Source organism: Heptranchias perlo, chromosome 23, assembly GCF_035084215.1.
Source record: "Heptranchias perlo isolate sHepPer1 chromosome 23, sHepPer1.hap1, whole genome shotgun sequence".
NCBI lineage: Eukaryota > Metazoa > Chordata > Chondrichthyes > Hexanchiformes > Hexanchidae > Heptranchias > Heptranchias perlo.
This window is the reverse complement of record NC_090347.1, coordinates 25,585,487-25,657,575: the sequence shown is the minus strand read 5'-3', so window position 1 is coordinate 25,657,575 and position 72,089 is coordinate 25,585,487. Positions and strand designations below refer to the sequence as shown.

General features: G+C 42.3%; 1 protein-coding gene and 1 gene segment (V, D, J or C); both read left to right on the top strand.

Annotated features, from left to right (window-relative positions):
- Positions 1-4,500: 4,500 nt before the first annotated feature.
- Positions 4,501-14,844, top strand: zgc:174863 (uncharacterized protein LOC100136852 homolog). 6 transcript variants are annotated; one of them, XM_068004222.1, is made up of 7 exons: positions 4,501-5,019; positions 8,455-8,539; positions 8,630-8,938; positions 10,545-10,841; positions 11,148-11,288; positions 12,708-12,790; positions 13,978-14,844. In XM_068004222.1, exons 2-7 carry the CDS (start codon positions 8,473-8,475, stop codon positions 14,011-14,013), a joined length of 933 nt encoding a protein of 310 aa, XP_067860323.1. In that variant the 5' UTR covers positions 4,501-5,019; positions 8,455-8,472; the 3' UTR covers positions 14,014-14,844. The 6 variants fall into 6 exon arrangements, with proteins under 6 accessions (XP_067860323.1, XP_067860322.1, XP_067860321.1 ...); XM_068004221.1 differs by having other exon boundaries at positions 4,501-5,082; XM_068004220.1 differs by having other exon boundaries at positions 4,501-5,082; positions 8,452-8,539.
- A 33,382-nt stretch (positions 14,845-48,226) lies between these two features.
- On the top strand, positions 48,227-58,975 carry LOC137341398 (Ig kappa chain V region 12F2-like). The segment is given in 4 exon segments: positions 48,227-48,347; positions 52,475-52,813; positions 57,559-57,701; positions 58,744-58,975. Coding segments are annotated over 4 exon segments (651 nt in total).
- Positions 58,976-72,089: the final 13,114 nt, after the last annotated feature.

The window sequence follows — 72,089 nt, the reverse complement described above, 5'->3', positions numbered from 1 at the left end:
GTTTTTCTGTATGTTTACCCATTAATAGCTCAGCCCAGTTTACTGTGATCAATTTATTTCTCATCCCTTTGAAGTCTGCCTTGGTTTGTGACTCTCCCTTTTCCCTCTCAAATCTAATATCAAATTCAATCATATTATGGTAATTACTCGCAAGATGCTCCCTTACCATCTGATTGTTAAAATTAATTCTGGTTCATTATCACTGAATCTGGTATGGCCTATTCCCTTGTCAGTTCTAAAACATATGGGGTCAGAATTTGTTGTAAAAATAATGGTGTGTGAATGACACAAGCTGTTATTGCGCAAGTTGGCCAGCAACTGATGGCGAGGATGAGATACCCCATGAATTGCGAATCACCAAAAGTTGCCGGACGATTTGCTCCGCCGTTAACTTCATGAAAATGGCATCTCACTCTTAACCTCTCCATAAATTTTATGAAGTTGCTGCATTTGCGCATTGATTGCCCATTAAACTCACCAGTAAGTCCAGTAATTAATGGCGTAGGTATTCTTTTAATGATGCGATAATTATTAATGACTGCTAATCAACCTCTCTTGCCCAGAAAATGAACAATTAAAAATGTGGAGTCTCATTCCTTCAGGTAGTGAATTGTTGTTGGAGATTTTAAAAATGTCAAATTTAATTTTTTTTAAAAATTCTTATTTTTCCTTTCTGTCTCTTTCTTTACTTCTCTTTCTGTATCTGATTTAGCATTGAAATCACCCACTCTAATTCACCCTCCTTTTCAGTTCTTCCTCTGTTTATTTGATAAGATAGATGAATTAATTGCACAGAGACAAATGGGTTTGACCTAATAGCCATTACAGAGACATGGTTGGAAAATGACCAAGGTTGGGAACTAAATAGTCCATGGTACATGACATTTAGAAAAGAATGGCAGAATGGAAAAGGATGGGGTGTAGCCCTAATAATAAAGGATGACAGAAGGACAGTAGTGAGAAAGGATCTTGGCTCGGAGGATCAGGAAGTAGAATCAGTATGGTTGGAAATAAGAAATAACAAGGGGCAGAAAACACTGGTGGGAGTAGATTATAGGCCCCCTAATAGTAGCTATACTGTTGGACAGAGTATTAATCATGAAATAAAAGGAGCTTGTAGCATAAGTAATACAGTAATCATGGGGGATTTTAATCTGCATATAGACTGGGCAAATCAAATTGGCAAAGGTTTGGAAGACGAGTTCATGGAACGCATTTGAGACTGTTTCCTAGAGTAATACATCGTGAAACCAACCAGGGAACAGGCTATTTTAGATTTTGTATTATGTAATGAGATAGGGTTAATTTGTAATCTCACAGTAAAAGAACCTCTGGTGAAGAGTGATCATAATATGATAGAATTTCACATTGAGTTTGAAAGTAACATACTTACGTCAGAAACCAGAATCTTATACTTAAATAAAGCCTTAAACTTACACAGGTATGAGGGGAGAGTTGTCATAGGCAGATTGGGAAATTAAATTAAAGGGTTTGACAGTTGAAAAGCAAAGGCAAACATTTAAAGAAATATTTCAATATTCTCAACAAATATACATTCCATTGAGAAATAAAAACTCCACAGGAAAAGTGATCCACGCATGGCTAACTAAAGAAGTTAAGGAGAGTATTAGATTGAAAGAAGAGGCCTATAATGTTGCCAAGAAGAGTAATAAGACTGGGGATTGGGAGAGTTTTAGAAACCAACAAAGGACAATCAAAAAATTGATAAAAAGGGAGAAGATAGAATATGAAAGTAAACTGGCAAGAAATATAGTAACAGATTGTAAGAGCTTCTACAAGTATGTAAAAAGGAAGAGAATACCAAAAGTAAATGTTGATCCCTTAGAGGCTGAGACAGGAAAAATTATGGGCAATCAGGAAATGGCAGATGTGTTAAAGAAATATTTTGTATCTGTCTTCACAATAGAAGACACAAAAAGCATGCCAAAAATAATGGGGAACCAAGGCCTAAATGAGAGTGAGGAACTTAACACAATTAATATCACTAGAGGAAAAGTACTGAACAAATTAATGGGACTAAAAGCCAACAAATCACCTGGACCTAATGGCCTACATTCGAGAGTCCTAAAAGAGGTGGCTGCAGAGATAGTGGATGCATTGGTTGTGATCTTCCAAAATTCTCTAGATTCTGGAACAGTCCCAGTGGACTGGAAGGTAGCAAATGTAACCCTGCTTTTCAAGAAGGGAGGGAGAGAAAACAGGGAACTACAGACCAGTTAGCCTGACATCAATCGTTGGGAAAATGCTGGAATCCATTATTAAGGAAATGATAACAGGGCACTTAGAAAATCATAATATGATTAGGCAGAGTCAATATAGTTTTATGAAAGGGAATAAAAACAGAAAATACTGGAGAAGCTCAGCAAGTCGGGCAGCATCTGTGGAGAAAGAAACAGAATTATCATTTCAGTTCGAAGACCTTTTATCAGAACTGAAAGATGTTAAAAGAGTTAAAGTTTTTGAGCAAGTACAGACCGAGGGAAAGGAGGGGAGGGAGGGGGGGAGGAAAGAACAAAAGGGAAGGTCTGTGATAGGGTAGAGGGCACGAGTGATTAAATGACAAAAAGGATGATGGTGCAACACAAGGAAGGTGATAATGGGACAAGTAAAGAAACAAAAGATTGTTCAGGAGTAGCTGTAAATGGCAGCAGCAGAACCATTACCAGCACTAGCTGACCAAAAAAAATGGGAGCAATGGTTATGATGTGAAGTTATTGAAATCAATGTTGAGTCAGGAAGGTTGTAAAGTTCCTAAACGAAAGAGAGAGGTCGAGAGTGTGCATACAACAGCGCATGGCGTTGATCCTGGATCTCAGGAAGTAGCGAGAGCAGTGGTTCGGGGAACGTTGATTATCATGGAGCTATCTATAATCATGGGTGGATCTGAAACATGAAACATGGAATTTAAATTGGAATCCACTTGGAATAAGTCGGAGCTGAAGGCAGTTGCTGAAGAAAGAGATGTGGCTGTGAAAGGGAGTTTTAGAAGAAACCTGATCAAACACGAGAGGGGAAACAGAAAGCAATGAAGGTGAACAAGGTAAAAGAGACAAACAGAAATCCCATCGGGGAGAAGAGCAGAACTCCAGTGGCTGGAGTCATACCGAGCACAAAGGAAGATGGTAGTGGTTGTTGGAGGCCAATCATCTCAGCCCCAGGACATTGCTGCAGGAGTTCCTCAGGGCAGTGTCCTAGGCCCAACCATCTTCAGCTGCTTTATTAATGACCTTCCCTCCATCATAAGGTCAGAAATGGGGATGTTCGCTGATGATTGCACAGTGTTCAGTTCCATTCACAACCCCTCAAATAATGAAGCAGTCCGAGCCTGCATGCAGCAAGACCTGGACAACATCCAGGCTTGGGGTGATAAGTGGTAAGTAACATTCATGCCAGACAAGTGCCAGGCAATGAACATCTCCAACAAGAGAGGGTCTAACCACCTCTCCTTGACATTCAACGGCATTACCATCGCTGAATCCCCCACCATCAACATCCTGGGGGTCACCATTGACCAGAAACTTAACTGGACCAGCCACATAAATACTGTGGCTACAAGAGCAGGTCAGAGGCTGGGTATTCTGCGGCGAGTGACTCACCTCCTGACTCCCCAAAGCTTTCCACCATCTACAAGGCACAAGTCAGGAGTGTGATGGAATACTTTCCACTTGCCTGGATGAGTGCAGCTCCAACAACACTCAAGGAGCTCGACACCATCCAGGACAAAGCAGCCCGTTTGATTGGCACCCCATCCACCACCCTAAACATTCACTCCCTTCACCACCAGCGCACAGTGGCTGCAGTGTGTACCATCCACAGGATGCACTGCAGCAACTTGCCAAGGCTTCTTCGACAGCACCTCCCAAACCCGCGACCTCTACCACCTAGAAGGACAAGGGCAGCAGGCACATGGGAACAACACCACCTGCACGTTCCCCTCCAAGTCACACACCATCCCAACTTAGAAATATATCACCGTTCCTTCATCGTCGCTGGGTCAAAATCCTGGTACTCCCTTCCTAACAGCACTGTGGGAGAATCTTCACCACACGGACTGCAGCGGTTCAAGAAGGCGGCTCACCACCACCTTCTCAAGGGCAATTAGGGATGGGCAATAAATGCCGGCCTTGCCAGCGACGCCCGCATCCCATGAACGAATAAAAAAAAGGTGGGCATTCCAGGAGCAGAAGCGACAGTGAATTAAACACTAAATCAAAATGTTTCTGCTTGGCATGTGTGTAAATGGTTGAGATATGGTAAACCCAGAATATTAGTTTAAAGTAGTCGACTTAATAGGACAGGGATTTGAATGCATAAAACATAATTTTAAAAAAATAATTCGGAAGAGCTTCTTTGGAAAGCATTTCTGGAATCACTCCCAGACAGGGTAATAAAGGGAAAGTACGACTGAATAGTCACTCAGGAAAGAAAGGGTACTGGAGCTTTCCTCCACTGAACAATTGGGACTTTTGATATTGCACAAAGCTAGGTTATTTCCCACGTCGTTGCTTTCAGTTTTTCCTGCAGTGAACGTCAAAATGTAACCAATTCCTCGCACTTCCTGGATCATTCAGAAGGAGGTTTAGGATTAACTGTCCATTAACTGCAACTTCACCAACAGTGGGGAAAGTTCGTTGACAGCTTGGAAAACATTTGGGTTTTTTTTCGATCGAAACTCTTTGCCAACTCGGCCGCTACCCATTCATGTCGAAACAGAAAGTTTAAAGACAAGGAAGAGAGGGGAAAGCGGGCGAGCCAGCTGTTCATGTTCAACACCACAGATGTGAAGAGAGATAGTGGAGGAGCAACAGGCGACCCTTGTCTCACTGTCTGTATCGAGGTTACTGAAGGTTGCAGCTTTCCCAGACTGGACAGTGGATCGAGCCGACAGCCTCACTCGCTCTCCACGGACCCCAGCGCTTGGCTTCAACTGTGCTGAGATCCCAGCGTCATCCGTAACAATTGTCCAGGCCTCGGATTTTCAATGGTGGCATTTCCTGGGTCAGTTTGAACTCCCTTTTCGTGTTTAGCTGGTTGGGTCTCCGCATTTTGGTTGGAACAAAGGTGCAGTCTGACACTCGAAAACTTAGAGTAATGTTACCTTGACACTTCTGCAAAGCATTTTGTGTGTGTGTGTGTGTGTATATTTGTATATATATATATATATGTGTGTATTTGTGTTTGTATGTGTGTATATTTGTATGTATGTGTGTGTATATTTGTATATATATGTGTGTATATTTGCGTATATGTGTGTGTGTGTATATTTGTATATATATATATGTGTATTTGTGTTTGTATGTGTGTATATTTGTATGTATGTGTGTGTGTATATTTGTATATATATGTGTGTATATTTGCGTATATGTGTGTGTGTGTGTGTGTGTATCTCTGTGGCTTGGTCTGAGAAGGTTGCTAGATTAAAATCAGAGATAAATGAGCCCCAAAACTTTGGGCATGAAAATAGTAATTCAAACAAATAAGCATCTGACATGCGGTTACTTTCACTGCAATATACGAAAGGTTTCAATTATCTTAACTTTATTTTCAATGCTGACGGTTAAAAAGCCCGGCTGTTTGCAAGCAGCAACTGACTCTTGCCCCTGGCGAAATAATTGAGGAAAGGCAAAGGGATGGCGGGGTGGGGGGGGGAGACAGAAGTATTTGTTTATCAGAAATAAATGCAGTAAACGGTTTTAAAGTTTTCAGTACAATTAGCCTCAGTATTCCTGGAACTAGAAAGGAGAAAAAGCAGCCAGGGATCTCACTGCTGGTCTGTCAAATGACTCCTACTGCAAGGTGGAATGCTAAAAAAAATCACTTCAGTACAATTCATTGAAGTGCAGTGGTTACATCGGAATCTGTATTGTTGCTCCTGCCAGATACAGCAACATATTTATGCCCCAGTTACTTCTTGTGTTGGCGCAATGTGGACATTGGCCTCCTCAATGACTTAAGATGTGCTGAACTGCTGCCATGGCTTTGTCGTGCAGTGTGGGATCATTGTAGCCCTGCATCATTAGCACCAAGCATCACCCGGACTATAGATGTCCCCAGTTTTAAACCATAAGTTTTAAACGTAAGAAAAAATACTTCAGGTATTCGATAGAATAGCTTTTCAATTTTAATGACAGAAGAGAGCAGATGATCCCAACAGCTTTATTCTGCAGTTGAAAATGTCACTGGTAGTCAGAGCCTGGTGAGTCCCATTGCATTTATGCATTTGGGTGAACAGCTGAGCCTTACCCCACTCAGTAATGATGTGAGTGGGAAATTAATGACGGGTACTATAATACCTCTTACTGCTACCAATATTCCAGATCTCTAACGTGAGGTGGTTATCAATGTAGTGTTCTTTTCATGAAGACGTGTAACTAAGAGCCAATCGCAGTTGGTCTGATGCTTGTTTCCTTAAAGTGGATTTGCCCTGTTGGTTCGGTGCTCCGAGCAATTTCTGCCCCATAATTGCATCATGTGTTCTGTCGCAGTGCTTCAAAACTTACCCAAAAGAGTGATGCCACTCATATATAATATGATTGCAATGTGCTGTAACTTTATTGCAATAAAGTTACAGCACGGAACATAAGTCTGGTTCACCCTTCCTTCCCATTGCCCCCATCCCTCCTTCTCGATAGCCCCCCTCCCCTCTAATCACCTCCCCCATCCCTCCTAATCCCCTCTTCCCCCCACTCCCCCCCATCATCCAGGTCCTATCTGAGGGCCACTGCTGAGGAGGCAGCCGGCCCAACTTTGTCCTCGTGGAATTGACGAGCTGTCTCTAGATGCCCGATTGGCAGCTCACCGGCAATATGTTGATGAAGTCCGAGGCCCAATTTTAGGTGAGCTTCACAAAATCTAGGCCGACACTCCAGTCCAGTACTGAGGGAGTGCTGCACTGACGGACGTGTGGTCTTTCGGATGAGACATTAAACCGAGACCCCGTCTGCTCCCTCAAGTGGACATAAAAGATCTCATGGCACTATTTCGAAGAAGAGCAGAGTTCTCCCCGGTGTCTTGGCCAAAATTCATCCCTCAACCAATATCACTAAAAAAACAGATTATCTGGTCGTTATCACATTGCTGTTTGTGGGACCTTGCTGTGTGCAAATTGGCTGCCATGTTTCCTACATTACAATAGTGCCAACACTTCAAAAGTACTTTATTGGCTGTAAAGTGCTTTTGGACATTCAGAGGTCGTGGAAGGTGCTATATAAATGGAAATCTTTCTTTCTTAGCTTCTGGTTTTCAGCTGATACATGACAGCATTGATTAACATTGTTTTACTGTCAGCTCTCCTCAGGAGGAAATACTTTTGCCTGTAAGTCAGAAGTGTGGTAACATCCCCACTCCAGACTATGAACACGTAATCTGGACTGCTGATTCAATGCAGTACTGAGGAAGTGGTGCATTGTCAGAGGTGCTGTCCTCTTAGACATTAAACAGATCCCTCTCTACTGGTTCAGGTAGATATAAAAGATCCCCTAGCATTACTGTACTTGAAGAAGATCGGGGAATTCTCCTGATCTCCTCCATCAAAGACAAATGAACTGGCCATTCATCTATTTGCAGCACCGTGTGCAATTTTGGCTACTGTATTTGCCTACACAACAGTAACTACAGCTCAAAGGTCATTCATTGTGATAGAAATGTAATCAAGTGCTGCATAAATGAAAATTCTTTCATTAACAAATGAACCTAAAAGCAGGACGCCATTAACATAGAGGATTGGCAGAAGCATCAGATTATATTTTAAATGCTGTTTTGTAAACAGATCATTTGGCCATTTTAAGGAGAGCAGCAGCCAATTTGTTGAATTTATGTTGAACAGGCAGGTAATTCTGTGGCAGTAGCAACTGATCCTTCATTATTTTATTTAAAGCTTTGAATCAGGGAAGATTCATTTATGTGGGATATGGTTAAAAACTACAATTTTCCGTCAATTTAGATCATGTAGGGTAACCAAGGCCAGAGCTCCCTGGATGGCAAAAGAGATCGAGCGTAAAATGATGCAGAAAAAAGAGGCGTATGACAGATGACAGATGACAGGTTGATAATACAAGTGAGAACCAGGCTGAATATAGAAAGTACAGAGGAGAAGTGAAAAAGGAAATAAGAAGTACTAATAAAAAATGAAATATGGAGTTATTGCAGTTTTCATTGTATATTGTTGTCAGTTCACAGATTCTGGTGTTCTTGCTGAGAGAATTGTAGGAAAACACTATAAAATGTACTTGTTATTTTTAACAGTAACACGTAAAATAATTCTGATTATTCAAAAATTTCTAGCAATGCAAACGTATCTTATGTGATTTTTAGTTCAGTGATATGTTGCTCTTTGAAATTCCTGACAAAACTCAACTCACAAGAAAAGTGAAATCAGGTTTGATTAGATCCCTGAGTTTTAATGATTTTTCTGTATTGTCCTTAAATCAGCAGATAAATTGAATTCTGGAAATGGGTTCACACCGTTCAATAAGTCTTCTTTATGTCATTTTATGCACAAGCACACCCTCTGCACAAAGTAAGTACTGGAGTGCTTCTCAGTATGTAGCTCATTCATTACCGATTGTCATTGAGATAATATAAATTAATGAAAATGATTGTTTTTCAGGGTTTATGAGTTTGGACTGTGAACATTCAGTGACAGGAATTTTTAATGAAGACACTAAACTACCATGCAGAATCAAATCAAAAGAGGAGGGAACAATTGATTACATTCAACTGAAAAAATATGGAGAAGAAACACTTATGTTTAACTCAAACAAAAGTTCTAATGGTCGAGTTAAATTACTTCAACAAGATTCAAAAGATATATCACTGGTAATCCAGAAAACACAAGTGTCAGATATTGGGACATATAACTATTATTTGGAAACTGATGTTGGTTACGATAATCAAGACATCACACTGATGGTTAAAGGTGGGTTAAAGTATACTTTCTGTGCTATTTTTCCTTGTAAAATATTGATTGCCTCTAATTGGCAACAAATTCCAGTATTATTTTAATCCTAAAAAGCTTGACATGTTAGTTATGCAAACAGCATGTTATAATGAGAGTCATGTTTAGAGAGGAAAGAAAGAATGATCGTGCATTTAAATAGCAACTTTCATGTCCTCTGAACATCCCAAAACATATTACAGATGGGGATTGCTTTGATGTGCAGCCACTGTTGTTATTTGAGCAAACTCACCAGCCAACTTGCATATGGCAAAATTCCACAAAGAGCAAACGACTAAATGATTGATCAGTTCATCTGATTTTGGTGGTGTTGGTTGAACAACAAATGTTGGCCAGGACACCTGGAGAACACTCTGCTCATCTTTGAATAGTGCCACGAGATCTTTTCTGTCCACCTGAGCAGGTAGCTGGGGGTCTCAATTTAATGTCTCATCTGAAAGATGACATTTTCAACAATGCATGCTCCCTCAGTACAGTATTGAAGTGCCAGGCAAGTTGATGTACTCAAGTGCATAGTGGGACAGCTTTCTGACTCAGAAGTGGGATTGGTCCTAACTGAGTCAAGCTAATACTTATATCTATTTTCAATCAGCAGCAACATTAAAGAAAAGTGATAAACTCCCTTTCAATAACATGATTTTGTATGCTGCTATACAGTGCTGTGGAGAGGGATCTCCACAGTATATTTTTTTTATGAATTACTGTTACTCCAGGCATTACAGTTTAAGAAAGCAATTTCTTATTCTCCATTTTAAGTGTTGTTAAAACATTGAAACAGTGTGTTAGATAACATGGGCGTTAGACTGTTCCAGATTAAATTATGGTAGATTTTGGGGTTTCGAAAATCCTGCTTCATTTCTTACCTTAAGGTGATTGGCAAAGGAACCAAAGGTGACATGAGGAAAAACTTTTTTTACACAGCGAGTGGTTAGGATCTGGAGTGCACAGCCCGAGGGGGTGGTGGAGACAGATTCAATCATGGCCTTCAAAAGGGAACTGGATAAGTACTTGAAAGGAAAACATTTGCAGGGCTATAGGGAAAGGACGGGGGTGTGGAACAAGCTGGATTGCTCTTGCATAGAGCCGGTGAGGACTCAATGGGCCAAATGGCCTCCTTTCATGCCGTAACCTTTCTATGATTCTATGAAACTATCCAGACTAAATAAACATTAACATCAGTGCAAATCCATCACTGGATTGCTAGAGGAACCAAACATTCGTACAAAATATGCAAGATGTATGTACAAGCTATTTTCTAAATTAGACAAAAATGATAAAAAGAAAGGTGGACCAGAATCTGAAGCTTCCCGAAAAGTGTCAAATTCAGGTTTTCAGAAATTAACTCAAAGTGACAAATTGGTACCACTAAATGTTTTCCTCTATCACAGCCCAAACCTAAGGTAACCTAAATTCAACCAAACTAATGTCATAAGTCTGGGATTTATTATTTACCAAGAATGGTTGTTATTTTTTGCTGGGTGGGGGAGAAAGTATAAAAGCTGCCCCTCTATTTTTCTACAGCTCTTTCTCTCATTACATTAATAACAGTGCAATCATTTTTTTTTAGCTCCGTACAGTTTGCCAAAAGTGACCTTATTTCCAAATCTCACAAGAACAATGAGAACAACAAACCTCAGTTGTGTAACAACTGGATACCCACTGGCTCAGATTCACTGGTTTGTCAATGGAATGAGTAATCTCACATCCAAGTCTAAAACTAGTAGTATAAGAACCACAGAGGGGCTGTTCAAGATCACCAGCATGCTTCAAATCGAAGTAATGGAAAGCGACCTGGAAGGCAGTTATACCTGTGCTGTGTGGAATGTGGAACAGGGGTTTAATGAGGTGCAGAAAGATTTTCAAAGTAAGTTCATGGTATTTATTTTTTTAAATCTCAGAAAATGGCTGTTTAAAGAATTTATTTTGTTTTTATTTGTTCTCAAGATGTGGGCAATGCTACAAGGCCATATTTAATACCCATGGCTATTTGCCCTGAGAAGGTTGTGGGCCTTCTTATTTAACTGTCCTTGTCCTTACAGTGTTGCTTGAACTTCAGTATATCTATTGCTAATTAATATAGTCATAAAAGAGTAGAAATAAATGACATTTTTATGCACACAAAGGTTGAAGCTGGAATTTACAATTAATTAATTTTAATTTTCCGTTCCAGTCTTGGATCTACCTAATCATGATCCCCAAAGTGAAGGGAAAAAGAATAAAGTTCTCACAGCAGTTTTTGTCATTGTTGGAGCACTTTTATCTGGAATAGTCATCTTGGCGGTTTTGCGATTCAAGAGAAGATGGTATCCAGGTACGATGGTTATGTAAATGTGTCTGATTTCTTTTGAAACTTTTGAGTCTTTGTTACATGAATTGTGACGTAATCTTATGTTTTAAAATACTTTTGGTTAGCTTTTTTTTTTGAATACAGCCCATAATCTGGCAACCTGATAATTCAGCTTAACCATATCATATGCCAACTATGCAAGTTCCAAGGCTTTCCAAAAAGAATGATGCAGCAGAATCTGAAGCACTCTGAACGGCTTCATATTCTGTCTCTCATTCTAATTCGCTTCCCAGAGTTGTGTGATTTAGATAAGCTTTTGGCTGAACCAGTGGATGTCAAGTACCCTTATCTCACTGAGCAGGAAACAAATAGTTTGCTTAAGTGAAATCTTGAGGAGTCCAAAGCTCTGAATGGTGCCGAATTGGTTACAGTCTTCAGATTTCCTTATGCAGTAGTTGGATAAAGTATTTGGGTGAAGAGGGGCTAGATAATGTACCAATACAAGCCATGCTTTTCCTCCCCCATCCCACCCCCACCAAGAGAAGGAAGAAAAGCATCAGGTGTGAGACATGGTGACCTGCTCTGGTGCACTTTCTACTGAGCCATATCCAGCCGTAGAGCAGCATTGGGAGAGGTGTGGGAATAAATAATCTGTGGTGCTCCAAGCCCAGTTATGGTGTTTGGTACAGGGAAAGGCAAATGGGGGAAAGGGAGGAAGGAAACATTTCTTAAGAAGGAACTGGAACTTTGTAAAAATTCATTCTCGGGATGTGGGGTATCATTGGCAAAGCCGGCATTTATTGCCCAACCCTAGTTGCCCTGAGAAGGTGGTGGTGGGCCTTCTCCTTTGTAGTTTGATACAACTGAGTGGCTTGCTATGCTAATTCAGAGGGCAATTAAGAGTCAGCCATATTGGCATGGGATTGGAGTCACAAGGATCGCAGGTTTCCTTCCCGAAAAGACATTAGTGAACCAGTTGGGCTTTTATGACAATGGTTCTTGGTACCTTTTTTACTGGTACTAGCTTTTTAAAAAAACTGAATTCAAATTTTCAAACTGCGATGGTGGGATTTGAACTCATGTTCTCTGGATTACCAGTTCAGCTACATAACCGCTACATTGCCATACCCTCCTACTCAAATAGAAGGAATGAAATGTTATATATGGGAGGAGTGATTACACTTAGTCTGGATCTCATTTCTATGGTTGGACAAAGGAGTAAAAGAAATTATTGGACTGTTAATTAGGGCAAATATAGGCATTGTTTATAAGTGTCAATATTATCACATTTGTACAGAAAGTATTGTCTTTCTTATACACGATTAGGAGTTTTGGAACTAGAAAAAATAAGCAACTGCAAATTTTCACAGCCAAAAATGTTATTTCAAATCAAATTTTGTGTACCAGAAATAATGATTTTTTTTTTTGCTTTTTCTTCAACAGTTAGGAGAGGATCCAGATACCCAAATGTAGTAACCAAGAAGATAGATGTGGTCTACATGGACTTTAGCAAAGCCTTTGACAAGGTACCGCATGGTAGGTTGTTACATAAGGTTAAATCTCACGGGACCCAAGGTGAGGTAGTCAATTGGATACAAAATTGGATTGACGACAGAAGACAGAGGGTGGTTGTAGAGGGTTGTTTTTCAAACTGGAGGCCTGTGACCAGCGGTGTGCCTCAGGGATCGGTGCTGGGTCCGCTGTTATTTGTTATTTATATTAATGATTTGGATGAGAATTTAGGAGGCATGGTTAGTAAGTTTGCAGATGACACCAAGATTGGTGGCATTGTGGACAGTGAAGAAGGTTATCTAGGATTGCAACGGGATCTTGATAAATTGGGCCAGTGGGCCGATGAATGGCAGATGGAGTTTAATTTAGATAAATGTGAGGTGATGCATTTTGGTAGATCGAATCGGGCCAGGACCTACTCCGTTAATGGTAGGGCGTTGGGGAGAGTTATAGAACAAAGAGATCTATGAGTACAGGTTCATAGCTCCTTGAAAGTGGAGTCACAGGTGGATAGGGTGGTGAAGAAGGCATTCAGCATGCTTGGTTTCATTGGTCGGAACATTGAATACAGGAGTTGGGATGTCTTGTTGAAGTTTTACAAGACAATAGTAAGGCCACACTTGGAATACTGTGTACAGTTCTGATCACCCTATTATAGAAAGGATATCATTAAACTAGAAAGAGTGCAGAAAAGATTTACTAGGATGCTACCGGGACTTGATGGTTTGACTTACAGGGAGAGGTTAGATAGACTGAGACTTTTTTCCCTGGAGAGTAGGAGGTTTAGGGGTGATCTTATAGAAGTCTATAAAATAACGAGGGGGCATAGATTTAAGGTGAGAGGGGAGAGATACAAAAGGGTCCAGAGGGGCAATTTTTTCACTCAAAGGGTGGTGAGTGTCTGGAACGAGCTGCCAGAGGCAGTAGTAGAGGCGGGTACAATTTTGTCTTTTAAAAAGCATTTGGACAGTTACATGGGTAAGATGGGTATGGACGGATATGGGCCAAGTGCAGGCAATTGGGACTAGCGTAGTGGTATAAACTGGGCGACATGGACATGTTGGGCCGAAGGGCCTGTTTCCATGTTGTAAACTTCTATGATTCTATGATTCTATGATTCTAGGTATGATTTCAAATGCTAGCTTATTTTTTTTAAGGACTTTTGGCATTGTTCTCATAATTTCCTTTTTTCTTTTAACAGGTTGCAGTGCCAAGTGATCAGGAGGCTGATGGTTAATAGCCATTGAAATGAGTAATTCTTATTTCTATTTCTGAAGAAAGCACTGACGTCAGCAATAATGTCATGGACTATTTTAAGAACATTGTGCGACATGATGCTTCAAATGTACAGCCCAGCCATGTCCTTTTTTATAATGCAAATAATGAAAGCTGAATTTACACCACACAGATTATTTCAAGCTGTCACTTTTCTCTCCAATGAGTAACTGGAAACCACAACTAATTTTTTTGATGCAGTTACTGGCTAGGACAGTAATCCTGATTGACCAATTGCACTGTGCTGAACTCTTCACTATTTGTTTTGTCTGCAAAGAAACATTGGCACATTTTGATTGTCTACTAGCGCTATGGGTCCCCTTACAGAAGGCTGCACACTTGACTGGTGTCATTCAAGGAGATCATTATTTCACAGCTGGGACAGTAAATTAATCAGTGTGCGACATCACAACACATTGTAAAAGGGGAAGAAAAACTAAGGCCCAGTTATACTTTGAAAATATACTTCCTGTTGTTTGATTACAGAAATATTGTGAAGAAATTTGTGTGCTGGACTATACTTCTCACTCAGTAAAAGAGGAAGTGTGGTTTCTGGAGGCTGTGTTGGAAAACTGAAGTAGAGAGAAGATCTTTTCAAAATTGCGCAAAGGAACAGTTATATTTACACATTAGTATCGACTGTAAAATTGATTTTCTACTTTGTCCTGCAATATAGTTGGAGCCATTTGATACAAATGAATAATTATATAATTTTATTGTAGAATCTGATTTGACTGAGATCTGGGTATAATTTTTTGGTGAATAACATATATAAATACATTTTATAAAAGCATCAATGATTTTTTACTTTATCCCTGTTTTGTACAAATAGATTATGTGCAAAGGTGGTGTACCTTGTAAAGCTTAATACACATTGTTCTCTTGTTTCATCTGCTTTTTTCATTTGCTAAAATTCTAGACTATTTTTCATGCAATAGATGTATCTGCCTCCTTTCAGCAAATAGCAAATGCTGTATAAGAATATCTAGCCAAACCTTAACACTAACAGATTTGTGAAATAACAGGGTCTCTGATTTAAGTTAAAGCTCCATTAAAAGCACGCAGGAGTCTGAGCCCAGTCTTAGTCTTAATATAAGCTAACTTTGATGGTCACATAACTGTATCATAATGAGGTACAATGAATCAGGTGTAGCCTATTGGACCCTGATACCATTCTCATGGTGCCATTGAGCCCAAGGAGTGTTGTAAGTAATGATCCTTAACAGTGAGATTGTTTAACACATTCCTCCTTGCCTATGCAACAGGCCAGTCTGGTGCTGGATATCCGTACGTTAGGAGCGTTTATACAATTACAAGGTAAGATGAGATAACAAACCCGAAATTTGTATCCTATTAGTGCTTTCCAGATGCTCCTGAAGAGGAGATTAATTATTCAGAGCTAGTCAAATAAAAATTCCATAAACTCAGTTCTAGCTCATGCAGATGTGTGTTTTGAAGCTTAGTACAGACACTTGGATGGCTAATTTCATACATAATGCATGTTTCAGTGGGGGACCATTTGGGGAACAGTGATCAGAATATCATTAGATTTAGAACAGTTATGGAAAAGGACAGGGAAGAATCAAGCCTAAAAATACTTAACTGGAGGAGGGCTAATTTCAGTGAGTTAAAAATGGATCTTGCCCAGGTGGATTGGAATCAAAAATTGGTAGGCAAAACAGTAATTGAACAATGGGAGGCCTTCAAGGAGTAGATGGTTTGGGTACAGAGTAAACACATTCCCATGAGAGGGAAAGGAAAGGCAGCCAAAGTTAGAGCTCCCTGGATGATTAAAGATATAGAGATTAAAATGAAACAGAAAAAGGAGGCTTATGACAAATTTAAGCTTTGTTATACAGTAGAGAACCAAGCTAAGAACAGAGGAGATCTAAAAAAGGAAATAAGAGGGGCAAAGAGAGAGTACGAGAATAGATTAACAGCTAACATAAAAGAGAACCCAAAAGCCTTTTATAAACATATAAATAGTAAAAGCATAGTCAAAGGAAGGGTGGGGCCAATTAGGGACAAAAAAGGAGATCTTGTGGAGGCAGAGGGTGTAGCTGAGGTAATAAATTAATACTTCACATCAGTCTTCACCAGAGAAGAGGATGCTGCCAATGCAACAGTAAAGGAGGAGGTAGTAGTGATATTGGATAGAATAAAAATAGATAAAGAGGAGGCACTTAAAAGGTTGGCAATACTCAAAGCAGAAAGTCACCCGGTCCAGATGGGATGCATCCTAGATTCCTGAGGGAAGTCAGGGTAGAAATTGCAGAGGCTCTAGCCACAATCTTCCAATTCTTCTTAGATATGGGGGTGGCACCAGAGGACTGAGGATTGCAAATGTTACACCCCTGAGGTGGGAAAAAGTTTGGAGACAATAATCTGGGACAAAATTAATTGGCACTTCATTGGCACTTCGCTAATAATGAAAGTCAACACCAGCATGATCGTAATTACAATCAGGTGGGACACGAGTCTCACCCAGGGGTGTATGTTGACATTTTCGCCCCAATTCCAAAGGTCGCCCCACCAAGTATTGATTTTGATTTGTTTAATCTTTTGGTCAATGTCCTGGGTATTCATTTCCACCCTTTCGTAGATCTTATGAACAAGATCAAGCTTATGTCTAATTTCCGTTATATGTTCCTCCTCTAGCTGGATGTTGATGTCGATTTTTGTGAAATATTTTGTCAAGCGATTCTTCAGGTCTACTGACATATTAAGATTAACAGTTGCATGCCTCTGGATGTTGATAATTTCTTCATTTCCTATTCTCACCGGTATCAGGGGGTGCGTGCAGAAGGTTGGGTTTTGGATAGGGCAGTCCTTATTCCCATAACGGTAACTAACTTCGGTGGTGGTAAAACAATATGTTCCATCACCCATATAAGCGCTTCGAGTGATAGGTTTGTGAATCGCGTTCTCCATGATCAAGGAGCAATTCATGGACGTATTTCCCTTAAATCCGCATCGCGCGGTGCGGGTTGGGTAAATTTTGTATGGGCATATTACTGTTCTTTCCGTAGTGGCACATTGTCCCAATGCAGTTCCCACTAGAGTACCGTTCTGCTTCACAGCATATGGCCTCATTCTTGCCACGGCCACCCACACTCCTTTTTGTATAGTGCTTATGGTTTGGACCTCAATAATGGCATTCCTTCCTGGTGTCCTATCATGGGGACTCCTATCACCATCCCTACAGCAGTACTTCCACGGGAGCCCGTACATTCCTCGTTGAACCATACCCTGCTGAGTTTCAGTAGTTCACAGTCACTGATAGTAGCAGGAACATTCTGCTTTATCAGACCCCGGATTTCAGTATTGTTGATCCAAATGGGTGCTTCTTCACATTTTGCCAGCATTAAGTTTTCTCTCAGCTGGTCCAGCATCCAATTGCCATATGTCATGCACAGTGTTTGTTGTTGGGTTCCGTTCGCCGCCTTTTTGGCTGTGTTAATAAGTTGATTAATAGTCCGTGCATGTCCTTCTCAGACCTTCACCTGTTGTGTTTGGATCCCTATACTTTCCTGTCCTGCCTGTGACTCTTGTCTTAGATTATTATACAGTTCCTCCAATAACGTTTTGACTTGCTGGGTTAAGATTTTAATCTTGGAGTTCAAATTAGTTATATCTGGAGTATTTACAGTGACCATTCCTGCTCCATAGACTGTCCCTGCATCATTCAGTAACCCTCTCTTCCTCCTTTTCCTAGCTGTCCTTGTTTCATTTCCCTGCTTCCCTCGTATCTCTCCCTTGAGCAACATCGAAGTCAAGTCCTGATACAATCTTTTGGTTCCCTCCGGGCACCAATCAGGTAATTGTACATCGATTATATTCAGTACTATAGGTATTAATTCATATTGTATATTATCAGAAACGATTTTGGTCGTGTTTCTTAATATTACTCCTCCCTTGGGTCCCGGTTCGTGTTCGGAGCAGTCCCAAACTGGAACCAGGGTCGTAGGGATCGGGGTGGTGGTCTGAACAATGAGTGGGGTAGTTGACTCGGGGGTAGTAGGTGTCTGTAACACCTGAACCACTAGCTTTCCTTGGTGTTTACACAAGCACGTTGGTTTTAAGCTCTTTCGTGGATTACTGATTAGGTTTCTTACAGTTGAATTGCTGCTACATCCAACCATAATCTGTAAGGAGGTGCTTGTCTTGCTTATGTTGCAACACAGTTGTTTATCTATCTTAGTACAATTCATCTCATGCTCTGAACCAACAGGAGTTGCCCCCCGATAGAACCCTGTGGGTGTCCCCTGTGTTCTGCATAGCTATCCATACTATAGCCTTAACATCTTTTCCCGTACAAGCAATACATACAAAGTTCAGTTGAGTTTCAGTTGCCGTCTCATAGCAGGTTTTTCCTTGGCTGCTACAACTGCACTCATTGTTGCCATTGGTAGGTGCATGGAAACCTGCATTGTTGTCTTGGGCACAGTTCTGACTGTTCCGTCCATCTGCGATAACAGTTACATCTGAGTTCTCAGCGAGGATGATACAGCCAAACACCAGACCACAGTACCCCAGAAGGGTGGCTACTGGGATTTCCATGAGCAATAATCAGTTACCTAGAAAGAAAAATAAAGATCAGGGTAGCAACTGCTCTTATTTTCTGATGCTCGATGCAATCGTTTGGGTTGTCCTGGACTGGGCGGGGGTAGAGAATGGTTTCTAGTCCAGTTGACAGGTCGGATTAAAGACGGGGTTCGAGGGGCCACCCTAGGAGATTCCAAAAACAACCTCTGTAATCCCTGGGCAAGGTCTTCAGTCAGATCGTCAGAGTCGGATCCCAATTGATCAGATCCCAATTCAGTGCTGGACCCCGTTTCCCCCTCCGACTTTTCTGGGTCTGAGCCAGACCTATTTATGTTTGCTGGTTCGAGAGCCCTTGGCACAGGGAGGCCAGCGGTGGCTGGGCCTTCAGTATCGTCCTCCCCCACGTCCAACATGACATGGTGCATATGGAAGGAGCCCATTTTCCCAAAGGGTTTTGCAATCTGCACCTTTTTAGGGTTCACCTTTACCCCAATCTTGTGGAGGGTTTTAAATAGTTCCTGTAACAGGACCTTATGTTCCTCCATGGTGTCAGTTTGGAGGAGGATATCATCAACATACTGAACGAGTGCTGAGGGCTGGGAAAATCCCTTCAAACTATTTGCCAGTATGTTTGAGAATATTGAGCGGCTGTTGTGGAAACCTTGAGGCAACCGGGTCCAAGTGTACTGCTGTCCCTTGTGAGTAAAAGCAAATTTGTACTGGCATTCTTTTGTTAAGGGTATGGACCAAAATCCATTACTGATGTCCAGGACAGTAAAGATTTTTGCAGTTGGGGAAAGTTTTGAAGTGGTCTCTGGGGCAGTGGCAACAGTGGGTGCCACAGAAGGCTCGGTAATCTATAGTCATTCTCCAGGACTTATCGGGTTTTTGAACAGGCCAAATGGGTGAGTTATTGGTAGAAGCAATGGGTCGGAGCACGCCTTGATTCAAGAGACTGTGAATATTATTGTCTAAGTCCTTTTCTGCCTCTACGGGAATTTTATACTGCTTCTGGGGCGGGGGTTCGGGTCCCATGATTGAGACCGGTCCGGCCATCCGGCCACACTCGTGTTTGTGGGTGGCAAAAACATTTGAGTTTTGGATTAAAATATCTTGTATTTCCGGGTCGTCTGTTGTGGCAGAAGGAACAAAAGTAAAAGTTTTCATGCAGCATACGCACGCGTCATACGTCCCCGTGGGTATTAACCCGTCAAAACAAGTTTTGCACGTTCTCCAAATACATCGCTTTGCTGGGTCATAAGCCAAATTATATATTCTCATGAAATCAATACCAATTATTGCCGATTCCGCCTGCATCTGTGGCACTGACTGGCAGGCATGCTTAAGTTTGAAACTTCCCAATTGAATCTCCAATGGCTTAGTGATTGTAGCGGTCTGCCCATGACTGGTGAAGCCACAAAGGAGAATTTCTTGATTAGTTAAGTCGTTGGGCGAGAGAGGGTGCTGGTTTCCCAGACATGTTCTGGATCCGCCTGTGTCCCATAAAAATGTGGTATCGCGACCTCTTACGACACCTGAGACTCTAGGCCGTCCATGATTGTCACATCCTGCCTTGCACACGACCTCTGAGGTTGGACCCCGTCATTGTTGGCCCCCGGGCTCGAGTGCCGGTTGCTCATGGAAGGGTGCCATTCGCCCGGAGCATCCCACAGCGCCAGACCGGTTACTTTTTGGCGCCTGACACTCCCTTTGCCAATGTCCCATCTTTCCGCAGTTATAACAGGGTCCCCTTAGTGGTCCATATCCCCTATCTCCCTGGTTTGCTACCGAATACCTTGGAGATCCCTCAGTCCTCCACGCTGGCGGGTCATTTCTATCTGGGCCTGAGCGGAAAGCGTGGATTTTATCTTTTGGTTGGAGAGAGGATTGATTTTGATCGTCCTGCCAAGCCCTGGTCATACACCTTAAAATCCAGGCCTCATTATGAGTGTCGTCGGTAGGGTCGAAGAGCTTACATGCCCTTTTACCGGAATCGGAGGCATGGGAAATGAGGGACTTAAACCAGGTGGCATGAGGACCATCATCCAGATTGTCGCAGTTCAATGTTCCCATCAGGTTACAGAAAATCACCCACAAGCATTCCGCATAAGCGTGGGGGTGTTCTTCGTCACCCTGTTTAAAGTTTGCTAGTTCCATAACGGGATCCTTGCTGTTAACTCCTGCCACCTCCTTAATGGCGATCCACAATTTTAACTATGGTACCCTGCCCTGTTCTCTGGGTTTGGGGCATGGCCCCGAATATAACAGGTCCCAAACACAAAGTCACTAGTTTCCTCAGCTCTCCCTCATCTAGTCCCTGAGTCTCAGAGGCCTTCCATAATTCAAAATTAATCTTGCCATTGAACTTGGGTACGTTTTTGGCAATATCATTCAATTGGGAGAGAGTAAAAGGGGTGGCATAATTGATGGGTCCGTTGGGCACAGCGTCTACTGCTTAACCGTCGATCCTTTCCTGTGTCTGAACAGTGACCATAGGGTTCATGGGTAGTGGGGGTGGCGGCTCCTCTGGGGCAGCAAGCCCATCCTGTGGGGCAGTAGGACCTTTATTGTTTCAATAGGGTGGCGGGGGATCGTACCATGACGGGTCAGGGGGGCCGTAGTCCCCTTCTCCTGATCGGTCCCTCTCATAGTTCTGGGCCGTCTCGGCCAGACTTAAGTAGTCGATACCCTCTCCGCCTCCGTTGGAGAAAGAGCATATTATGCCTCTGTGTGAGCATAATTGTGACTTTAATACTTCTATTTCTTGACGACAGTGGGTATGATCCGTTTTATCGTATTTTTCCCGCTGGTGAGACTGTTGTATGATCTTGAGGGCTGATTTTTCCTCTAGGGCACAGCGGTCCCTTGTGGACTCATCTAGTTGCTCCTGCATTCGGTGTAATTTTTGATTACTTGCTTCGACTGCAGTCATAATAGAGGCCATATGGAGAGTGTGCAATCTTTTATCACTACGAAATTCCTCATTTTCTTTTTGCAAATTTTTAACCTGATTCCGGAGCTTGTCTAAATCAAACTGCAATTGGTTTTGGGTCTGACCCTGACTGTGTGTTAATGCTCGCTCGCTCATTAATTCGGAGTAACAGGCTGCCATCAGAAAATATTTAAATTTTTTTTGTTTCATTTTTCCCTTTGTATTATTGTGCTCAAAGAAGGTCTGACCTCCTTTGAAATTTGGACTGGCGATCGTCACCGCCCAGTCCTAATATTTTCCTACCATTAACTGGTTCAACTGTTCTTCCCAATCCTGGGAGGTCTCCCCTTTAGACGTGTCATGTTCCACCATAGTTACTGCTTTAAAACCTTATCCAACTCTAACAGATATTCCTTATCCGACTCTAACGGATATTCCCTATCCGACTCTAACGGATATTCCTTATCCGACTCTGACAGATACTGTCTGTCGCTTGTTCAGCCCCTTACTGTGATATATTTTGTCCAAACCAAAGTTCTCAAGTCCCATCTGGGGGTGCCAATTGTTGCTCCGATTTCACTAGATGTTCGAAAGATCGAACAAATAGGTTAGCAACCTTTCCTTTTAGGGTTCAAATGTCAGTTTGGGCTGAACAAACACACCGGCAACAGATTTCACGTACAAAAATTTATCTTTAATAAATGCTTAACAAACACCGTTCGTAGTTTAAAGTACAATTCCAAAATATAAGACTCGCAACTTATATTGATATTGCCCGATTTGGTCCGAGGTGGTCAATCTCTGTCCAAACCTCTACGTAGGGTTTCTGTCCCCAGGTCCCTGCTGTTGAGTGTTGCTCTTAGGTTCTCGCTGCTATCTGGGGTTTTTCCTCCTGGTTTATACTATACTATAATCTGTCCCATCTCCTTGATTACACATTTGTTCCCTTTTCCTGCGCCCTGATGATTAGTTTATCCTATTCTACAACCTGTCCCATCTTACTTCATTCATTGACCCATTGTTTGTTAATTGGCCTCTGTAGTGACCTCACCCATGTCTGACGAGGTTACCTATGAGCCCTCTGTTTCAGAACATTACTGAACCTCTGCATTATTTATCCACTATCCCTTACACATGGTGACTCCTTCATTTTATTTCAGTTTTACACTACTTCTTCCATTTCCACAGTTCAAAATCATGAAGGGTTTTGATATTGTAAATAAGGAGAAACTGTTCCTCGTGGCAGAAGGGTCGGTAACCAGAGGACACAGATTTAAGGTGATTGGCAAAAGGACCAGAAGCGATATGAGGAATTATTTTTTTATGCAGAGAGTTATGATTTGGAATGCACTGCCTGACAGGGTGCTAGAAGCAGATTCAATAATGACTTTCAAAAGGGAATTGGATAAATACTTGAAGGGAAAAAATTTACAGGGCTATGGGAAAAGAGCAGGGGAGTGGAACTAATTGGATGGGATTAGAGTAGACAGGGCTGATGGCCGGCGCGGACACGATGGGCCGAAGGGCCTCCATCCGTGCTGTATAACTCTATGACTCTATGACTCTATCAAAGAGCCAGCACAAGCACGATGGGCCGAATGGCCTCCTGTGCTGTATTCTACTATGATTCTATGATAATGTCACTTGTATGTTGTTAATAGCTTTCCATTTAATATATTCTACCCTTTCCTCTCGAGAAGACATTGACTCCTTGTTGCGTTATTGCTCCATGGGTGTTCATCTATCTCTGATAACTTGCCAACATTCCCTATTATTCATATGTCAGTCTTGACAATGGCTGTTAGCAGGCTATTTAACAATGGGCAGTTTTACAACCAAGCCTGACACATATGGGCCAATTTTAACTTGACGTTACTGGGTCTGTAATGGCCTCAAAATGGGATTTGTAGTCAGCGCCACATTAACACCAATGCTTTGGCCTACCGCTGGGTTGTCGAGGTGTCTGCCTATTACAGGCAATTGGCCCCCTTTAAGATGAAAATTGGGGTCCTATGGTGTGCATAGGACCCCGATTACCATTTTAGGACTGAACTGGTTGGAGCTTGCACATGCGCGTGCACGTACGGTACAGGTGAAGAGGTCTGAAAAAGGTTACGTTTTTAATTTTTGTGGGGTAAGGAGTAGCAGGAGTGCTCTTCTAGGCTGCACAAAAATAATCTGGGCTGCTGCCAAACCGAGCTTCTCTCTCTCCGCATCCCCCCGCCCCTCATGATTGATACCCTTCCAGGGCTTACCTTGCTGCCTGCCAGACCACCTGATAATACACAGGTCCAAATCCAGTGAGCTGCATCGGGACACCCCCTTGGCCCCGCAGCTCACTGGTTCTATTTAAATGAGGGCCAGTGCCTTAAAATGGTTCCATCCTCTTTACTGGCAGAACAGGTGGATGGCTAGCGTACTCCGCCGGTCGACTGCTCAGTGGTTAAAATCTACCTCTTATGCACTTCCAGCATTAGTCTTAGCCAATTCTCACCACAATAATGCAGGGGTGCTGAGGTCAGTTGTGGTCTGCCCACCCCTACCCCGGTTGACATCAGCTAATTCAGCACAAACTTTCTCCCTCATGTCCTCCCCCTGCCCTATCCAAATTAATTCCAGCTGAGAGCTTTACTCCATTCCCACTAAACTCCTGTCCACCCAATCTTCCTGCCTGCCCCATTTTGGTAAACACTGTAAATATTTACCTCTCTTCAGCAATCTATTTTTAATTAAGACACTGCCCCCCTATTCTCTCCAGATCTTTGAAAGCATTGTCACCTCCCAGCTCTGTGGACATCATTTCTGAAATTTCCTGTTTGAATCATTCCACCCCTCCACTGCATCAAAATGGCCCTAACCAAAATTACAACTGGCATTGTCTGTGACTGCGACCGTGGTACATTATTCTTCCTTCTTGACCTCTCTGCAGTCTTCGACACAGTCAACCATACCATCCTCCTCCAGTGCCTCTCCTCTATTGTCCAGCTCTGTGGGACTGCCCTGACTTGTTTCAACTCAGCTCCTAATTCCGATTTCGGATCTGCGGTGACTCCACAGTGTTGCAGAGTGAGACTCCCTGGAGTATCAAAAGGTGGCAAACCTTAATTTTTCTCTTCAAGCAAAAATACTTGTAGAAAGAACACGATAAAGATTATTTTCAGTAGGAAAGTTAACATTTGAGAACTAAAATTGTCTGTTTTTCTTTTATATTGATAGACTTCATTTCAGCTAATGAAATGGCTGAATTGGGCTTGCACTCCATCTAGTGTTTTTTTTTTGTAAAGGAACATTTAGACTTTCTTCAATGTGAGAAAACAGCTTCCATTGCTGGAATTAAAACAAAATATCAAATTCAATACACAAAATTCTGTTATTTAAATGTGTTTAGAAAGAAGTTTTATTTATATAACATCTCATCACATCCTTCAGGGTGTTCTAAGGTGCATCACAACCAATGAATTACTTTTGCACAACACCAGTCATTGTCGTTATGTTATTATGTAGCCAATTGTGCATAGTAAGATCCCAGAAACAGCAAATGAGATGAATGACTTGTTTTCAGTGGTGTTAATTGACAGGGGAATGCTGTCCAGGACACCACAGAATCTCTCTACTCTTCTTTGAATCATACCATAAGATCTTTTACATCTCATAGAGTCATAGAGTCATAGAGTCATACAGCACGGATAGAGGCCCTTCGGCCCATCGTGTCCACGCCGGCCATCAGCCCTGTCTACTCTAATCCCATATTCCAGCATTTGGTCCATAGCCTTGTATGCTATGGCATTTCAAGTGCTCATCCAAATGCTTCTTGAATGTTGTGAGGGTTCCTGCCTCCACAACCCTTTCAGGCAGTGAGTTCCAGACTCCAACCACCCTCTGGGTGAAAAAGTTCTTTCTCAAATCCCCTCTAAACCTCCCGCCTTTTACCTTGAATCTATGTCCCCTTGTTATAGAACCCTCAACGAAGGGAAAAAGCTCCTTAGTATCCATCCCATCTGTGCCCCTCATAATTTTGTACACCTCAATCATGTCCCCCCTCAGCCTCCTCTGCTCCAAGGAAAACAAACCCAATCTTCCCAGTCTCTCTTCATAGCTGAAGCGCTCCAGCCCTGGTAACATCCTGGTGAATCTCCTCTGCACCCTCTCCAAAGCGATCACATCCTTCCTGTAGTGTGGCGACCAGAACTGCACACAGTACTCCAGCTGTGGCCTAACCAGTGTTTTATCTACCAGGCTGGACAAGGCCTCGGTTTTACACCTCCTCCTGTTTAAGGAAGAGTTACATAAACAAGAATTTATAGTGAATCTGTGACAGGGGAACGTCTTTATCAGGTTCACGTTAAGCAATGATTGACAATAACTTCTGTATTAAGTTGTCATGACTTAAAGGAGCAGGGCACCAATGAGTAATAATATTTGAATCAGCAAGGTATAACATATAAAATCTTTTATTGCTGTGATTTGCACTATGGCACAGAGCAACACACGATTGGTAATGTCAGAGGAGTTGATCATATATCTGTCCACCTAAATGAGAGTGAGGATGAAACAAAAAGAGAGAAAGGGAAATAAATCATTTTACAGCATGTTCTATGAGAGAAAGCTAGGTAAGAATAAAAGGATTGTGATAATGATGACAATTAGGCAGTTCCTAAACTTATCTTACTGAACTATCCAATAAATTATTCCATTCCTCTGTCCAAACCAATATAAATGTCATTCCCTATAAATGAGTGCAATACTCCTTTATGCACAGCAATCACATCTAGCTATTTTTGTTCTACTAAAAATATCATCCATTCCCCCTCCCCTACATTTAGGTTCCCCTGACTGATAGGACAGGTAAGTGACTTGGTCATGAGGAAGTTAGCCTAGGATCACAAATGGAGTTGCTGTTGCCTGGTTGCAGACTGTAATTCATAGATCCAAGATGAGCCTGTGGATTGCTGGTTATAATAGGACTCCTTGAAGCTGCAGTCTGAAGCGGAGACTGACATGGATAGCTCGCAAAATAAAATTGATGCAGAATTAACAAAACAATAATACATGAAATATTCTCAGATTTAGGTCTTGTTGCCAGAGCCTTTACAGTCAACTTTGAGTACTGGGATATGAAAGAGCTGCTTTGAATGAAGTTGGAACGCACTGCGCTGGGAGACTACAGAGGCAACATCAATTAAGGTATTTAAAAGGGAGAAAGATGCTTTCTTGGGAATTGGGATCAAAAAGATAGAGCTGTTATGTTAACAAAAATGGCAGTTAGCTCGATGGACACAATATCCTAACCTTATTCCTGCTGAAGAACTGTGCATGTGTCTGAAGGAGTTTATGGGATGGCTGGATTGAAGATGGTAATATAGCCATCCACAGTTCTGGATTTCTTTTGCTGAAATTGAATCATTTGTCAAGAGTATTCCAACTCTTACAGTTGTTCATCTAGTATGAAAATGAATTTGTGGTGAAGTAAATCTTATTTTAAGCTTGATAATTCTTTTAATAGTAGAAGTGGAACTTTTAAATCAGCACAAGCAGCTGTGGGTAGTGAGCATCCTGCACCTGGAGCCCATCAAACAGTTGAGACATTGTCCTTAAAGTTCCTACTTCTATCTTAGATGTATAGTATTAATATTGGTTTCCTTTCTAAATTTAAATGAGGTTTGTATGCTGCATTGATAATTAATTCTATTATGAATAAGCGTCTCCTTAAATGAGAGGGAACATATTAAATCAGAAAGCTGTCTATTAATATCAATTAAGTTATATTTAAGAGCATTAATTAAAGAGGTTGTTTATTATAATTTTTTGGTTAGAAGATTTTAACTGATTTTTATTGTAACTCAGAGACTAATTGAAAAACAATCCTAATTTGTTTGTGATGGAAGCAGAATTCTGTCATACACATTTATATTCCATACAAATGTCTTCACGTTTGTGATATGTGGAATACTTGCAACACTTGTAGATGCTTGTCTGACACCATGAGAGTTATTCTCAGAACTGAGTTATCTGATTGGCAAGTTGTGTGTTAAAAGCAATCCATGTATCAGAATATCAGGAAGTCTGCTAGCTGCCTGAATGGTATATTGGTTAATAACATGATTGCTTGCCTAATGGGGGAAAAAGCTGTTTCGAGGTGATGGGGCTGAAATACTGTTAATAGTTGAAAGACAGTTTTGACTTAGAAGCACTCTGTAAAAATGTAATCTAGTTTAGACTTTAAAAATTGAAGATAACGGCATAAATATTTGGTAACATGAAATGCTTGTGCTAAAAATAGTTTCTCATAGGTTCAAATCAAAGGCAATTAAAATAAGAGCAGGTAGCTGTCAATATTACATTGCCCTGGACAAATCTTTTAAACCCACTTGATGTATTGATTGTTCGTGTACTGAAACTAAAATACTGTTTAGCATGTCTGCTGTCTTTATTACTTGGAGCATTTATAACTTGATGTTGCCAGGAAGATTGCTACAACATCTGTAATATGACTGGGATTCTGAAAAGGTCAACATCAAGAGTAAATCTCAAGTGGTTATCAAATTATTGGGATAGGGAATGGCTTCAGCCTTGTCACACATTGAATGTTTTGCATTATATAATGAATGGGTCTTCTCTTTGTCACCTGGGTCGACCTTGACCTGATAATATCTGTTGGCTATGACACTTGGGTAGTTCTGACAGGAGCCCCCTCTATTTAGTGAACACTGTATACGTCTCAATGGAACCTTTCATTTCATCCTCCAGAAATTCGCACAAAATCTATATGAGCTGTCTTGTATGGTGACAGCTTTGGAATTCTCTATCCCAAAAGGCTGTGGGTGCTGAGTCTTTTGGGTATATTCACGGGACGGACGGACGGACGGACGTACGTCGGTTGATTGATTGAGTCTAGGGGAATCAAGGGATATGGGGATCAGGCAGGAAAGTGACGTTGAGGTCGAAGATCAGCCATGCTCGTATTGAATGGCAGAGCAGGCTCGAGCGGCCATATGGCCTCCTTCTGCTCCTAATTCTTATGTTCTTATGAGACCAGAAATATGTGGTCTTCTCAGGGCTGTATGCTTTCTTAATGGAGAACAGCCCTTCATCTTTAAAGTTTGCTTTTTGCGTATTTCTTGGAGGGTGCGGAGGAATTTTCCATGTGATTATGGGTCTCTACCAATGTCGGAACCTGTGCTTCCAACAGATTGTTTGAACTTTTTTTTTATTCGTTCATGGGATGTGGGCGTCGCTGGCGAGGTCGGCATTTATTGCCCATCCCTAATTGCCCTTGAGAAGGTGGTGGTGAGCCGCCTTCTTGAGCCGCTGCAGTCCGTTTAGTGAAGGTTCTCCCACAGTGCTGTTAGGAAGGGAGTTCCAGAATTTTGACCCAGCGATGATGAAGGAACGGCGATATATTTCCAAGTTGAGATGGTGTGTGACTTGGAGGGGAACGTGCAGGTGGTGTTGTTCCCATGTGCCTGCTGCCCTTGTCCATCTAGGGAGTAGAGGTCGCAGGTTTGGGAGGTGCTGTCGAAGAAGCCTTGGCGAGTTGCTGCAGTGCATCCTGTGGATGGTACACATTGCAGCCACGGTGCGCCGGTGATGAAGGGAGTGAATGTTTAGGGTGGTGGATGGGGTGCCAATCAAGCGACCTGCTTTGTCCTGGATGGTGTCGAGCTTCTTGAGTGTTGTTGGAGCTGCACTCATCCAGGCAAGTGGAGAGTATTCCATCACTCTCCTGACTTGTGCCTTGTAGATTGTGGAAAGGCTCTGGGAAGTCAGGAGATGAGTCACTCGCCGCAGAATACCCAGCCTCTGACCTGTTCTTGTAGCCACAGTATTTATGTGGCTGGTCCAGTTAAGTTTCTGGTCAATGGTGACCCCCAGGATGTTGATGGTGGGGGATTCGGTGATGGTAATGCCGTTGAATGTCAAGGGGAAGTGGTTGGACTCTCTCTCTTGTTGGTGATGTAAGGAATCTTAGAACACCAGGTTATCGTCCAACGGTTTTATTTGAAAATCACAAGCTTTCAGAGATTATCTCCTTCATCAGGTGAGTGAGTGAAAGGTTCTCAAATCGCATATCTTATATTACACTTGTCCACCCCAGTCCATCACCGGCATCTCCACATGTTGGAGATGGTCATTGCCTGGCACTTGTCTGGCGCAAATGTTACTTGCCACTTATGAGCCCAAGCCTGGATGTTGTCCAGGTCTTGCTACATGCGGGTACGGACTGCTTCATTATCTGAGGGGTTGAAAATGGAACTGAACACTGTGCAATCATCAGCGAACATCCCCATTTCTGACCTTATGATGGAGGGAAGGTCATTGATGAAGCAGCTCAAGATGTTTGGGCCTAGGACACTGCCCTGAGGAACTCCTGTAGCAATGTCCTGGGGCTGAGATGATTGGCCTCCAACAACCACTACCATCTTCCTTTATGCTCGGTATGACTCCAGCTACTGGAGAGTTTTCCCCCTGATTCCCATTGACTTCAATTTTACCAGGGCTCACTGGTGCCACACTCTGTCAAATGCTGCCTTGATGTCAAGTGCAGTCACTCTCACCTCACCTCTGGATTTCAGCTCTTTTGTCCATGTTTGGACCAAGGCCGTAATGAGGTCTGGAGCTGATTGGTCCAGGTGGAATCCAAACTGAGCATCGGTGAGCAGGTTATTGGTGAGTAAGTGCAGCTTGATAGCACTGCCGATGACATCTTCCATCGCTTTGCTGATGATTGAGAGTAGACTGATGGGGCGATAATTAGTCGGATTGGATTTGTCCTGCTTTTTGTGGACAGGACATACCTGGGCAATTTTCCACATTGTCTGTTTGGTGCCAGTGGTGTAGCTGTACTGGAACAGTTTGGCTGGAGGCGCAGTTAGTTCTGGAGCACAAGTCTTCAGCACTACAGGGATGTTGTCAGGGCCCATAGCCTTTGTTGTATCCATGGTAGCATTGCTTAATCCTGAAACACCTCATGCTCCAATCAGTAAACCACACACATGGTGCTGACAGTCGGGTGCTTATTGGGCAGTCATGACAAATTATTGTGTTCCTGTTGTCAGATACCCTTTCAACCTCAGAATTGCTGTGCAATTCTCCCTCTGCATCTCAACAAGATCAAAAGAACTAGAATCTCTTGTATGCTATTTGTTTTTTCACACACATACATACATACAAAGATACAGCTTGGATCAAAATATCTTAATAGTTTAATTCTTTAGCTTTCCTGGGATGTTCTGACTCTAGTAGTATACAGAAAACATATTGGAAAATTACCTAATACCAGGGCCGCTTTGTGTTTTTGTGCTTAGGTTTATGTATTCAGGGTGAGAAAAGATCTTTGGGCGCATATGCTTACCCCTATCATTGCTTCATTTTCCCCTAATCTTCTGTCAAAAATTCCCCTCTGGCCCCTCATGGTCAATCAGGCAGCCCCCAGAAAACCTAAAACCCAAGGACAAAAGGAGAGTTGATATAGAGGGGTGAGCTTTTGATGTTTTTTTCTCATCATCGATATATAAACAAATACCAAGTAACCCCGATATAATTATTATCCAGAATGGATTAATTTTACCTTCCATAGTCTGAGATCGCCTCTTTTTACAGAAGCCCATCTATCACCTTTTTGAAGGAGTCTAAGTAATCAATGTTCACTACCTCCTTAGGAATCCTGTTCCACAGAACTGTGGCATAGAACAACTAGCAAGGTGGTGAACACCAATTACCTACAGTCCCTGCTTCCTCAGTTTATATTGGTGGCTCCTAGTTCTTCCTGTCCCTAACACGTCAAACACACTACCTTTTTTTTGAACTCATGTTTGAGATGTGGGCATTTATTGCCCATCCCTAATTGTCCTTGAGAAGGTGATGGTGGGCCGCCTTTTTGAACCACTTTGTAGCAGTTTGATATAATTGAGTGGCTTACTAGGTCGGAGGGCAATTAAAAGTCAACCACGTTATGGTGGGACTGGAGTCACATATAAGCCAGACCAAGTAAGGATGGCAGGTTCCCTAAGGGACATTAGTGAAGCAGTTGGGTTTTTACAACAATCCAACAGCTTCATTTTTACTGGTACCAGCATTATATTATCAGATAATTTTGAAACTGAATTCAAATTCTCAAACTACCATAGTGCGATTGGAACTCACCTTCTCTGGATTATTAGTCCAGACCTCTCGATTACTAGTCCAGTAACATAACCACTTCACTACCGTACCCGTCTGCTTTCATAGAATCATAAAATGATACAGCACAGAAGAGGATCATTCGGCCCATCATGCCTGTCCCAGCTCTTTGAAAGAACTATCCAATTAGTCCCACTCCCCTGGTGTTTCCCCATAGCTCTGCAAATTTTCCCCTTTCAAGCATTTATCCAATTCCCTATTGTAAGTTATCACTGAATTTACTTCCACCACCCTCTTCAGGCAGCGCATTCCCGATCATAACAGCTCATCGCATAATTTTTTTTTCCTCATGTCACCTCTGGTTCTTTTGCCAGTTACCTTTAATCTGTGTCCTCTGGTTACCAACCCTTCTGCCACTGGAATCAGTTTCTCCTTAATTACTCTATCAAAACCCTTTATGATTTTGAACACCTCTATCAAATCTCCCTTTAACCTATTCTGCTCCAAGGAGAACAACCCCAGTTTCTCCAGTCTCTCCACGTAACTAAAGTCTTTCAATCCTGATACCATTCTAGTAAATCTCCTCTGCACCCTCTCTAAGTCCTTGACATCCTTCCCAAAGTGTGGTGCCCAGAATTAAACACGATCATCCTTGTTGCACTTCTCTGCACCTGCTCCAGAGTCACAATGTCCTTCTTCTTTTGACTCCTGAGAAGTTCATATTTGTAAGAACCCTTAAGGTGTGTCCTGAAAGAATTTAACTTTGGAGTTGTCTGAAAGGTAGCACTGAAAAACCTTGTGATAGATTTCTGGTGTTCAATCATTTTTGTTAAGGTTGACTGCCTCTTTTGCCCTAATTTTTGTTGGTTTACATATGAGTCACAGTTAACAATAAATTGCATCTAACAGAAATGAAGCCACAATTTTCCATTTTTTTCTATTTGATCTCTAGTTGTGGATAAGACAGCATTTATTGCCTATCCCTCATTTCCCTGACAACTGATGTAGCTTAAGAGTCAATCGCATAGTGTGGGACTGGGATCACAAGTTGGCCAGACCTGGTAAACATGGTACTTCCTGCCAGTTGTATTTTTACAACAATCTGATAGCTTTGTTGTTATCTTGTTTGTGGTGCTAACCCACAAATTTAGCAGATTTATTGAATTCATTTTCACAATCTGTGGGTTGCTAGTACACTACCATAACCACAAAACTACCGTGCCCCAATGAATCCACCTCTGACCGTCCCCTCATCTCATTGCCTGTTTCATGTATGCTTCAAGCTCCCATCCTACTTACTCCCTCTGTCATCACTGTTGCTCCCTCTTCCTCTGCTGAAATAAGTGACCAAATGTCTCAGTATCAGGATTCTAAGTCATGAGGAAAGGATAAGAAAGTTAAGCTTCATCTCTTTTTGAAGCATTTGAGGTGGCATCACCAATGGTTATGAAGGAGATTAACAAAGTTGATCCAGGCAACTTGTTCACAATGGAGAGCTCTGCCTAATGTGCATTAGAGTTGTGGAATAATTTACGCTTGAAACCAATGATATCTAGGCAAATCCTAAACACGTGTTCAATAGGTAACAAGATGTGTTCCTGGATCGAAAAGATAACATTTTGATTGATTCAAAAAGGCTTGTTCCTAAAAATTCTTGTGTTTTTGTACATAACCCAAACTAAGATATAGTAATATAGATGACCAGCAGAAGACAGCAAGTCAATCAAATTCTCATCACTGTACTTTTGAGGTGGCTGCAGTAACATGAACAGCTGGCAGAGGGTAGCAGCTGCATGAAAAGCTTGTTGATTCAAGGTAATGCAGTGATATGGATTACCAATAGAGGGTGACAGATATATTGAAGCACATTCTGGAGTGCCTCGATATCATAAGATGATACAGAGAAGGAAAATGATTTCGTTCGTTGACCCAGAATTTTAAAAAATCTAGGTTCCCTCCATCATATCATTGGATTGACCATTGAATGAGTCCAGGGTTTTCACCTCCATTACCCTACCTGGATACCATTCCAAGTGTTGTGCACTCTTGTATAAGACGTTCTTCCTGACATCTGTCCTAAACTTTTCACCCAAACCCCATGTTGTATTATCTTGGAATATTTTTTAATACACATAGGCTGGAGCATGCAGAAACCCAGCAACTCACTGAGGGTTCTGATATTGCTGTGAATTCTATTGCTCCAGCTTTATTTTTCGAGCATTATCTTACTTCAATGTGCTAATTTTTCTAAAAACAAAATACACCCCAATCTTTGTTGTTCTGTGTAATAGATACAAGTGGAGTTCATAAGAATATATTTCTTTTTTGTTCTATTTCTGGTAATTTATTTCAGTCAAGAGTGGAAACCCTGGTGACCTCATTTGGCCTCAGTCAGACATATTTCACAGACTGTCCTGTCCATTGCAAATCTCGAACATGACCATGTAGATTAAATAATGCAATAGAATATTTACACATTCTAAAAAACAATCACCCATCTAAATGCAGTAACTGAAAGATAATTGTAATCATTAATATTGACATAAGTTGGTACTTTCTGAAATGTTCGATTTAAGGATAGATTGCAATTGTACACAGTACATTTGCTGAAAGAAAACTTTCCTTTCACAAACATATCTGCAATATTAGGCACCCAGCCAGTTTTCAAAGAGCTCAGCATCTACGTTTGCTCCCAATGTGACTCCGATTAGATACCCTTGAAGATAAATTAACCATAACTCGAGCAATTCTCTCTTAGATTCAAGTTTACCATTTTTTAAAAATGGATTAGAATGAACACACGAGCTCCAAGCTGATTGAAGGTAAGTCGCTGCTCTTTCAATAATTACAACAGCTGACCATCTCCTCCTTACCCCAAACTGCAATGATTTTCTTTGATCTGCTAACAAATCCAGAAAGATCTTGGTTTAATCCCAAACTCTCAATATTCAATTTTGAATGATTTTCAACTTCTCATCTTCACTCCGAAATTCCAGTTAGCATATCAAACAGAAACATTGGCACTTTAACTGAGACCCTTTATCATAACTGGCCAGTTCCTGCCTAAAACATGAATCCATTTTCACTTTCAGATGCTGACCAACCTGCCGTATATTTCTAGCAATTGCCCTTTTTACTTCCAAATTCCAGTACTCTTTTTTTTTAATCTCTACTTTTCAATAGTTGATTTTTAAAAAAATATTCAATTGCAATCCTAATGCAATTTTGTGATGGTATTTGCTGTAAAATGATCAAACCCATCTGCACTCTATCTGAGCAATGTATCCAAGTTCATACTCACCCTTACTGATTCCAGTTTAATGCTGGTTCACTGCTCCCTCTGCTCCATCATCAGAGACTATTCTACCATTAGCTACTGTGTCCCTGTTTTCCTGAATTTTCCGTCAAATCCATCTATTACCATCCGTAAACCCATTTTTTTCCCTGGTGCTCCAGCAATTTGCCTTTTCTGCTCCGAGTTCACTTCTCCCCTGTGTTAAATGTTCTGAGGTATTTCTTTTACCTGAGGACCCCTGCGGAAATGCAAGTTGCTGTTCGCCAATAAACTGATTGCATAGCAAGTTTTTTACAATGTGACAAAACAGATCACATCCTTTAGTCATATCATAATTGAAAGATGCATACGTTTTATTGTGTATGTTTCAAAATAATTTTCAAAAGATGCAGCAAAATGAAAGCTCCATTATCTAATGCCCTTTATGATAGAGAATTAGCTGTCTCATTTCTGAATATTTTCTACGAACAGTGTTCTGCACAATAATGGACAGCTGACTGAGTTACAGGGTTTTAAACTAATCCATGGATTCAAAATTCTACCATTGGAATGTAATCTTTGACTGCCAACCTGTTTCCGGTGGTTTTGTATAATGTAAGGATATTAACCAAAATCACGAAAATAGATTATCTGGTAATTTATCTCATTGCTTTTTATAGGAACTTGCTGTGTGTAAACTGTGACATTTGCCTATAAAATAACAGTGGCTACACTATAGGAGTAATTCAATGGCTAAGAAGTGCTTTGAGACATTCTGAGATCATGAAAGGCACTATATAAATGCAAGCTCATGCATTTCAAAGTTAAAATTACAACTTTTTTCTTACCATTGTCCAGATACTCCCAGTACCTCAGTGCTGAATGCTGCAAATCCTGTTTAACCAAGGGCCAGCAATGAATTAACCTCCTTTGTGATATTATTGCAGAATTATCAGTGAATAGATTATGGAAAAATTGTTTGCATCAGAAGTGTTTCTCTGAATCTAGATGGATTTTCATTTTTTTGAGCTTAAGCTGTAATATCTGCAACTGAAATAAAAGGTTTTTCGACACCGGAAGCTGATTCACACATCGATAAGAACTTCTTCCACCACCAAAGAAAATGTGGGAACCAGTTAACAAGTCCTTCCAACAGTAAAAGCACAGCTATCTTAAAGGTCAGAACAGAATGGTAGAGCCCATCTCACTTTCTGCTTTCCTTCAATTTCGTTCAACAATTGAGGTGTTTGTTCTGTTCCCCGGGGCATATTAAATCTTACATTTTAATTTTGAGTATGCTTTTCATTTTTTGTTTCCTATAAATGATTGTGAGAAATTTCCACACAGACCTCCTCCTCAGTGTAATGACTCTTCACTGTATTTTTCTTTTCTGTTTTCCATTTGAATCGTTCCTTCACTGATAAACAGCAAAACTGTCATCTGATTATTGTGTTCCAAGTGGCACAGTTGTTGTTCAGACATTACCATGGAATATTTTACCTATATTTTTACTGTAAGTCTGGGGGGAGAACCTGTGTTGTCTAGAAATGAAATGACTGATTGCAATTCGCCCTCATAATTGAGAATAATAGATACCAGTGAGTAAAAGCAGTAATCTCATCAGTCAGATAACATTACAAACTATAAAAGTGAAATTTGAGTGGGTTATTGCTCTCATACGGCTGATGCACTGTGTGATGTGCTATTGAGCCATGCAGATTGAAAAGGTATCTACATTTAATTCCTCTCCTGTGCTACTTTAACTGATCTCAGGGTTGCAGTGGCAGCTACTTGGGGGGTCATTCCATCAGACCGAACAATTAAGAAAGTCATCTGACCAGGTGAATGGTGGCGGGGAATCTTTTTGATAGAATGTGGGAGGGGAGAAAACTGAAACTGAGTAGAAGGGTCTTAATCAGTGTGATTGGCAAATAATGAAATTCAAAATTGCCAATTGGAAAGAAACAAAAACAAATTAACCAACGAGGAAGAAGAAAATTGAGGTACAATAGTCATGACATGGACGATCGGCTCGTTGCACAAAGCTGTCACAAGGAATTTTATTGCAAAGTTAGACAACTTGGCCTGTCATCTATTGTTAACAATGGGAAAATAATAACCAGATTGTAGTGCAATTAAAGATGAATCTTTAATTCCATTCTGATTGGCATTTTAGACTTCATGTACCAGGTGACTGAGCCAACTGAGAGCCAAGGAAAATAAAGAATATGTAATTAGGATCCATAGCACCCAATTCATATTTCACCAGTGTACTGATTTGATAACTCACAAGAGACTAAGCTTAAAGTGAACTATGGTCTGTTGTGGGGATAGAACTCATAACTTTCTGACTTGGAGATGAGCATGCTACCAACTGAGCCAAGCTAGTACTTAAAGTTTGTATATTACTGAAAATATATGTAATAACTGCACAAGAGCCACAATTCATGGACCAATGAGGACGGGTTCAATCAGGGTTCTCTCCCACAAGTAAAATAAACCCCAATAACGAGCTAGTTCTTACTCTTGTGATATTGTGTTTATTCCACGGACTGTTTTATTGAATGAGTTAAAACTTGTGTTAAAAAATCCATGTGCTCGAGTGCCGGCTCCCATCCAGCCTGGGGAACTGCATTCCCGTTCCTCGTTGGGGTTGCTGTATCACCTGGAGGGTTGTGTACAGGCTGATATTTTGTGCACTACAACTGTATTTTCATGGAACTAAACATTAACACAGTGAACTGCTCTATTTGGAAAAAAAAGGTGGAATAAATACAGAATATTATTATACTTCCATTTATTATAAAATTGCAATGTGGCTGGGGGTATTTTCAGGAATGGTAACTTACTGGAACAGAATGTGCTGCAAAATGCAGAATTTCCATTGAATTGGCATCAGATACAATTTACACCACATCAGAGTAAACGTTTGTAACATTCAATATTGTTTTGCTAATGCATGAGGGTGTATGAAAACAGTGCTCCATTTGCATCAACAAATTAATTGCAAGCACCACTGTTCACAAATGTATTGAGTAAGAAACTGTGTAGTGTCAGAGGAACTTAGGAACAGGAGTAGACCCTTAAGCCCCTCAAGCATACTCTGCCATTCAATTAGATCAGTATGGGGTACGGTAGCATAGTCGTTATGTTACTGGACTAGTAATCCAGAGTCATGAGTTCAAAACCCACCACAGCAGCTGGGGAATTTAAAGTCAATTAATTAAATAAAATCTGGAATAAAAAGCTAGTATCAGTAATGGTAGCCATGAAACAACCAGATTGTTATTAAAAACCCATCTGCTTCACTAATGCCCTTTAGAGAAGGAAGTCTGGCCTATGTGACTCCAGACCCACAGCAATGTGTTTTTGAATTAGACATCTCATTACACATTAGCAAATTATCATAACACCAATATACATTGCATACATATCAGAGCCATACTAAACAGTCTTGTCCACAGGTGTTGTCCCACATTATACACTACTTCCCACCAATCATGATCTTATAGGCAGCAACAGGGAGTATGACCCGATTTTCCATTTGCATCCCCCTCTGTCAGGGTGAAGCAAAAAGTAGGATTCCTCACCGGACACTGTTTCTTGCCATGTTAATACCTTTTACTGGTGGTGCTCAAACAATACCTCCTCCTTTCTAAACAGGCGCTCTGCTCCTGGTGATTATTCCATCTCTGGAGTTGAATTGCACAGGACGGGGAGGGTAAACCCACTGGCCGGTACTCCTCGATTAGCACTATCACATCTACATATCCATGATCTAACTTATTGTGCTAAACAAGGAGGATCAGGAGTCCGTCGCGTTTCTTAATGTTATGGGGATATCCGGCGTATTGTTTATGGACTTTCTTTTCAAGGGTACCAATGGACTCAACCTTAAAGACTTCCCATTTTTGCTGCCATCCAATGTGTGGCAACAATATCATGGCAGGTGATAATCCCCATCCTGTATCTCTGTTTCCATACTTTCACTTGGCATACTAAGCAGTCCCATACTTCCGAATCTTAGAATAATTGACTCTAACATCTCTGGGCTCCTGATACCATTTGTCAATGTTTTCTTTCGTGATAAAGTTTGGTATCCAGTTATTTTCGATGTCATTTAATCCTTTTCGTATTTGGTTTAACATAAACCCTCCATACATCGCACAGGTTATGGACTTTGATACGATTTGAGAGGTGATTTCCCTACCTTATTGCAGAATGATATCATTAATCTTCTGTTCAAGAGTTTGCATTCCTTTTACCATCTCTGACAGAGAGGAGACACTCTCCTTCTGTTCTATTACCAAATCATGGTTCCCATTTGCCATTTTTGATAGGATACCCTTCATATGTTGCCTCATAGCCTCATTGTTTTCCCACATTGATTCTATATCGAATTGGTTCCATACCACAGTGCCTGTGGCTGCCCCTATTCCTACCCATTCACCTTGCCCTCTCTTCAGTTGACCCTTTTTACTGGGTATGACTGTTACAGGGGTGAACAGAGTGTACTTTAACATGGCTGGTCTTGGCAACTGAATGGCCATTGTTCCTCTAGGTTCCTCCCCGCGTTCTGGCTTATAAAATCCTCGACTAATTTCCTTATCATGTTAGCATAGAGGTCTTCATAGATGGGATCACATAACCCTTGGGACAAGTGTACGTGCTAAGGTCAAATATTACGGGAACTATTTCAAATCTTACATCATTATATAAGGTATCATGAGTACGGGTGACAGTCAAACCACTCGTGGGACTCTTTCCTTGTATAGGGCAATCCTTATTTAGATTTTTCTCCATCTCTCGTTCTTCCTGTTTGTTGGTCATCATCAGACACATTAGTCCATTTGTCCCAGCTCCCCTTCCACTGGCTTTATATTGGTCCCACTCGTGCTTACACTTATAACAGCCCTCATGTCAAGGTCCAAATTGTGGCCAGTTGAGGCTAGATTCCAACTCTCCTTGTTTCTGGGGTTCGTCTACTCTATATGGTATCCCCTGATGTCCCCCAGCCAAATTTATTCGATGTGGTCCTTTTGGTCCCACAGGCATCCCTGATTTACGACTGCTGGTCCACTCCTCGTACATTTACAGATTAAACGCACACTCTCCTCCTGTATTTTAACATGAGCTTTCTCCGCCATGTTATCGAAGGGCATCTCCCAGGTGATCCCATTTTGAAAAGTAGGTGTATAGGCAGTCAAGACACATTCCCATCTGTTCCTATTATTTTCTCTCACAGATCTGTTACACGTAGATGCATTACACATAATAGACATAACACATTAAATCCACCACCAAAATATCTTCGTTTTATTCTGCACATGATCCATCCTGCAGATCAATTGAATACCGTGAAAGGAAAAACACACAGGGTGTAGCTGTTCTTGGTTAATATTTTATTACCTTTTTTTATATCATTATTCCTGGTTTCCCCTGTGTGGTGATCATCTTTTGCTTGGTCTTATTTGATCCAGGCTCCACACAACGAAGGAACGAACATCCATCCGTGGTGGGTGAGGCCTTGGCTTCGGCCTTAATTGTCCAGGGCTTGTATTTCCCTGACTTGCCACAGGTGGGTATAATATTGTGTCGTCCTCCTCATCCTATAGCACGAGTGAGACTTGAGGAATTGCTTCCTCCATCTGATCGAATACTCCGAGTACATTTCCTTTATACTCTCTTTTTTTAACTGGTTGACATGGAACCATTTTAATTTTCCCTTTCACAGAGCTACTTTGTACACAGATGGACTGGCTTTATCCACAATGCGATATGGTCCAGAAAAACGAGCCAGGAATGGCCCTGCTTGTTGGTATGTTTTCACCATGACTGTTTGTTCCACATCCCATTCCACTGCTTTGACTTTGGTGTCAAAATACATCTTATTGGCCTTTTTAGATTGCCCAATATTAGCGGCTGCAAAGATCATTATCTGTTGCAGTTGGTCACGTAGTTTGTTAACATATCATTCCCGGGTCAAGACCTGATTCTGAGATTCAGACATGTCCTGATACATCAAATGTTCAGGTGTTCTCATCACTCTCCCTGTCATTAGCTCATGGGGTGAAACCTTGGCGGTACTTGACTTAGTAGATCACATGGCCATTAATGCCAAGGGCAACAACTGGCCCCATGTTTGGTAGGATTGTTCAATCAACTTCTTTAGCATACTTTTTAACATTCGATTCATTCTCTCAACTATGTCTGATGAGGTAAGATTATGGTCGCAGGGTTAGGGTTCAACTGGTTTCGAGCTGGATTTGGCCCATACAGCCTTTCATAATACTGCTATAATTGATTGGCATATACTAAGGGATGTTCATTAGGCTCCTGCCTGCAATTTGTTAAGACCTCACTAGGATCTCCTAGTAAGCACTGCCTCTTTCATTTGCGGTCACGTTTCATGGCCATGCTTCCTATCTTGGGGCAGCGCTCCGAATACCACTGACTCTAAAGTCCATCATGGTAATTGTATCTTTTCTGTATCATCGAGTCCACTAAGCTCCATGGCCTGTTCTATGTCTTTAAAGTATTTAACCACATTTCCATTTCCATTGAAATTGGGTTTTGCTTTAGCCATATCTTGTACTTGTTGAGGGATATATGGTACATCAAATCTCTGTGCTACGGTTGCACTGACACCCTGGGCATCAACATTATATTTATCCTGTTCCATTCCTGCCATTGAGGGACCCATATTCTAGCGGGTAGTTGTCGTGGTGTCTGTATTCGGCAACCTCTCTGTCTAAATCATCCCAATCTTGTTCGTTTAATTCACTATCACTATTATCCTCTTTCATTGTGCATATAATTTCTTGTTTTACTTGTAGGGCTTTTTCGAATTGAATAATTTTACATTTACAGTGAGAACGGGGTACTTCTGATCCTCTACAGTTCTATTCATTAGAATATAAGAACATAAGAAATAGGAGCAGGAGTAGGCCATACGGCCCCTCGAGCCTGCTCCACCTGATTTTACTTGCCAGTATTTTTTCATGCCCTCTCTTTGCTTTCCTAATTTCGTTTTTAATTTCACCCCTGCTCTTTTTATACTCCTCCAGGCTTTCTGCAGTATTGAGCTCTTGGTGTCTGACATAAGCTTCCCTCTTTTTGCCTTATCTTACCCTGTATGCTCCTTGTCATCCTTGTCATGCAGTCCCACCCTTTTTCTTTGTGGGAACAAGTTTACTCTGAACCCCTTGAATGCCTCCCACAGCTCTGACACTGATTTACCTTCAAGTAGCTGTTTCCAGTCCATTTTTGCTCAATCACTTCTCAGCTTAGTAAAATTGGCCATTCCTCATTTTAGAACTTTTACTCCTGTTCTATCTTTGTCCTTTTCCATAACTATAAACAGCTGAGGCCCAAGAACCGATCCCTGTGGCACCCCACTAGTTACAACCTGCCAACCCAAAAATGACCCCTTATTTCCTACTCTTTGTTTTCTGTCCATTAACCAATCCTCAATCCATGATAATATATTACCCCCAATCCCATGAACCCTTAGTGCTCATCTGCAGCCGTATTGCTGCCTTCAGAACTTCCTTTGTTTCTCCACATTTCTGAATTTCTCTAATGTCTCTTGCTGGGCTGCCTGATTTATGGTAAGATTGCTTTCTTTAACCAGGGCCTAGCTCTGGAAGTACTCTACGTAGCAGCCTTGGGTTTGGATATGTTTTTCACTATTCTGGCCACCTCTCTTTCAATTATTGAGCGTCTTTTTCAACTGCTCCTTTACTCCCTCCGCTTCCCTTTTTATAATATCTACCTCCATTTTTAGCTCTTGCCTCTCCTTCTCATCATTATGCTTTTGTTTCCAGAGGGCAAGTAACCATATGGCCTTTAGCTTAGGTTGTTCTTCCAACATACACAACCACCTATCATCGTATGCCATGAAGGGGACTACTTGATGGTTCTCTATCAGGTACCATTCCTCTTTCCTTGGTAACTTCTTCGCTATAAATTTTCGCATTGCTGCTTCCATTTTATTATCCTGCTAGTACCCAGCCAGAAACCCTGGGCCCGATATTAGAAGGGAGGCGGGTTGGCAGCGGGGGGTCGACTGGGTGCGTGGGTAACGCGCCCAGTGAATTTGGGGTGCTCCGCACGTGATCGCAGCCTAATTGAAGGTACTTACGTGTGCTTCCGGGTTTCCCGTTCCAGACCTGTGCAGTGGGCCACTGCGCACCCGCATCACAGTCTGTCAGCAGGAGGACCCCCTATTTAAAGGAGCAGTCCTCCAATGCTTCTCCTGCAGCAAAGAGCCAATTTTGGAGCATGGAGCAGGCCAGAGGCAAGGCTGCTCCAAGGTTCTCTGACTCCTCACTCCAGGTGCTGCTCGATAGGGTGAAGAGGAGGGGGAAATTCTGTTCCCATCTGATGGGAGGAGGTGGCCTCGCTCTGCCACCAAGAAGGCCTGGCTGGAGGTGGCCAAGGAGGTCAGCAGCAGCGGCAATGTGTGCCGAACCTGGGTCCAGTGCAGGAAGCGCTTTAATGAGCTAACCAGGTCAGCCAAAGTGAGTATACTTACGCATTCTCCCACACTCCGTCTTCCACATCACCTCCACCACCACACAACTCCTTCTGCACTGCCACCACAATGCTCTCGCATCACTCCTCACATCCACTCTACCATCATCCTCACCTTGCCTGCACTTACTCACCGCCCCAGTTCCCATTCGCACACTACCACGCAACCCAATCCTCATACAATCTCATGGCTATGTCTCACACACACCCTCCCATGCATCTCCCTCACTCTCACCCCCACCCACACCAATGCATGCAGCGGTTTACTATGCAACCAGCACTCAATAACGCCTCTCTGTGTTTTGCCTTGATAGGAGAAGAGATGCCAGAATGCCCGGGAGAGGGCAAGGACCGGAGGGGGCCTGCCTCACCAGGTGGTCCTAACGGACACGAAGCAGCAGGCAATGGAAATAAGCCGCAAGCTGGAGTGCCTGTCCGTGGCAGATGCCTTGACTGGGAGCGCACAAGCGGCTGGTGACAGAAATCTAACACTCAGCACTCATGATAGCGAATGATCTTAGCATCACTTGGCATCTGCAGCACCTCAACATCTGTCCACACGCTTAATATTGCTTTCTGTTCTCTTGCAGGGCCATCTGCGACCGCCGTGGCTGCAGAGGGCAATTCCTCAGAGGACCTGCCGGCCTCTGAGGGGGCATCGTCACATCTGAGCCAGCCATCCACCAGCGCAGATACACACATTTCGGTGGGTCCCCGTCCTCACTTAGCTGGGCTTGCACATGGTGAGTCACCATGCACATGTGAGCACGAGCAGACCCTGGTGGCAGGGGTAGCCATGGAGAGTCCGTGTCAGTGGGAGCACTCTTGTCCAGGCTCTGCTCAGCTGGACCCAGATGCTGAATCCTGGGGGCCAGCCTTGAAAAGGAGAGTCATCGAGGGCCAGCAGCACATTGCCGAGGTACTGGAACAGTTGCCACGCGCACTCTCCACAATCGTACAGAGAATGGAGGAGTCTAACTCCTGCATGGGTGGAACGGTGGCACAGGTACATGAGGGTATCTCCGAGATAGTGTCACAGGGACGTGAAGGCATCTCTGAGGTAGTGTCGCAGATAGGTGCGGGAATGTCTGCACGGTTCAACAATGAGTCCATTCAGGCCCTGACAATAGCCGTTCGGATTAAGGGTGAGCAACATTCTGCGCCTTAAACAGGCTGACAGATACCTTACAACTGGCCTTCCAAGGCTTCACACAAGTCTTCCAAACTGTCGTCCAGTAGGGTGGATGAAGTGATGTGGGCCTGGGCCAGGAGAGGGATGATGGTGAAAGGGGACATGGAAGTGGGGACGCCACTCAAAGCGCTCCCACGTCTCATCCATTGCCCCCCTCTCAACCAATACCCGCAATGCTGCCTCCTCTCCAGGTGGCCGAGTCTGCCCCTGCACAGGTGCAGGTGGAGCAGTCTTTGGAGAGGCTCTCACGGGCATCGAAACCCAGAGGGCGTCCGTGCAAAGCATCTCATCGGTCAGGGCATGGACAAAAGCAACCTGCCACTACCTCTGCTGAAGCCACTGGGGTAGCACCACGTAGGGGTTCCCGTAAACACAAGGCAAAGGTTTTGTGAGAGCAAAGGGGATGCACAAGGGTGTCAGACAAAATGTCATGTTTTTGATTTACTTTCATTTGTTTTGCAAAAAAAACATAAAAATTTGTTATCACCACGACTGCCACATCTTTGCAAATCTTGTCTGGTTTGTGCAATAATTCCCTTTCCTGAGGATCACCATGAAGACCCACACCTGATGCCACCCATTGTGTCACTGCAGAGTGGGTGTAGGTGTATTTGCAGATCTCATTTGTGCAGACGACTGAGAGACACCGGCGATGTCCCCTGGCACCCTGGAAGGATCCGGAGGAGAAGCTGTTGAGGGCACCGGTGACTTTGACAGCGACAGGTAAGAAGAAGGTGCTCGGGCCAGCCGGGAGCAGCTCGGCATCAAGGAGTCTGCTGATGTCCACGACTACATGTCGAGTGACTCTGAGCCTCCATGTGCACTGCTCCTCAGAGAGATCCAGGAAGCTGAGCCTCGGTCTTGGGCATCCGACTGATGTTGTGCTTAACAGTTGTTTCTGTACTCTTTCTGTTTTGTGCTTCTTTCCTACCGATTTCTGTATATGCTGTTTTTTTTTGTTTTCATTTAAATTTCACCATGGTTTTTAATTCCTTCAGTAACAATTAATGTGTATGATTTATTGTGACAGTTTTGTGCATTTGTGGTTATTTTTGGTAAACCTCAGCTTTGTTGCTGCCTCCAGTTTGCGAGCAGAGCACCCGCTTGCTCTGTTGCAAGTTGTAGACCCTGTGGTGAGGGTAGTGCCTTCTGCGACACATCTCTCTCTGCAGTTGCCCTCCCTCCTGCTCTGCAGGTGGATGTGTCACAGCACTGTGTTGTGGAGCTCCACGTGTCAGAGGTGGACGGCATGGCCGGCGAGGCTGATGATGCTGTTCGTCCTCCGAGGAGGTCATGACTGCAGCTATGGCGGCCCCCATCCTCAAGATGTACGTTTGAGGGGGTCCGCAAGGTAAGTAAATGTGTCTGGACACCAGGGTTGAGGTTCCAAGTTGGTGATTTCTTGTGTTAGGAGGAGGGTGGTGCAGGTCAAACTTTGTCCAAAGTGACAGAGTGGCCTCCTGCAATAGATGAGGGTCCCCCCACCACCTGTCAAATGGACCTTTGCAGCTCCCATAGGCTGGTGGCTGCAACACGTCTATTTCAACTGGGAGTGTTTCCACCAGTATGGGAAACACGCTCAGTTTGGATGAAAATCCCACCCCTCCTAAAATATCCTCCCAATCAGGTATGCTAACGACCTGAAGTATCAAAATAATTGGTTTAATTGGGTCCCGCTGGCTTTAATTGCCAGTGGGAGTCCTGCATGCGGAGGCAGCGTGTGCATCTAAGTGCATCATTGGGGAACCCAGAAGTGGGCGGGTTGGAGCCGGGCTCTGGACCCGCCCCAGGAATCCTGAATTTTCGGAGTCCCCCCCCCCCCCCGCCCCGCCACGAACGCACACGCTCGGCCATCTTAAAATCGACCCCCCCCCCTGTTTCTGTTCTATCACTGGACAGGATATTCTACTCGTTCTTTGTCTGATTATGTTGGGTTGTCCTTGTTCGGGCACTAAAATCTGTAGGATAGCTGATTTTCCAATGATTCGTGCACCCGAGCAGTAAACAACCAAAGCAACTCACGCTATTCTGTACTTTAGTGAATCAAAAGTTAAGTTTAATGATTTAACAGTTCACACAAGCATCAAGCAATACATAAAACGTTAAATTAAGGATTTCAGCATCAAGGCAGGAGTGATCAGCTCTCGTAGCACTTGAGCTTCTTCTTGTTGGACGTCCTTACTCTAGGCAGAGCTTCTTTGAGCTCCATTGACTGCAGGGCTGGACCGGCCACGATGTCTTCTTTTTATGTTGTTCTTGCCGGTTGGAACAGGTGTGCAAGTTAGGGGTGAGTCCCACTTTGATCGATCACCCACTGTTGCTAGGCATCAATGAGGAATGGTTGACTGTCTGTATATCTCTCCATTTCCTGATATTGTGTTAATCCAGAAGCAGCCTCTTATTAACCATCTTCCTCTTTCTTGTTCACACATGTCCTGTTTTTCTAATAGTTTCGAACTGCCTCAGCAATCTCCAACTACATTGTTCTAAGTTTATCTATCATGGGCATCCGACTGATGTTGTGCTTAACAGTTGTTTCTGTACTCTCTGTTTTGAGCTTCTTTCCCAGCGATTTCTGTATATGCTGTTTTTTTTCATTTAAACTTCACCATGGTTTTTAATCCCTTCAGTAACAATTAATGTGTATGATTATCATGACAGTTTTGTGCGTTTGTGGTTTTTTTTGGTGAACCTCAGCTTTGTTGCTGCCTCCTGTTCGCGAGCAGAGCATCCGCTTGCTTTGTTGCAAGTTGTAGGACTACCGCCTGTGGTTTTGAAGTATTAATGGGACTTAACTTTTGGGTGGGTAATGGTTCAATAATTTTGTTAAAATTTTCACTCTACTCCTTCCACTCCATTTTGAGTTTAGATTCAGCATTGAAGTTTTTGGATGATTTCTGATTTTAAGACTCTCTCATGATGCCTAATGGCTATTTCCACCTAGCAAAATGCTTATTCTTGCACACTCTATCCTCCTGAACATGTCAAACATTCACCTTTGCATGTATATACCTAATGCAAATCATATTTCCATTGATTTCAATGGAATAAATATCAGGCAGGTTCTACAATTGGTAGAACCCACCTGCCTGGTACAACTATCTTACAACTCTTCCACCAGATTACCAGCGGATGGTGAAAATGAAAATTTAGCCCTAAATATTTTTATTTACTCAAGAATGTTCGAATAAATTGTTGTATGCCTTTGTTGATTTTTCGAATTCTATTTTACAACCTGTATGAAATCATGTTTCCAGGCCTTGTTCGAAGGAGCAGGTCAGCATTATGACAGCTGTCAAACCCTTACATTCTTGAAGCTAAATTTCATGCACTTTGTCAAGTTCTGTGTTTGCAGGAAATGTGACTTACAAACAATTTCAAAATGCACAATTTTCAGCTTAACATCATGGCTGTATATTGGTATACATATGATTATGCACAACTTTTATTACCAGCAGTGTATAGGATAGTAAGGAATGGTTTATCAGCAAGCATTTTTAATGAGATGTGTTGTAACAAGTGGTTCCTGTTGCGTGGGTTGGACTGACTCATAAGCGGAAAATTCGACAGATATATACCAGTGCTTTCCAAAATGTGTTGACAGAAGTAAACGGCGAATAATATTTTTAAGTATGTTTGCACAAATGTTTTACCTTCTTGAGTTTCTATTCTTTTTCATGATTTTTGGAGTTCAGACAGGTAGGAAATGGCTTTTTCTGTGAAATCTTTCAAATGTTTAATAATTGCAGTATATTAACGCACACTGGTGTTTCTTCAGCACAAATTCAAAGAAAATGATCAAGGTCCATTATAAAGTATATTAGACCAAAGTTATCTGATGTATTCAATCTGTCTTTGGAATTCTCTCCTGAAACCCCTCTGCCTCCACTTCTGTCTTCTGTTTTACAACCCTCCCTAAAACCCACCTCTTTAACCAAGCTCTTGACCATTCCTCCTACTCTCCACTCTTTGGCTTGGTGTTGGATTTCCTCACATCTCTGTGGAATACTCTGGGGCATTTTTCTAAGTTAGAAAGATTTATAAAAATGCAAGCCGTTGATCTATAATGTGGCGGTGTGATAACTTTAATGTAATTTGGATTAAAGCTTAGAATGATAGAGAAACATTTTAATATTAAAATAATTGTTCTTTATATACCTAAAGTAAAATGTTACAATTAGAGTTCTTGCCAGAACAGCATTGAACAAATGAAAATCTTTGTGCAATGAAAAAGTTTAAAACATCGGACTTGCTTTGGACTAGGACTAGCACAGGACTAACTTGTTAAATATGAAGACTGCAAACATCAGGTATAAAACATCCAGCTTTTATAAACTAAAATATGAAACACTCTTTCTGTATTTCAAACATGCAATGGATAATTTACAGGAATCATTTGTATTTTAACTGGAGTGATTCATCTGAAACTAAGCAGGTGTTTTAATAGTCAAGCACATTTGCCCTCAATCTGGCATTTGTTGATAAAGATGTTCAATAAAGCTGCTTCACATTTCTTTTGTTTTCAATATTTAAACAGATATTTTCATGCAAATGCTAAAACATATTTAGGTGTTCCTTACTAATACCTGATTAGAAGTACAGACAAAACATCCATAGCAGAATGTGCACTGCTATAAAACACGTGTATCATTTGAAAAAATGCATCTGTCTCTCTTTGCCCTTTTTCAAGTTATTTTTAACATGCAATGCTAAATGTGAGTAAACCCTTTAATTTTGAACCAAAAATATTGTATTTTTGCCTCTCTAATAATTGAAGCTCCAAGCAAATGTGTTTCTGAAAATCAAAATTGCTATCAGTTAACCCGACACAATTTTTGAACATGTGACACACAGCTCTTGAAATAGCTAAGACTGTGTCCTATTTAAAGCCGTATTACAAATATTCTTATAATCTTTCCAACGAACTGCAGTTTAGTGGAAACATAAGAATATTGTTACTTGACTCATTTTCGAATGCGACAATCATGATTGTGTCAAGAGTTGTGCAGGGGATGGGAAGGAAATTGAGATGGTAGTCCTGACTAGGCTGCTCTTGCACACTTCCCAATGACTGGCCAAGGATGTCATTGGTAGCTGTATGGGATAAAGTATATGGTGGGGGGGTGTAGGGTCGGAGGGTAATCAGACCACCTAGACATAAGCAAAATTAATTTTTTATATTCGGTCTCAGGATATGGGCATCACTGGCAAAGCTGGCATTTATTGCCCATCTCTATTGTCCCTGAGAAGGTGATGGTGGGCCTTCAGCTTGAACCGCTGGTAGTAGTTATATGCAACTGAGTGGCTTACTAGGTCACTTCAGTGTCAACTGTGTGGATTTGAGAAATATAGGCAGATTTTCTCCCGTAAAGGACACCAGTGTACCAGTTGGGTTTTTATGACAACACTTTTTATCAGCTTTTTATTTTCAGATTTTTTTTTAAAAACTAAATTCAAATTCTTAAACTGCCGTGGTAGGATTTGAACTCACGTTCTCTGTACTATTACTCCCAGCCTATGGATTACTAGTCCAGTAACTTAATTACTACACTGCCGTACCCCTGTTCTCCTCTGATTGCATGGTCTGATAAAAGAATGGAAATCTTCAGGAAGCAAAGAAAAAGTGAAACTGTCCACTGACTTGTTTTGAGCAAGGAAATGTTCTTTGCTTTCCTAAGAAGGCGTGCAGCCTCTCTGTTCATGCCCACAGCTGTGCAGCTTCAGCAGCTGATAACCAATGTTAAGACCAATGGTGTTGTCCAATCTGGGTAAGACTCACCATCTCAGTTTAATTTCTTTTACTTTCCTCCTCCTCCTCCTCCCAGCTGCCAGTTGAAGCTGCCCCATGAAGTAATGGCTGAGATATGAAATGTAGTGTAGGGGTTGGATTCCTGATCCCCTTCATTCTATGGAAATACATGCTGATGCCCTTATCAACAGCACCACTACATTCCCTCAGAGTTCCAAATTTTAAAGTGCTGAAATGGCAGAAAATAAAATGATAAATCTTTTCGAAATTGTTACCTAAAGAGTGAAGTAATCAGATATGATCTTACATAATGCAGTTGACTGGCATACTTGTGAAACTTTAGTAATTCATAAAGTTTACAGTACTTTAGTTGTCTAACTGTATTGGAATTTTTTTCAAAGTATGAAAATATTAATTCTTCCATGAATATAAAGCAGCACACAAAAAGATCTCTTTGATTTGAAATTCATTTAAAATCAATCAGTGGCTTTACTCCATTTTACCTCAGCGATCTCTCCAGGTACATCCACAGTTCGTCAGATACAGGCTTACTCCTGACTCGGTATGTCCTTTGCTCTAACGTTAATGGTCATTCCTTCAGTCCCTCTGGCCCTGCTCCCTGCACTTCCTCCCTAAATAATTCCTCCTTCCATACTTTCAAAATTTCCCAAACACCCTTCTCTTACATAATGTTTTTGTCCCTCTTCCCCCTCCCTAAGCTCTATCTTTCATCTGTGCTGGACTATTGGGGAAGGGTTGCTGTCTTTTACTGTTCTTAATGAGGGTCATAAATTTCAGATTTTTGCACTAGATATTCTTCTAGGTTTAGCGTCACTAGTCACTCCTGAAGAAGATCTAGGCTACAGCTTTAATTCACAGTTAAAATGGAGTGGGGGACTTTCCCACTCCTTTCCCACCCCAATCTGACCACAGCAAGGACATCCGCTCCAACCAGCGGGGTCCTCTTTAAATATGCAGATCAGGCTCCGATGAAGTAACCGGGGCCCAATCTGATATTTTAACTAGGGGCCTGAGCGGGGGATCAATGATGGATTCCCCACCAAGGCAAACCTGTTGGGAACTGAATCGTGGGCCAGAAGATCCCGGGACCGCCCGAATTTTCACTCTGTCTCGTTGGCCAGGCAATGATTTCTGCCAGGTTCGGATGGAAATCGGGGCCTGGATATGGAAGTGAGGCCTGGGAATTAAAATCTCTCGAGGCCTCAACACACGAGCTTGTTGCTTGCCAAGGCCCCCTGCATGGACCGATCCTACCCCGGCTTAAAATCGGGGGCCAAGTGTTCCCTACAATCTGGAATGTATATTTACTGCCCAAATATCTAGTTGAATAACAGCATGACCCAGGGATCATAATAGCCCCATTTAGTGTTCACTGAAATATAACTTATGCCGTTACATGTGTTCTCCTCTTTATGGAAGCGGGGCTGAAAAGCACTCTGTCGAGACTAGGCACAACTTGAAGCGATCAACTGGTTTATTTTATATTCAATATATTGAATGAATAATACACAGTTTTTACAGTGTGGACAGCCAATTTCCTATTATCCTCAGTTATGGAAAATAATAAAGATGTAACTTATTAACTAAACATAGGCTCCTTCTAAAGCTAACCGATACAAAGCTAGCTGGCTTGGAAACTTTTTAACATGCTAGACCACTGCTTCCTTTGTGGCTGGAGGGATAGAGGGAGCATCAGGAAATGTATCTGTCCTCTGCCTTGAGTCTGTGAGAAGGAGGTGGGTTTGGCCCACTGAGCTGTCAGTCAAAATTACTACCCTTTGATGTGTGGGCATGAAGCATTTTAGCATCTGCCTTAGCCAAGGCCCTCATTATGCAATGGAATGGAGTGACACCTCGACTCTCAGATGTTGCAAGGGAGCCATCTTTCTCCAGTGACATGAAATGTTGGAAAGATACACATAATTATCCCCTCTTTCTACACCTCTGTTCTTCTTTAATTAATGAACTATTTACACAAATATTTGTTTGATAAGTGATTATCCCATTCAGAGTTTTCTGACTGTACTGACTATATTTTCAATTGTGTATTTTACAGAAGTCCAAATTTCCCAGACTCCTCTCTTTTATCAAGTGAAAAATGGAGAATCCGTGTCAATTACGTGCGAAATTAAGTTCAAACCATTGACCCTTGTCGGCACCTATTTAAAAAGGAACCTTTCAAATGCCACTGATGTGATCTACATCCACAAAACGAAAAGAACTGTACACCAATTATACACCGAACGTTATAATTTAACAGGAGATGAATCAAAATTCACCATAATCCTCAAAAAACTCCAGAAAAATGACACAGATATTTACTACTGTCAGTTTGGAATAAGAGGTGGTAAAGAAACAAATTACTGGGGACAAGGAACATTGATTTTGGTGTCAGGTATGTTTTAGGTTTCAAATATCATCATTCACTGAAGCAAAGCTTCTACTTAAAAATAATATATAAATAAAAAAATGGATATATGAAGGCACATGTTATTTGGTTGGTTTTCATTCACTTTGTACGTACAGGAATCCAAAACAAATAGAAATTTATGATCACTTGCCCCGGAACAATTCCATCAGTTTGTATATAACCAACATTTTTAAAAACTTTTATTCCTGAAAAATGGCTGAAATTGTGTCGGTCACTTGTATCTTGAAGGATTCGCCCTTTATAAGATGAATCTCATCTTTAAATCAAAACAAAATTCCTTTCAGGTTATGGTAAAAAATCCCAAAATGCAGCAGGGATTTCATTGCCATTGTGCGGCACATTGTTTGGAGATATTATTGTTGTAAAAATAGACATGCCATGACGCTAGGAGAAAAGGACATTGTCCTGGCATTATACTTTCCCTCTTTTTACTCAGGCAGAATCCCACTGATATTATGCAAGATTGAGTAAATTGAATATTATGTGCTGGGGAAACTGGGTGATGCATTGAATTAAAACATTTGTCCTTTTATCCTGGGGGCCGGTGCTAATCTAACCCAGCAGAGGGTATTTTTCTTCATTTGGTGTTAATTCGTATTGTTGTGGCCGAGTGTAGGAGTGCTTGATGCTATCACTTACACGAGCAGTTAAAAGTGGAGAAAATGTTCTGTTCCTTACAAATGGCATTTTTCACCTCCTAGGGTCTAGAATTCACTTTGGAGCTCTGTAAAAGACATTGTAACACAGTAATGTATTCATGTTTCAGGCAGAGGAAGACTATTGGTCTACCTTGATATGAGCCTTGGCTTACTAGTAGCACTCTCACCTCTGAGTCAAAAGGTTGTGGGTTCAAGTCCCACTCCAGAAAGACTTAAGCACATAATCCAGGCTGACACTTCGGTACTGCACTGTCGGGAGGTGCTGTCTTTTGGAAGAGACATTAAACTGATGCTGCATCTGCCCTCTCAGCTGGACATAAAAGATACCATGGCTCTATTTGAAGAAGAACAGGGGAATTCTTCTGAAAGAGCTTCCTGGATCTAAATTTTCCATATCCATGAAAATCTTGAAGACTTCTATCAATTCTCCCCCTCGTCCTCTTTCCCTACAGAGAGTAAAGTCCCAGGGTAGACAATCTTTTCTTATGACTGACCCGGCCCTCTAAATTCAGGAATCAGGCTCATAGCTGTCCTCTGGAAATCTGAGACCAAACCTCAACACTGTTCTCCAGATGTGACTATAAGGCCAGATTCAACATCAACATCATCATCTTAGATTACAAGTCACAGCCTCAGCTATACATCTTATGGTCACATTTGCTTTCTTCACTGTCTGAAAGCACTGAACTGATGCTTTTAACAACCTACCTGGCAAAATCCCAACATCTCCTCCCTGCTCTGTTATTTTGAGCACATTACAATTAAGAATCTTGTTTCTTCTACCTCATCTCATAACTTTACATTTGGTCATGTTGAACTCCATCTGGCACCTTGCTACCTATTGACCTAACCTGCTTAGATTTCTTTGAATTATTGCATGTTGGTTAGCATCATTGGGCTCGATTTTACCGTCGGGTTTCCAGCGGGGGGGCCCCGAAAATCCCGATATCCAGTCACGTGACCGGATCGCGCCACGATCCCGACCACTTCCGGGTTCCCCGATGACGTGCGGGGCTGCATGCGCAGCCCCCGCTGGTGGGAATCCCGCAGGCAATTAAAGTCAGCGGGGTTCCACTTGAGTGTACTTACCTTGCTTGTTGAGGTCATTAAATGAGCTGAATCAGCTGTCAAAACAGGAAGTGTGGGATTTTAGCTTCAACGCAGGGTGTTTCACACACTGGGGGAAACCTCCAACCAGGCGTGTTGCAGCCAGCAGCCTGTGGCAGGTGCCAAGGTGCACTCCACGGGGGAGAGCCCTCACCCACGCAGGAGGCCACCGCGTCACATAGGGCAACCCCTGCCCCCCACCACCCCCCGCCAAGCCAGAGGACAGACCGACACGAGACTGCAGCCCCAGTCCGAGGAACCACCCACCTACCCTGCACAACCCCTCAGACCAACACCTGCCAGATGGGTGGTGCGTGGACACCCTCGGAGGACGAACAGCATGACCAGCACCAGCAGCCTCGCAGTCCACGCCGTCCGCCGCACAGACGTGGAGCCCCCCAACACGGTGCTGTTGCACGTCCACCTGCACAGCAGGAGGGAGGGCAACCGCAGAGAGAGACGCGTCGCAGAGGGCACTACCCTCGCCACAGGGTCCACAGACCGAGGCGCAGCTCCCCGGACCTCTCCGAGCAGCAGTGCACACGGAGGCACAGATTCACTCGACATGTAGTCGTGGAGATCTGCAGGCTCTTTCATGCCGAGCTGCTCCTGGCTGGCCCCAGCACCATCTGCTTACCTGTCGCTGCCAAAGTCACCACTGCCCTCCACAACTTCTCCTCCGCATCCTTCCAGGGTGCAGCCGGGTACACCGCCGATGTCTCTTAGTCGTCTGCGCAAATACACCTGCACCTTCTCTGCAGTAACACAATGGGTGGCATCAGTTGTGGGTCCTCATAGTGATACCCAGGAGCGGGCATTATTGGACACAACAGACAGGATTCGCGGAGACATGGCAGTGGCGGTGCCAATATAATGTGTGATGTTTGTTGCTCTGAAATTCAATATAGGTAACACCCATGGCAAACCCTCAGACACCCTTGTGCATCCCCTTCATGCTCACAACACGTTTTCCTTACGCTACCTACTGCACATATGTGATGCATGCCCTGTGGCTGCAGCACAGGTGGTGGCAGGTTGAGTGAGGCTGGCCGTGAGGGAGATGCATGAGAGGGTGAGTATGGGATGGAGCCATGAGATTGTATGAGGATTGGGTTGCGTGTTAGTGGCGGGGTGAGTACTGGCGAGGTGAGTAGGTGCAGGTAAGATGAGGATGGGGTTTGAGTGGGTATGAGGGGTGATGTGACAGAGTAGTGTTGGCGGTGCCGAAGGAGATGTGGGGTGGGGGCAGTGTTGTGGCAGACGGAGTGTAGGGGAAAGACTACGTCATCTCACTGTGGCTGACCTACTGCGGTCATTGGACCGCCTCCTGCACTGTATGCAGTTGGGCGATATGTTGGTGGCGCAGGTGACCCCCTATGCCACCTCGAGCCAGGCCTTCTTGGTGGCAGAGGCAGGCAGCTTCCTCCCGCCCGCCGGGGGGAAGATCTCTGTCCTCCCCCTCCTCCTCACCCCATCTGATGATACCTGGGGTGAGGCATCATTAAACTGGGAGCAGCCTTCCCCCTGGGCTGCTCCATGCTGTAATTTGTTCCATTGGTTGCAGCATCTGTCAGTGGAGGACTGCCCCTTTAACTAGAGAGCCTCCAGCTGACAGATCGTACTGCGCATGCGCAGCCCGACCGACGCGCAGGCCAGCAGCGCGGACCCCGGAGGAGCAGGTAAGTGGCTCCAATTAGTGGATTGCCTGCTACGATCGCGCGGGCAACCCACTAATTTCACCGGGCGCGGAGGCCACGCACCCGAAACCCAACCCGCCGGAAACCCGCAGGCCTGCTAAAATCAGGCCCATTGACACTATCCCCAATTTGGTTTCTTCCACAAACTTAGATATCTTGTCAAATATTCCTATAAGCCATTTATAACAATTACAAAAACAACAGCCCCCAACACCAACCCCCGTGGGACTCCACTGATAACCGGTTTACACTTTGTCACCTCCCCACCCTTTGCTGTTTACTTCTAAACCAAGGGTAAATTCATCCTAATATATTGCTATGTAACCCATGGGCACACATCTTGTGAATCAGTCGGTTCTGTGCAACAGTGTCAAATGACTTCCAGAAGTCCAAGTAGATTAACATTTACTACCTCACCCTTATCCACCAGATAAAACCTCCTCAAACATTTCCAGCAAAATTGGTCAGCTGTGATCGGCCCCTTTTAAACCCATGCTGACTCTCTTTAATAAGACTGTCCTTCCAGATGATCCCATATGCTATCCCTCATCAACATCTCAAACACATTCCCCCATAATCAGGGTAAAGCCCAAGGATCTGTAATTTTTAGGTTTTATCCCTTGCCCCTTTTCTAAAGAATAAAGTCACATTTGCTACTTTCTGATTCATTGGGACATTTCAAAGTTCATTGGAATTGGGCAAAGTATCAGTGAGAGGATTTGCAATCTCCTCAGCCAACTCCATCAGCACCCTTGAATGGAAATTATCAGCCTTCTAAACCCATCTACAAGATCTTCAGTTGTAAAGGTTTTTCAGTCTGCTTTCTCCCTTATGCCCCTCTCTAAACTTGGGCTTACCTTTCTTTAAAAATAATCACAAAATAGTGATTTAGTTATTAAACAAAACATGTTTGCAAATTCTATAAAGATGCATCAAATATCCAGCCTTTCAACATCAAGTGGCTTTGGTCTGTGAAAATTCACCATTTGAGCCATTGACAGCATATCTTGTTCGAAGCCATCTTAGTTCATGAGCTCATAAATGTACACATAACCTTAAATGCAGAAAATGAGTCATATATTCGTGTTATAATCAGTGACACAACATATTCTGTACTTCATTCTTATGTTCTGAAATGGATTTAAGAACATTGTAGACAAAGAAAAGAAAATAATTTCATGACCATGGAAAGATATTCAATGTGCACTTCTTTTTCAAAAGAATAATATATCTTGTGTCTTCTCAGAGCCGAAAATGAAGCCCTGTGCAGAAGGTTGTGTCGGAGAAGATACATGCAAAGAAATTTCATACCAGGATCCAATTGTGATTGGTGTGATTGTTGCTGCAGTAGTGGCCTTGCTTTGTGTGCTGATTCTGTTACTTTGTCGCGTAAGTTCCTAATTTCTTTATAACATTTATTATATACTTTATAGGTATTAAATATTACAAAGTGAAACGAATGAATTCAAATACAAATAGTGCGAATGAACAACTGTCCAGATTGTTAGTGGTTTTTTAAAAAAATGTTGCTCTGAAGAACACATTGTATGTAACTTACCGTCCATTTGAAAAGGGATATCTGTAAATTACACACTATCTGCTTTTCCCTTGCCTGGGATACACTCAAAGAGCCTGGGACATATGCACTAAAAAAAAGATTATGGGTTGCCCCAATTGATGATGCTCCCCTAACCCACCTCCTCCATTGAAAAGGGAGAAGATTGGTAATTATTTAAAAAAACCTAAGGAGCTGGTTTTCTTTTCTTTTCTAGTCTTCTGATGTTGATTCCTGTGAAATATGGGGTTAATATAATCAAAATTGGCTTTACCAGTCTTAGTCAAGAGTCTTAATATTTAAGTCAAAATTTGTCTAATTAAATACATTCGGGCCCCGAAAATCTGTTGGGATGTGATCCTGGCAGTTACCCCTCGATCATACATACTGCTGAACCCCATGATCACACATGGAGCTGATGCAGTCGAAGTTCGCAGGCTCCGGGGACATCACATGAGGAATGAGCAACCTCCCCTCCGCTGGGAATCTTGCTAGTTCGAGGGGGAGAGGAAAAGAGAGGGTATTTGGTCCCCCACCCCCTCCCCTGAACGGTCCTCGTCCTGCCCTCTGCGGTCCCTGTGTCATTTAATTTCCAATCACTCGTGTAATTCAGTGATTCTCAATTTTTTCTGTCTGGGGACTCTCTCCAAATATTGACATATATCCTGCGACTCCCTGCCCTAACTTCAAAAAGGGAAGGGAGCTGCCCGATGGAAGACGGTGCAGAGAATGTCTATCATTAGAGCAAGAGAAATAATAAGCTAACAAATACAGTAAAATATAGACAGTTGATCCCTAGGGGTCAATGATCTCAGTTTGAAAATCTAAGTAATAATTCAGAGGAACGTGATTTTTCAAAAATGTCTTAATTTTTAGGTAAAGAAACTCTGCCGGCGTGACCAGCCACAGCGTGGGAGAGCTCCGAACTCAGTGTATGAAGATATGAACCTGGTTCGAACACAAAGCATGGCACGATAGTTTTCAGAGGAATGGCTTCAATTTGACCAGATACCTCATTAACCTGGAGCACGGGCAGCTTTGTGCTTTTGATTCACTTTTGCTGTTAAAGGTTAAATGTTTCCATGGAATCATAAAATTCTTAACTCTTTCCAACTTGTAGTGCTTTCACAGCTCTTTTTGCAATGTAAGAGTTTTTTTTATTCGTTCATGGGATGTGGGCGTCGCTGGCGAGGCCGGCATTTATTGCCCATCCCTAATTGCCCTTGAGAAGGTGGTGGTGAGCCGCCTTCTTGAACTGCTGCAGTAAAAACATTATTTTGTTTTATATTTATGGAATAAGTAGAGTGCCTGCTTTGGAAGGAACAGTACACCATTTGTATGGGGAACAAATGTCATCTCACTTTTAAAAAAAATCCCTTCCTCTCTCCTCTTCCCTGCCCTCACTGCCCTTAAGTGTCCATGTGCTGTTTGACAGGAAAGTGAGGAAACCCACAATCCCCTGCTGCCAGACATCTATCATTGCCACATTTGTAGTAATAATGTGATACAGGTGGACTTCTTTCTTGCCTGTGAGGAGCATCTAATCTATAATCAGTGTCTCCCTTTAATAGAACAATGATCTTTAATCAACCTCATGAAGAACAGTGGAGGTAAAGCTCCACACAAATGTGCTACACTAATGTATCAGTAATATACACGATTCATATACCTGAAAAACCTATCTGAGATGCTCGACAGCTTGTTCCCTGGTATTAGCTTCTTGGTCAGTGTGCCGAGAAACCTAACTCAGTTTATAGTACAAATATCTAAATGGTTTATAAATGTAAGGAATCTTACAACACCAGGTTATAGTCCAACAGTTTTATTTGAAAATCACAAGCTTTCGGAGGCTTTCTCCTTCGTCAGGTGAGTGTCGAGACTCATTGAAAATTACCGCATATATAGTCATAGAACAATGCCTGGTGATTACAGACAATCTTTCCAACTGCCCGTTATCAAGGCCATCAAATTAATTGAATAGTGTTCAGACAGAGAAACCTTAGATACCCCAGACAACTGAATATACAAACGGCCGTTTGTCTGGGGTATCTAAGGTTTCTCTGTCTGAACACTATTCAATTAATTTGATGGCCTTGATAACGGGCAGTTGGAAAGATTGTCTGTAATCACCAGGCATTGTTCTATGACTATATATGCGGTAATTTTCAATGAGTCTCGACACTCACCTGACGAAGGAGAAAGCCTCCGAAAGCTTGTGATTTTCAAATAAAACTGTTGGACTATAACCTGGTGTTGTAAGATTCCTTACATTTGTACACCCCAGTTCAACACCGGCATCTTCACATCATAAATGGTTTATACTGAGACTTTCATGAGCCATACTGTGCCAGATCCAGCAACTTTAAACATAAAATGCCAGTTTTCTCCCCTTTCCTTCCCTCCTATCCTGATGATGGTAGCTTTTCGTAGGACATGGTTTCATGGACTCCAGCCACTCTTGTCATACTTTATCTCACTGACGCTTCATGTGTGAACCTAAACTGTCAGCAGGCTGTTTGACTGTGTGGTATTGGGAAGATTTCACCTGTGTAGCCCATTTTGTTACACAGGGACCACGGAGGAAATCTTCCTTTTGTGGAGGCAGTGCAGCTGAGGACCATCTCCTGATCTGACATCCGGACCTGCATGCACTCCAGCAGGGGGTTGCTACATTGCATTGGGAGCAGGATTTACAGATATATTGTTCTTCCGAGGCCAGCTGTAGGGTCAGCATTACTGATGTTGCTGAGCCCAGCTAATTCAGCCCATATTGATCAAACTTGGCACCTTTTTGGAGTTTGTGTATCACATCCACACAGTGAAATTGTTCATTTTTTATCTGTTTCTTGCTTCACCTTCTCTGACATGTTTGCAAAAAAATGAAATTGTCCAGATTAGGTCTGCCTGTTGTTAGTTGCACGTATTCTGTCCATGGTGGTTATTTCACAGTTGTGCAATCTAAACCTCAATGCGTCATCCAAATTAATGCTCATGTTCCCAGTAAGTAGACATTGCTACAAATTTTATCAGCAGGCTCACCAAAACCTTTTCAGTCGTTGGATTAAATCTTCCAAGAGTCTGCCGTGTTAACAGATTTTTCTGAAATGAATTTGTGAAAATCTGCATCATGGTTATCAGATTATATCTTGTTCACATATATGAATCATATGAGTTTAAATTCAAGGGTGCCAGGACTATGACACTTAAGTAATGGAAACTCTGATAAAGTAAAGTTATGCAGCTTAATGAAAAGTTCTCATTTAAAAATGAAAATGTGTGTGCAAGTTTAAACCATGAAAATTATTTCAAACATAGTAACAGTAAAAGGTTTATTGCAATTATGACTTATATTAAATAAAGCTCTGAGAGTTCTTATCTCCAATTTCTCTCTTTTATTACTGTTATGTTATTTCTCCTTTGATCTCTTAATCTCCAGATATGCTGCCCTACAAGCCCTTTATCCTCGTTCCATTCCCTTCCCTCTCCCTCATGTTGAAACAAGATTCATTGGAACATCTCTTATTCTTTTCCCACAATATCAATATTGTGGAATTTCTTAACTCCCTTCGTCTCTCCTTCCTCCTGCAACCTAAAGGCTTTTTAAAACCTAAGCTTGATATCTCCTTATCCTGCTTCTAAGGATCTTTTCAACCTTGGCGGTTCCTTGCACAAGTGTCCTTGACACTTGACTAGGTTTCTCAATTTAACAAATGAGGCTAAATCTCAGCCGCAGCACCATATAAGAACAAAGCTCTATGGCAGTGCATACAAGCTGAGTGCACGAGAGCCTTCTCACAGTTTAGCTTGTTTTACAAGCCTGTCAACAAAACCTTATGTTCTCATTAACTGATGAGTTTAACTGAATTATGAAACCATATCATGAATACCTTGATGGAAACTTAGCCACTTGATGTGATGAATCAAAGAATCTTACCACAGTGCTATTGAAAAACAAGTTCAGGAAATGTGGACGTCAGTGGTGACATCTCAGTGTGAGGTTACAGCTGACATTTGGTGGTTAGTTTTATCATAATGCCTCAGTAGGATGTTTTTTTAAAAATTTGAATTGTAGTTTCGTCTTATCTAGTATAAAATGTCTTGAATATGCTATTACTGTCAGTAACAGTACATTTATGTGAACATTTTTATGTACTTTACATGCTCATATGCAATATGTTTAATGTTTTAATGTTCCTTGTGTTTTAAATTACATTCATTCTAATCTGTTAGATTTGGAAGAAATAATCATGCTCAAATATTGTGAAGTTGTTTTTTTTTTAAATGTTCCATTTTTAAAGCACCTTCTCTGCTGACAATGCCACATACCATTCTCCAACAAACAGAGTGAATACAATCTCATACTGGATCTGTGCCAGTGCAGGACCAGTCACCAGAAAGAGGGTGAGTGTGATCTGGCTTGCCTCCTTCTCCTCTGATTTTCCTCCCATTGTATGGGAAAGTGTCCTTCATTCAATCAGTGCCTCTCCTAAATGGTTCAGCTAAGGCCCAGCACCCACCTTGTAAATGGCAAGGGCAAACTTGCGTCCAACCAGTCTTCAGCTCAGCAAACTGGTACATCAGTGGACTGACGCATTTACATTGCACACAGCAAACTGAGAGCAAATCCATCTAGAATTTGCTATGGGTTTGGAAGTTGTGTTTACATTGCTGTAATCAACAATTCAAGTTTAAAAACATCTTGCTGGTTTTACTTGCAAATTCCCTGTGATGGTGGTTGAACTTCATTGTTTACACACCAGTCTCTGCAGTGCTAACATTTTGGTGTGTAAATGCAACCCACTTCGTCATCTTTCTCATGTTCTGATTTTTATACATAATAGAAAATTGTCTGAGAATAAATGGATTTCATGCATTGTGAGACATAAAGAGTGTGCTCTTCAAAAATTCTAGCTACAACCATGGAAAATCTTTTGAGCTCTAGGTAGGTAAAATTAATTATGTGTGTAAACACAGAACCTTGTTTTTTTTTAGGATTCTCTTATTTGCCATGTTGTATATTGAGAGACAACAAAAGTAGCGAATAAAAATTCAATATTGAGTGTTTTGCGGCCGTCCTTTCTGCGGAGAAGATGTTCGAGCGTTGATGCTGAAATGTAGATCACAGTCGCTTGGCTCCGAACCCATTGTGGTTTCCCTTTTCCATCATACGCTATTACCGTGACCTTTTCAGCTGGCATCAGTACTGCTTTCAGTGATCACATTATTCTAAATCTAAAGCCTTGTGCTGCTTGTCAAGTGCATTTGCAACAACATCTTTCACTTCTATAGTGCCTTTAACATCACAAAACATCCTGCAGTGCTTCGCAGAACTGAAAATAACCGGACACCTATCAATGATGTGAGAAAGGTTAAGGGTGGTGACTGAGGGAAAGAACAGAGAGGTTTTGAAGAGGCTGTTCTAATGGTGTTATGTTAGTCTCTGTAGAAATGTGAAATAACTTCACCATTGGTGATATTACCCTTGATTAAAACCAAACACGTTGATTGGATTACATAAAATTGTCATTTTACTTCTTTGTCACCATCTAGTGGGTAAAAGCAACATCATCACTTTTCTTAATTTGACACAATCAGGCTAATCTTTTTTGTTTCTACTTTGTTGGTTGAAGTGTAAGAGGTCACAAAAATGATGGCTTTTGCATCCTACATTGAACCATTCTGCTGTATTTTTTTCTCAATTTTTAAATACTTTCATTTTCTTTTTTACGTTACAAATTCTTCGACACAAATGCATAATCCCATGACCAATGCCTGCTCAAGTCTCTGCCAGTGTTGCTGCTGATTCATTATTTTCTGCTAGGAAAGCAAGCTGCCAAGAAGCAATTAAAATCTTTTTAGTGATCAGAGTTGTGACTTCCCTCATTGACATATAGTGGAGCCAATAAAAAGCCAGGTTTTATCTCAAGGTCCTTGAGCAGAAGTATTTACTGCTCAGCTCAAGGCAGAGGTGTGACTTCTCGTGCCAAGTGTAATTGTGAAAAGGTCAAAGTGAGATCCTGACAAAGTGCACAGCCTTTTGATTTTCTATACAATCTATTGGTCACCAAAGTGGAATCATAAATTGCAACCATGGCGTCCAGTTGAAATATTACCAGGCACTCCTATTACTCTCTATCGGCAACAATAACAACTCATGTTTATATAGAGTATTTTAACATAGAAAATGTCAGAAGGTGCTTACTAGGAGAAATGCATACCACGCAATAGTGGAAGAGTTAGTGGTGACAAAAAGTGTTGTTGAAAAAATATGTTTTAAGAAGGCTTTTAAAGGTGGGGAGGGAGGTAGCAAAGTGTAGAGGTTTAAGGAGGGAGTCCCAGAGAGTAGGACCAAAGTGGCAGAACGCCTTATCACCTCAGGTGGAATGGAGTGAGAGCAGAATCACAAAAGGACCAAGTTGGAGGAGTGAAAGGCACAGAATGAGTGGGTTGGGGTGAGACTATGGAGGAATTTGTACATAAGGATGAGAATTTTGAATTCAATGTGTTCGATGGGACAGAAGGCCAATGGAGGATGGCAAGAATGGGGGTAATATGCAGGTGGGACTTAGTGTATGACAGGATATGAGCAGTGGAGTTTTGGATGAGTTGGAGTTTGTAGAGGCCAAAGCTCAGGAGGTCAGAAATTAGGATCTTGGCGAGATGGAAAGTGTGGATAAGGAGTTTTGCAGTGGTGGGAGTGAGGTCGCAGCAGGGATGGATGATTTTGCAGTGATAGAAGGAAGCTGTGCTGCTGATTGATAGGATATGGTGTTTGAAACTCAGGACTGAGTCAAACAAGTCACTGAGGTTACATACCAACTAATTCAGCCTGAGTGTGCACCTGAGAAGAGAGTGGATTTGGTAGAAAGGTTTTGGAGTTTTTATAATAAAGAAATAAGATGAATTTGGTTTTCCCAGTGTTTACTTGGCTGAATTCTGATTCATCCAGAATTTAATGTCAGATAAACAGTCTGACAACACAGAGGTCGTTGTGGGGTTGATGGAGGTGGTAGAGAGGAAGGGCTGGGTGCTGAATAGTGTCACTGTGATATTTTAAGGATTACTGACTATTTAACATGAAAGGAACTAGATATAATTTTCATTAAAACGTGATAACGAAATCAGATTTGGCTCACAAAGAAATAATATCCCACAAAGCAACCTAAAGCAAGGAGGGAGGACATATATCAAAGGTAGACAATCCAGATTGCTTCACATAATGAAGGTTTGTTAAGAAACACCTCAGCAAATATTTGCATATTAAGGGGCGTGAAATTGGTCTTTAGCAATAGTGCAAAACAGGTGAGAACTCATTGACAACCTGTTCTACAGCCCATCCCAAATTCCATTTTTTATTGAAGTCGGACAGGGTGTAAAGCAGACTGTCAATTTGCTATCGCCCGTTTTGTTCAACCGCCGAAGACCAATTTCACCGCCTCGGAATTAGAATATTCTATTCACTTGCAAACAGCAAGAGACAGGTAGCAGGAGACAGGTAGCAGGAGACAGGTAGCAGGAGACAGGTAGCAGGAGGCTCCAGGGGCGGTGGTAGTGAGTTTAGCTGGCCAATCCATGGACAGGAAGATGGTCAGAGATCAGGCTACTCGTTTCCTGTGTGGTCCAGAACTCAAAAGGACAGAAAGCCTTCGGAGAGTCTGTCTGCTAGGGCTGGTGAGAGAATGACAACTCAAAAGGGGCTAAGGTCTCTTCTGGAAGGTGAGGACCAACATGTCACAGAGAAAAGGTACTGACGTGAAGAGTGTTCTAACCCGCTAATGGGAACAATGTGGCATACTTTGTTGTTTTGTATGTTCTGGAAACCATTACAGAATAAGTTAAAGTTCAACATTTACATTTTTCATCAGCCTCAACACTTTAAAGTGTTAATCAATCCATGTTTCAGAAAACAAGATATTGTCATTTGGGGGCATAAGCAAGATGACAGCATTTAACAATGTTGTTACATTCCCAATCATGCTGTCACATGACTATAAATTAGGCAGTAAAGATAATCGTAAGAGACGCAGGATCTGCTTACAGGAGAGACCAGTGATGCTGAACTTGAGAGAATATCGAGGGCAGTCCCACAATTTGTAATTTGTCACTGAAGGGAACATATAGATAAAGAAAAGAAAAGGACCAAGTACAGAACATTGGAGTTCATCAGAAATGGCCATTGGAACAGGAGGAGAAGCCACTTCTGGAGACACATTGGCTGGGATGAGACAGGTAAGAGTGGAATCATGTAGTCCTGCAGAGTTGAACCACGGTGGTGATTGACCATTAAGAGGTTAAGGAGGAATAGTACACCTGAGGGTACAGTCACCAAGAATATTTGTGGTGATTTTATCCAGGTGGTTCCAGTGCTGAGAACTGGGCAGAAACTGGACTGAAGGGAGTGATTTCAAAATGGTTGTGTTGGAAGGGGAGTTATGGGAAAGGTGAGCAAGGAGCTGGGAGGTGATGACACATTAGACAGGAAAGGATGGTTAGAGGAGGAGGAGGAGGAGGAGGAGTGGTGGTTGATGGAAAGGACAAAGAGGTTGAGGGTAGGATTTTTAAGAAGGGATAATTGGGGAAGTTCTACAGGGGAGAGGAATGATGCCAGAACAAATGCAGCCATTACCATTATCAGCAAGCACTGGGAGAAAGAAAGGTAGTTGAGTATCAAGAGATGGGTGGAGAGGATTGAAGAAGCAGGAGCTAGGCCTCATGAAGAGATGAGCTTGGCAAGGGGATGAAGGAGAAGCTACATTGTGATAGAAGGTCAGAGCTGGGGTAAGCGAGAGGTTGAGGTGGAGTCAGGGTTAATACTCCTGGACTGTCTTTAGTAGCCTCCCAAATCCGTACCCATCTTTGCCGCTACTCTATATTTTGAACCCCTCCAATCAGGTTTCTGCCTCTGCCACAGCACTGAAATGGCCCTAATCAAAGTCACAAATAACATCCGATGTAAATGTAACCATGGTAAACTATCCCTCCTCATCCTTCTTGACCTGTCTGCAGCCTTTGACACGGTTGACCACACCATCCTCCTCCAACACCTCTCCTCTGTTGTCCAGCTGGGCGGTGCTGCCTTCGCCTGGTTCCATTCCTATCCATCCAGCCAGAGAATCACCTGCAGTGGCTTTTCTTCTGCTCCCGCTCCGTTACCTCTGGAGCCCCCCCCCCCCGAGGATGTATCCTTGGCACCCTCCTATTTCTCATCTACATGCTGCCCCTTGGCGACATCATCCGAATACACAACATCAAGTTTCACATGTACGCTGACGACACCCAGCTCTACCACACCATTACCTCTATCGACCCCTCCACTGTCTCTGATTTGCCATGCTGCTTGTCCACATCCAGTATTGGATGAGCAGAAAAAAGCCATTATTTTCAGTCCCTGCCACAAACTCTGGTCCCTAGTCATCGATTCCATCCCTCTCCCTGGCCATTGTCTGAGGCTGAACCATTCACAACCTTGGCGTCCTTTTCGACCCTGAGCTGAGCTTCGGGCACCATATCCTCTCCAGCACCAAGACCGCCTACTTCCACCTCTGTAACATCGCCCGTCTCTGCCCCTGCCTCAGCTAATCTGCTGCTGAAAACCTCATCCATGCCTTTGTTATCTCTAGATTCAACTATTCCAATGCTCTTCAGGCCAGCCTCCCAACTTGCACCCTCCGTAAACTTCAGCTCATCCAAAACTCAGCTGCCCGTATCCTAACGTGCACCAAGTCCCGTTCATCTATCAGCTCTTTGCTCGTTGACCTGCATTGGCTCCTGGTCTAGCAATGCCTCAATTTTAAAATTCTCACCCCTCCCTATCTCTGTAACCTCCTCCAGCCCAACAACCCTCTTAGATATCTGTGCTTCTCCAATTGTGGCCTCTTGCTCATTCACGATTTTCATCGCTGTACCATTGGCGGCTGTGCCATCAGCTGCCTAGGCCCAAAGCTCTGGAAACAAGTCCCGAAACCTCTCCACCTCTCTCCTCCTTTAAGACGCTCCTTAAAACCTCTCTATTTAAACAAGCTTTTTGTCAGCTGTCCTAATATCTCCTTACGTGACTCAATATCAAATTTTGTTTGCTAATGCTCCTGTGAAGCGCCTTGTGATGTTTCACGATGCTAAAGGCACTATATAAATGCAAGTTGTTGTTATCTTTGTTGTAGCAGGTAGGTAATGTTCAAATAAATCTTGGTTATTAAGAGGACTAGTGTAGATGTCTGTAGAGATTGTAGACTGTTAGGTTCCTGAATCGGCAATGATTATCATAAGAGGACCAGAAATATAAACGTTGGGTCCATTGCTTTAAGGTCATCAAACACCAAGGCAGAAATGACTGATATATTTACGCACTTTCCATCTTTTGAAAATGTTTCTTTCAGAAACTGTGCCTAAAAACTGTAGGCATCTCCAATTAGAGCAAAGTCATTACAACATACTTGTCAATGCCAGAGGGTTGCTATCATTGTGGAAGCCAATTCAAAACCTAAAAAAATCAATAAATAAGTGAGTATTATATTCTATCTAAGCTAATTTCTGAACAATAACTGAGTCTTACTCCAAATAAAAACGGCATGTTAGGTCCATTGAATAGAATTGCTTTTCCTCCTTCTCACACCTGGTGCAGCATGTGATTTCAAACTGGTTGTTAATTTTACAGTGCTCCAGTAATACTATGCCCAACTTTAATTGCTCTTCATATTGTTTCAAGGAACTTGTGATGGCAGATAGTAATTGTAACTTCCCTCACAGTCCCATTTATTAATTGTTGACTCAAAGGGATATTCATTCCAGTAATCTTCATCCTGAGCAATCATTAATTCCACACAGATTTACTGTTAAATCCTTTGGACACTAAGACTGATAGGAAAACCCCCAGGTCGATGCTTTTAATGTGTCTGATGTTAATTGTGCGACACAAAAAACTTTTGCACACCTGATTTCTTTCTGCATATGACCTTTTTGCCATATTTTCAATATTTGGTATTGTTTGTTCTTCACCTCTTGTATTGTTTTCTGAATAATGAGTCACTCACCCACAAAGATGAACAATATTTGTAATATCAAAATATCTTTTAGATGTGCAGCTGTTTCAAGAGCCATTTCTTAATGCCACTAAATTTAACCTGTGATGTTAACAACACCAAAAAAAAAATCATTTTTTTTGTTAAAAGATATAAATTGATATATTTGTTGTAGGGCCTATTGTGAAATTGGGCTGCCCCAGCATCTGACTCGCTCAGCAAATCATGGCGCTAACAGGAAGCAAGGACACTGCAGCAAAACTATGTAAAGGGCTTATTCCCTCATACAGGTTAGTTGCTGATTTGTCCATTAGGCTGCTGGTTAACTTCTAGGCATTTTTGTTCTGCGTCCTACAACTAAATGCTGACTTCTGCTAACATGTATTTGCTGGACTGCTTTTGTCTGCTTTCAAAACAGTTTTATTGCATTCATGGGTGGGCCTGCCTTTTGGGCTGGACGATGATGGGGAGCAGTGAAGAAGATAGGAGAGAACAGGAGCAGCTGGGAGGAGGAGGACATTGTGCAGGAAGCCAAACTCACGGCCTTCAGGGAGCATTTCTCCTACCTGAACTTCACTGACAAGCAATGTGAGGTGTCTTCATTTCACTAAGAAGGCTATCGCTGAGCTATGTCACCTGCAGCAGACACAACTTGATGGACATGGACAGCACTGTCTGTGGCTATCAAAGCCACCCTGGCCCTTAACTTCTTCATGCAACAGGCTCCTTCAAGACTGCAGCAGGTGAGATCAGCGACATCTCCTAGTTGAAGACCATAAGAAATAGGAGCAGGAGTAGGCCACACGGCCTCTCTAGCCAGCTCCACCATTCAATCAGATCGTAGCTGATCTTCGACTTCAACTCCATTTTCCTGCCCGATCCCCATATCCCTAGATTCCGCTAGAGTCCAAAAATCTATCTATCTCAGCCTTGAATATATTCAACGACTGACCATCCACAGCCCTCTGGGGTAGAGAATTCCAAAGATTCACAACCCTCTGAGTGAAGAAATTCCTCCTCATCTCAGTCTTAAATGACCAACCCCTTATCCTGCCACAATGTCCCCTAATTCTAGACTCTCCAGCCATGGGAAACAGTCTCTCAGCATCTACCCTGTCAAGCACCCTCATAATCTTATATGTATCAATGAGATCACCTCTCATTCTTCTAAACACCAGAGAGTATAGGCCCATTCTACTCAACCTCTCCTCATAGAAAAATCCTCTCATCCCAGGAATTAATCTAGTGAACCTTCGTTGCATCGCCTCTAAGGCAAATATATCCTTCCTTAGGTAAGGAGACCAAAACTGTACGCATTACTCCAGGTGGGGTCTCACCAAAGCCCTGTACAAATTGTAGTAAAGCTTCCTTACTCTTGTACTCCAACCCCCTTGCAATAAAGGCCAACATGCCATTTGCTTTCCTTATTGCTTGCTGTACCTGCGTGCTAACATTTTGTGTTTCTTGTACGAGGACCCAAATCTCTCTGAACACCAACATTTAATAATTTCTCACCATTTAAAACATTTTCTATTTTTCTATTCTTCCTACCAAAGTGAATAACCTCACATTTCCCCATATTATACTCCATCTGCCACCGTCTTGCCCACTCACTTAACCTATCTATATCCTTTTGCAGACTCTTTGTGTCCCCCTCACAGCTCACTTTCCCACCTAGCTTTGTATCGTCAGCAAACTTGGATACATTACACTTGGTCCCTTCATCTAAGTCATTAATATAGATTGTAAATAGCTGAGGCCCAAGCAATGATCCTTGCGGCACCCCAAGGTTTGGTAGTTTGTTGTGCACCGTTGTCTCCGGGAGGTCAAAGAGGTTCTCTATGCCAGGGGGAACACCTACACTACTTTCCCAATGGACAGATTGAGGTATCTGCTATTCATAATATATATCAATGATTTGGATGAGGGAACCAAATGTAATATTTCCAAGATTGCTAACGACACAAAACTAGGTGGAATTGTGAGTTATGAGGAGGATGCAAAGAGGTTTCAAGGTGATTTAGACATGTTGAGTGAGTGGGCAAATACATGGCAGATGCAGTATAATGTGGATAAATGTGAAGTTATCCACTTCGGAAGGAAAAACAGAAAAGCAGAGTATTATTTAAATGGTGATAGATTGGGAAATGCTGATGTACAAAGAGACCTGGGTGTCCTTGTACACCAGTCACTGAAAGCAAACATGCAGGTGCAGCAAGCAGTTAGGAAGGCAAATGGTATGATGGCCTTCATTGCAAGAGGATTTGAGTACAGGAGCAAGAATGTCTTGGTGAGACTACACCTGGATTATTGTGTGCAGTTTTGGTCTCCTTACCTAAGAAAGGATATACTTGCTATAGAGGGAGTGCAGCAAAGGTTCACCAGACTGATTCCTGGGATGGCAGGACTGTCATATGAGGAGAGATTGGATCGACTAGGCCTGTATTCACTCGAGTTTAGAAGAATGAGAGGGGATCTCATTGAAATGTATAAAATTCTGACAGGGCTAGACAGACTGGATGCAGGGAGGTTGTTTGCCCTGGCTGGGGGGTCCAGAACGAGGGGTCACAGTCTCAGAATACGGAGTAGGATATTTAGGACTGAGATGAGGAGAAATTTCTTCATTTAGAGGGTGTTGAACCTGTGGAATTCTCTACCACAGAAGGCTGTGGAGGCCAAGTCACTGAATATATTTAAGAAGGAGATAGATTGATTTCTAGACACAGAAGGCATCAAGGGGTATGGGGAGACAGTGGGATAATGGTATTGAGATAGAGGATCAGCCATGATCAAATTGAATGGTGGAGCAGGCTTGAAGGGCTGAATGGCCTACTCCTACTCCTATTTTCTATGTTTCTATGTTGCTACCAGAACTCTTTGAAAGCAGCTCATTCAAGAGCACGTGAACCATTTCTCTTATTCCCAATGCACCAATGGTTCCACAATCATTATGGCCACCATCCTTTCTGTCTCCCCCACCCCCCAACCAGAGGAAAATAGGATCTTCCTCCTCCTGTTGACAGCCTGGACCAGGTCCTCCAAAGCTGCATCCGAGAACCTGGACGCCCTTTCTGTAGTTCTTCCAACCATTTTATCCCTTTGAGAATGATTCCCTGCTGTCTGCAGCCAAAGTGCATCTCTCCTTCAAGAGGTGCTGGCTCACCTTAAGTGGTGTTAGTCAAGCCCGATTTCCTGCCCTCCCCA

What these genes read in the sequence shown, in the direction of transcription:
- zgc:174863 (XM_068004222.1), top strand. Translation starts at nt 8,473, where the DNA reads ATGGGTTCACACCGTTCAATAAGTCTTCTTTATGTCATTTTATGCACA. An exon ending in GGTGCAGAAAGATTTTCAAA is followed by an intron (nt 10,842 to 11,147) that starts GTAAGTTCATGG and finishes TTTCCGTTCCAG; the next exon opens with TCTTGGATCTACCTAATCAT. An exon ending in CAAGAGAAGATGGTATCCAG is followed by an intron (nt 11,289 to 12,707) that starts GTACGATGGTTA and finishes TTTCTTCAACAG; the next exon opens with TTAGGAGAGGATCCAGATAC.